General features: G+C 34.1%; 2 protein-coding genes and 2 non-coding genes across 6 annotated transcripts; 2 read left to right on the top strand and 2 right to left on the bottom strand.

The window, feature by feature from the left end:
• The first annotated feature begins 3669 nt into the window (after positions 1 to 3669).
• On the top strand, positions 3670 to 6058 carry LOC139872463 (uncharacterized). 3 transcript variants are annotated; one of them, XM_071860339.1, is made up of 8 exons: positions 3670 to 3929; positions 4093 to 4150; positions 4348 to 4456; positions 4557 to 4753; positions 4841 to 4987; positions 5090 to 5201; positions 5298 to 5424; positions 5555 to 6058. In XM_071860339.1, the coding sequence occupies exons 1-8, from the start codon at positions 3694 to 3696 to the stop codon at positions 6003 to 6005; spliced, it is 1437 nt and encodes a 478-aa protein (XP_071716440.1). In that variant the 5' UTR covers positions 3670 to 3693; the 3' UTR covers positions 6006 to 6058. The 3 variants fall into 3 exon arrangements, with proteins under 3 accessions (XP_071716440.1, XP_071716441.1, XP_071716442.1); XM_071860341.1 differs by having other exon boundaries at positions 3795 to 3929; positions 4353 to 4456; positions 4562 to 4753; positions 5555 to 6056; XM_071860340.1 differs by lacking the exon at positions 4093 to 4150 and having other exon boundaries at positions 4353 to 4456; positions 5555 to 6057.
• A 7294-nt stretch (positions 6059 to 13352) lies between these two features.
• LOC139873138 (large ribosomal subunit protein eL39z/eL39x) lies at positions 13353 to 14533 on the bottom strand. Its single transcript, XM_071861072.1, has 3 exons — positions 14411 to 14533; positions 13649 to 13752; positions 13353 to 13558 (listed from the first exon to the last, which is right to left on the bottom strand). The coding sequence occupies exons 1-3, from the start codon at positions 14411 to 14413 to the stop codon at positions 13510 to 13512; spliced, it is 156 nt and encodes a 51-aa protein (XP_071717173.1). The 5' UTR covers positions 14414 to 14533; the 3' UTR covers positions 13353 to 13509.
• A 2035-nt stretch (positions 14534 to 16568) lies between these two features.
• LOC139873816 (U5 spliceosomal RNA) lies at positions 16569 to 16684 on the top strand. Its single transcript, XR_011767532.1, has one exon. It is a non-coding gene; the product is annotated as a U5 spliceosomal RNA (small nuclear RNA).
• Positions 16685 to 41303: 24619 nt separating this feature from the next.
• Positions 41304 to 41410, bottom strand: LOC139873729 (small nucleolar RNA R71). The gene has a single exon (XR_011767455.1). It is a non-coding gene; the product is annotated as a small nucleolar RNA R71 (small nucleolar RNA).
• Positions 41411 to 72089: the final 30679 nt, after the last annotated feature.

Genomic DNA, 72089 nt, shown 5'->3' with positions numbered 1-72089 from the left:
CGATGAAATCTATAATAATTTCTATTAAAATGGTATAATGATGTCATCATTAGACTAATCCATCCTTAATGATGATATCATCATTATGCTAATTCATCCCTAAAATTTTCTTGATAACAAAATTAAATATAATTAGAAAAAAAAATTAAAAAACAATGGAGCGTATTAGTATGTTGAATTATGCAAACAAAAAATTAAACTCCTATATTATTATGGAAAGAAAAATAAAATACTCTCATGACCATTATACAAAATCTGAAAGATTATGTACAACCTTAGAGCAAAACACTTCATGACCATATATACAATATTTGAAACATAATATACAACCTTATGATAAAACAACTACATGACTATATGCACAAAATTTAAAATAATTTGTATAATCTTATACAGTTCAACCAATGAACACATTTATAAATTATAAGCATATTGTACAACCTTTATATAATAATTATATTTTAATTTTCTAAAAAAATTTCAAAAAACATTTGTTATTACTATTACTAATAATTGTTATACTAATAGTTGTTAGAGAAAATATAAATTTTCAACTTTGAACAATCTTTATTATTATGATTTATTTTTATTATAATGATTATAATTAATTATAATTATTATATTATTAATATTCAAATATTAATTCTCTTTATGAGATTAATTACGTTACATATGTATGCGAAAATACTCGTTTCTATATATTTGTAAAAATAAAGACAAGTTTATTAGTCCGAATCTGTGGTTTCACGGGTCATTATAATAAATGACTTTATCAATTACATTTACGTAATACCTAAAACAAGTCATTAAATTATTTAATTTAAATAAACCAGTAATTCCACGAATTATTTCACTAGTTTATTAAATAAGCCATTATAACTCGAATGGTTAGATCACATGCTTATTTACGGAGAGGGGCACGTTCGACACTTGTTAGCCACAAACGTGTTTCAACTGTTTCATATTAGGATTAAACTAGAAAAAAATTGGACCGTGCGTTGCTGCGGTTGTATTCAACGCGCTCTCAAATTTGGATATACGTTGTTTGCTACCTAAAATATCTAGTAGGTTGGGTTGTTTGTTGGACATGTATGTATATGTATGAAAAACAGCCCGAAATATTTAGCGTTTTTTTAACTATGTCCGTTTCGCGTATAGTTAGTCTCGTTGTGTTCATAAAATTATTTGGAGTTGAACGGTGGTCTCGGAAAAATTTAACTCGCACCGAGCGACAATATATGGCCCGTTATTTAGTGTTTTTTTAACGATGTCCGTTTAGCGTATAGTTAGTCACGTTGTGTTCATCAGATTTTTTCGAGTTGAACGGTGGCTTCGGAAAAATTTAACTCGCATCGAGCGAGAAGATAGGGTCCGTTAAAATTTCGGGTGGAGTTAGTTTCTTTTATTTTAAAAAAATTATATAATTACGCTTTCAACCTCCGAAAAAGTGTAAACTCGAGGGGTTGTTGTGTAAAGTAAATCGAAGTTGAGGGACCAGTTGTAGTGTGAACGCAAACTGAAAACAACTGAAACTACAAATCTAGCTATGTGTTTTAGTGTATAGAGATTTGAGGGACCAGTTGTAGTGTGAACGCAAACTGAAAATGGCGATTAGATGTAACTGAAACTACAAATCTAGCTATGTGTTTTAGTGTGTAGGGATAATAATAATAATTTATTACTTAATTATAAATATAATTTTAGTTAATTACTCCGTATTATTTAGTTTGATCATAATTCATAATTATAAATTATAAAAAGAGTAGCATACGTGCAAGACTAAAAAACTTTAAATTATTCATGTGGCATATTTATCCATTTACGTTGTATCTTGTACAATGTACAAGTTGAAAGCTAGTATATTAATCATAAATCTTATATAGGTCTAACCTAATTTCGTGTTGGTAGCATTATCCTCTTTGCATCTATCTTTTGAATTTATTTTATATTAAATTAAATATCAACTATGTTTAATATGTATATTATAATAATATTATATACAAATTTTAAGCCGATGTATAATGTATCTATTTTATTAAAATAATTTGATTTGATTTGATGAATAAGTTCTTGTTTTGATCTTACAATTAAATTAATTAAATTGATTAACAAAGTTAAGTTTTGAAGTTACACTCAAACTTGGCTAATGACCCGAAACTTATCGTTTTTTTTTTTTTTTCAATAAATAAAATACGTAAAATTCTAAATACAACATACATCTCATGAGATTTTCCTCTTCTAAATTCTAATCCTCTCACCATAGTACCTTTATGTTTTTACTATATAGTTACTATACATTTCTTTCAGAGACAAACGAACTAACTATTCATTCATCAGTGTACGATCAACAATTAATAACTTTCTCGTCATTTTGATAACATTATTGAAATTTTTTAACTTTCATTCATAGTACTTTTAAATTCCTTTTCCGAACAACATGATTGAAAAATTTCAATTTAAAAGGTCAAAAGTATCCATAAGAACCATATAAAATAAAACTAATTTTAATCTTGTTCTACGACATCGAAAATGTGTTAAGGCTAAAGTGATTTAAGAGGTGATAGATTTTGAAAACTACATAATGTGTAATCCAACACTTGATCATGTTATAAGGTTGTTTGTTACGGGAAAGAACCCACACCGTGGGTTGTTGATGTGGCATATTCCACCACCATAACCTTACATTTTAACCAACACCGCCACATAATTATAAAAAAATTTACACCAACAACACACCGTCACATAATTGTAAACAAAAAATCCACACCAACAACTCACACCATACACCGTCTAATATACATATTTCGAGAAAACAAAACCAACACTATGTTAAACTAATGCTATAACCAACACTTGATAAGTTAAAATTAATAGGGTAAATTACATAAAAATGTAACATATTTTTTCTGTTTTTCTATTCTATGTAATCTATTTCATTCGCATATAAAAAAGAAGTCTTTTTTCAAAAGTTAATCAAAAAGAGGGGTGTCGTTAACTTTTTCAGTTAAGTGTCAACTTCGCATAACATGTCAAGTACTTTATCGATCAACATTTTCAACTTGCGATTTCGACAAATTGCGTTTTGGACCTCGCGTTTTCGAGGCGCGTTTTGAACGGACGTTTTCGAGGCACGTTTTTTTACCATAGTTTTCGACAAGCGTTCTCGAGGCGCGTTTCAACTCGCGATTTTGAGGCGCGTTTTTGAAAACACGCCTCTAAAAACGCGCCTCGTAAACGTGCGCCAAAAAGCGCGCCTCATAAACACCCCTCGAAATCGCGAGTTGAAAAAGCGCCTCGAAAACTCTGGTAAAAAAGCGTCTCGAAAACGTGCGTCGAAAACACGTCTCAATAAACGCGCTTCGAAAACGCATGTCGAAACCGCAAACGTGCGTCGAAGTCGCTTAGTTGAAAATGTTGGTCGATAAAGGACTTGTCATGTTATGCGAAGTTGACACTTAACTGAGAAAGTTAACAAAAGTTAATGACGCCCCTCTTTGTGATTAACTTTTAAAAATAGATTCCCTTTTTTTATATTCAAATGAAATAGATTCTCTAGATCGGGAGGAAAAGAGGGAATATATGTGTAATTTGCCCAAATTAAAATTAATATGGTGTTATAATCCAAAACTTGACTTGAAAAGCATTGGAGGCTTAATTGTGCAACTTTTCAATTCATTGTACATAAAGCATTATATGTTGTACTATTTTCCAAGTAGTCAGGTCAGGTTATCATCCGATCTTCAAACCGGGCTTCTCGGCGAAAGTTTATCACCGCCGTCGACGACGACCATAAACCGTAATAAGATGCTGACGTGGCACTCTAATTTTCCGGCAATAATCAAAACCTCGCGTCTTACTCGTATTCCAAAAACCTCAACTCCAGTCCTTGCGTTTTCCTCCTCTTCTCATATCCTTCAACAATCCCTCAGGTATTGATTCTGGAAACTAATGGTGTTAATTAAGTAGAACACATGTTCAAGTTCCAAAACCCTAATTTTTTAGTCTCAATTTTGAACTTCAGAAATCAAATTGCAATAATTACATTACAGTAGTTATATGTATCAGTTTCACGATGATTATATCAATGTGTAGATATGCTGTACTTGGAGCAGGCTTTGCTGGATTATCTGTAGCATGGCACTTGCTAGAAGTACTTACTCTATATCTATCTGTATATATATGTGTATGTAGTTATGAATTGTGATAGTTGTATGTTTGAATGAAGAAGCCTAGGTTTTGTTGATAGTAATTGAAGAACAATAGATTCAATGTTCATACATATTGATGATAGAATAAGTTTTGATTTTGTTGTGTGTGTGTGTGTGTGTGTGGGGCCTACTTTTGCAGCACAGTCCTAGAGGATTACATGTGTGTGTCGATATTCTTGATGAAGTCGGAATTGGCGGTGGTGCATCTGGAGTGTCTGGAGGACTTCTTCATCCTTATTCTCCTAAAGGTTACATTTTGTTACCACTGTATATTTCGATACGCATTGTTAGGAATATGAATCTGTTCGTATTCCATATGTTGATGGGTTAACAAGTCTGCGTCTGTAGTTAAGCCTCTTTGGCGGGCAGCTGAGTGTTGGGAAGAGAGTTTACGGCTTATAAGTATTGCTGAATCAGCAACACGTGTAAAGGTACCGGGCTTGAAGAACGGAGGATTTGATCTGAACTCGAACGGTTTTATTGCACGAAGAAGGGGTATTCTGAGACCAACAGTCAACTTGAAGAACATGAATGCAATGACTGATGTAAGTTTTTGACATTAGAAATTGGACCACAAATATGAAATAATATACTTGGTAACCACATGATAATTTTGTTTTTCAAACTTGAAGAATGCTCAGAAATGTCTTGCCAGTTGCAGAATAAAGTCTATTAATGAAGACGCAGCCCGGACTTTAGTGCCTGATATATGTGTACCTTCCAGTTCGGCTTTTTATATGCCTGATGCTGTAAATATAAATCCCCAAAACTACCTTGAGGTGAGGATTATATAGTATCATCTAATCATCTATATGCATATTTTGACCATTTCCTTTTTTATTCCATTTTAAGTGCTGTATATTCATATTTACCATGACTAGGCCCTATATGTAGCGTGTGAAACTCTAGCAAAAGACATTTCTGGAAATGGTCTTGGTGAAAAGAAGATAAATTTCCATAAGAGATCTATTGACAATCTTCTTGAATTAGAAGGTATGTGATAATCGCTGGGTTCGTGTATCTGTATCTTGTCAGCATGTTTTGTTATGAAATGTACTAATAATAATATTTCTACATGTTCTATTTTAGGGGAGTATTATGCAGTTATTGTATGTTTGGGTGCCAGATCCACTTTCCTCCCAGAGCTGTCGAGAAGGTTACCGTTGAGGACTTGCAGAGGTGTTGTTGCCCATTTACATCTTCCTGAAAATATTAGGTATTTACCAAATCAATTGAGCAAACATAATTGACTACAAATCAAAGATTAGTTTATTGTGTCAATCTTATGCATTTATCTACATCGAACTTACGCAACAAAGTAATTTTGTTCATAACCAATGTCTCAGAGAAGAATTTCCCGACCATAGTCCGTCAATTTTGTCAGACGCCTGGGTTGCCATACAAAATCCTCGAAATTTATACCTGGGTTCTACATGGGAATGGAAATCTTGCAACTACTCACAAAGTGTTTCAATGGAGGAAGCTTCAAAAGCTATGGAAGAACTTGTACCAAAAGCGTCTGCAGTATATCCAGGCATAAGGAAATGGGCTTTTGATGGAGCTAGTGCGGGTCTAAGAGCAATGCCGCCTCTTACAGGAAACGGGTCGCTTCCAATTTTAGGTCGCATAGATGATTTTATTAGTCAACCGCATGAGAGTAAGTTTTGGATTTTTTCGGGTCTTGGATCTAGAGGTCTGCTGTATCATGCTTGGCTTGGTAAGTTAATGGCACAAGCTGTTATTTCTTGTAATGAGGATGTAATACCCTCTGAATTAACCTCTTGGAAATCAACTTAAGAAAGAATAGTATTTTTTTTTTTCTTTCTCTTTCGAGTGTTCTTGTTAAAGATTGGATGAAGTTTAGTTTGAAGATAATAAGGAACAGAATTCAATTCCTCACACCACTTTTTAAATCAGAGGTGTGACAAATTGAGCAGGTTGGGTAGCAGGTTAAACTAGTTGGGATCCAAGTGAGTATTACACCAATCCTGTTAGCCTCATCGTCGACTCTCCATACCCTAGGACACAAAGTTTGTTATCAAGGGCTGAAGATCAAAATTAAAAATGGGCTAATTGCTTAGAAAGGTAAGCAACTGTAGTCAAATTTTTATTTTAATCTTGATGGACATTCCAATAGAAACCGAGCATATGCACATGTTACCGATTGAAGTCAACACCTATCAAAGATGTGAAATTTGTAACACGAATTGGACTCTTTCACTTCTATCAATTAGAACTTGACGCTAATCATATCTCTGGGAACCAAGATGCAGCTTATGTGCTCGCTCCATTTTCCATTTCTCAAAACTTTCCACTTAGTGGCAAGGCTTGCCATCAGGGCAGAAGCAGCCTTTTGAGTTAATCAGAAGAAGCACTGCTATTCGCACAAAATATGGCAAATCTGGTGGCCGTGCGGTCATCACTTTAAAACAATAAGAATGTAAAGGTAATCTATTATTTTATTGGGTAAAAATTGAATAAGTATTGCATTATGATTTATGAGTGAGGCTTCAGTTCAGTAATTCACGATGAAAACTCAATGGGTTTCTCGAAAAAAATTTCAAGGCTAATTATATTTTAAGGGTACTTTAGTGGTTGTTTATCTAAAAAAAAAACCTTTAATTTTCAAGATATATGGGGTCCTATCCTTAAATTTAATGGTATGCTAAACAATTTGAAGTATGTTATAATTCAGTAGGCTTATAACTACCTTTAGTGGTTTGATTCTTGATGTTATAATTCAGTAGGCTTATAACTACCTTTAGTGGTTTGATTCTTGATGTTATAATTCAGTAGGCTTATAACTACCTTTAGTGATTTGATTCTTGATTTAGAATACTAATAATGAAGTGTAAGAACAAAGATGATAATGGAGAGAAAGAAAGAAACACTTTGTAAGTGTGAGAAATGGTGCAAGTTTAATGCTTGTATTCATGAGTATTTATAGCCTAAAATCTCAATATAAAAATACATACTTTGTGTACCAAAATTGACTATATGTATACACCAAAATTGACTATCCATATCTATATTATTATTATTATTATAACACTCCCCCTTGGATAGCAATTTTATTTTGTTGAAGATCAACTATAAATTACTGCCTCGTTAAAAACCTTGCTAAAGAAAACCCAGTGGGAAAAAACTTTAGCTAAGGGAAAAAGAGTGCAGCATGGAGTTGACTCCCCCTCAAGTAGACATCGCTTCAGCTGTTACATCTTTTGAACATGTCTCATGCCAATGTTATGAACGTGTGTTCTGAAAATAGCAGTTGGAAGTGCTTTCGTGAAAAGATCAGCAGAGTTTTTGCTAGATTGCACATATCTCATTTCAATCTGGTTGTCCTTAATGAGATTTTGAGTGTATGAGAAGAATCTAGGTGGTATGTGTTTTGTTCGGTCACTTTTGATATACCCTTCTTTCATCTGTGCTATGCAAGCTGCATTATCTTCATAGATAGTTGTTGGACTTTTATCGCGTTCTAGTCCACAAGAATCAGTAATGAGTTGTGTCATTGATCTCAACCAAAAACATTCTCGAGTAGCTTCATGTAATGCAATCACTTCGGCATGATTTGACGATGTAGCAACAAGTGTTTGTTTTTGAGAACGCCATGATATTGCAGTACCTCCATTTAGGAATACATATCCAGTTTGAGATTTAGCTTTATGTGGATCAGATAAATAACCTGCATCTGTATAACCAACCAAATCTTGTTTTGATTCGTTAGAATAAAATAATCCTAAATCAGTAGTTCCTCGAAGGTATCGAAATATGTGTTTGATCCCATTCCAGTGTCTTTTGGTAGGAGCAGAGCTGAACCTTGCCAACAAATTAACTGCAAAAGAAATGTCAGGTCTTGTACAATTTGTAAGATACATAAGAGCTCCAATTGCACTAAGATATGGTACTTCTGGTCCAAGAATGTCTTCTTGATCTTCACATGGACGAAATGGATCAGCTTCAACATTGAGTGATCTAACAACCATAGGAGTACTTAATGGTTTTGCCTTGTCCATATTGAAACGTTTCAAAATCTTTTCAGTATATGTTGTTTGATGTACAAGTAAACCATTAGGCATATGCTCAATTTGTAAACCAAGGCAATACTTGGTTTTTCCGAGATCTTTCATTTCAAATTCTTTCTTTAGAAGTTGAATGGCTTCATGGATCTCTTTATTTGTACCTATGATGTTAAGATCATCAACATAAACAGCTATGATCACATATCCGGATGTTGTTTTCTTAATGAAAACACAAGGGCAAGTAAGATTATTTGTATACCCTTTGCTTATCAAGTAATCACTTAATCGGTTATACCACATACGTCCCGATTGTTTTAACCCATATAAAGATCTTTGTAATTTAATCGAATACATTTCTTTGGGTTTTGCATTTGATGCTTCTGGTACCTTAAATCCTTCAGGTATCTTCATATATATATCACTATCAAGTGATCCATATAGATAAGCAGTCACAACATCCATGAGATGCATTTCTAAATTTTTAGAAACTGCCAGACTGATTAAGTACCTAAAAGTAATTGCATCCATAACAGGAGAATAAGTTTCTTCATAATCAATTCCCGGTCTTTGAGAAAAACCTTGAGCTACAAGTCTAGCTTTATACCTTGTAACTTCATTTTTCTCATTTCTTTTTCGGACAAAAATCCATCTGTATCCTACAGGTTTCACATCTTTAGGAGTGAGAATGATGGATCCGAAAACTTTTCTTTTATTGAGTGATTCTAATTCAGCTCGTATTGCTTCTTTCCATTGAGCCCAATCATGTCTATTTTGACATTCAACCATAGATGTTGGTTCTGGATCATCATCATTATTCATGATGTCATATGCAACATTAAATGAAAATTTCTCATCAAGATTTTTCATTTCATTTCGGTTCCATAATATTTTTGAATATGCATAATTGATTGCAATTTCTGTATTGACATCATCAATCTCCTCTGCAGTAGGAGTACTGATTTGTGGTTCTTCTTGAACACTTTCTTTTACTTCATTATCAGCTGATTTTCTTTTTCGAGGATTTTTATCCTTTGAACCGATTGGTCTTCCACGTTTCTGACGTGGCAAAGATTCATGAGTGACGTTATTGCCAGCTTTTGGAATTTCAATTCGAGCTGGAGTATTTACTGCTGGTATATATGATTTTGTCACCGTTTTTGTATCTGTAAATGCATCAGGCAATTGATTTGCAAGTTCTTGTATATGCATTATCTTTTGAACTTCTGTCTCGCATTCTTTTGTGCGAGGATCAAGATACTTTAATTGAGGTTCACACCATGAAACATCATTTTCTTTATTTTTCATTTCTCCCCCTAATCTAGGGAACAATGTTTCATTAAAATGACAATCAGCAAAACGTGCTGTAAAAACGTCACCTGTCATAGGTTCAATATACCTTAATATTGAAGATGTTTCATATCCAACATATATTCCCAACCTCCTTTGAGGACCCATTTTTGTACGTTGTGGTGTCGCAATTGGAACATACACTGCACAACCAAATGTTCTAAGATGGGAAATATTTGGCTCTTGACCAAAAGCAAGTTGTAGGGGGGAATATTTATGACTTGCACTTGGTCTGATGCGAATCAATGCAGCAGCATGTAAAATTGCATGACCCCATATAGATACAGGGAGTTTTGTTCTCATTATCAATGGTCTAGCGATTAACTGTAAACGTTTAATCAATGACTCGGCTAAACCATTTTGTGTATGCACATGAGCAACAGAATGTTCAACAACAATTCCTATAGACATGCAATAGTCATTAAATGCTTGAGATGTAAATTCACCAGCATTATCAAGTCTCACCCTTTTAATGGTGTAATCAGGAAAATGAGCTCTCAATTTAATAATTTGGGCAAGAAATTTTGCAAATGCCACATTACGGCTTGATAACAGACAAACATGAGACCATCTGCTAGATGCGTCTATTAGAACCATGAAATATCTAAATGGTCCACATGGTGGATGAATTGGTCCACATATATCACCTTGAATTCTTTCAAGAAACATTGGTGATTCTTTCTCAACCTTAAGTGGTGAGGGTCTAGTTATCAATTTTCCAAGAGAGCAAGATGTACATGGAACCATTGTATCATGATGGATTTTTCTATCCTTTAGTGGATGTCCATGAGTACATTCAATAATCCTTTTCATCATTGTTGATCCTGGATGGCCTAATCTGTTATGCCATAAACTGAATACACCAGGATCAATATATTTTTCGTTAACTACCATATGTATTTCTGGTACATTTATATGTGTATAATGTAATCCAGAACTAAGTCTTGGCAGTTTTTCAACCACATGACTCTTGTCAGTGATACTTAAATATTTCTCATTTTCTGTTGTCACTGACTGATAATCATACCCGTTAAGGTATATGTCGGAGAAACTCAATAAATTTCTGCTTGACTTGGGAGAAAATAAGGCATCATTTATTAAAAATTTTGTACCATTTGGTAGTATGAAATTTGCCTTTCCTATCCCTTTTATCAAGTTAGCAGGTCCTGATATTGTATGTATAGTTCCTTCCGTTGGTTTTAGATCAATAAAATATTTCTCGGATTTAAGTATAGTGTGTGTAGTTCCACTGTCTGCTATACAGAGATCTCCACCACTTGATTGATGTTGTATTCCAGCAAAATTCATATTGAACTTCATATATAAGAAATAAATAGTGAGTACATTAATATTACACAATATTTTAAACGCAAATAGATAGTACTGAAACATTTAGCAAACATAATGACAAAGACAGACGATATTAAATCGTTTATTTTTCAAAAGACACACAACTTAAACATTCAAGAAATCTTCATATAAATCAGATGGTTTCTCAGTGACTGTTGGATCAATATTATCCACAAAATTTACTTCCTTTTCTTTACCTTTCAGCGAATCCTGATACATCTTAACAAGATGTTTAGATGTTCGGCAAGTATTAGCCCAGTGGCCCATTCTACCACATCTGTAGCAAGATTCTTCAGAATTTTTAGAAGAATTTTCTTCAACATCTTGTTTAATGGGCTTGTTTTGTGGTTGATATTTATATTTTCGTGGATTACTATTTCTTTGACCACCACGGCCACGACCACGACCACGTCCACGCCCATTACCATTACCATAAGGATGGTTTCTACCATAGTTATGGCTTTTGGCATGATGATGGTGATGGTTATTATAACCACGACCTTGCCCGCGTCCTTGTCCCTGTTTATAATTATTTGCAGTATTTGCTTCAGGGATTGCAAGTGTACCAGTAGGACGGGATTGCTAATTTTTCATTAATAGCTCATCATTTTGCTCTGCAACTAAGAGATATGAATTAAGTTCAGGATATGTTTTGAACTTTAGCATTCTCAAATTTCTTTGCACTGTGATGTTTGCAGCATTCATTGTGGAGAAAGTTTTTTCCATCATGTCTGCATCACTAATTTCATGTCCACAGAATTTAAGTTGTGAACATGTATTATACAGAGCTGAGCTGTATTCATTTACTTTCTTAAAGTCTTGGAACCTTAATGTTCTCCATTGTTCCATTGCAGCTGGAAGTAAAATTTCTCTTTGATTATTGAATCTGCTTTTGAGACCTTCCCATAAAACATGGGGATCTTCTACAGTCACATAATTATTTTGTAAGCATTCATCAATATGTTGATGAATAAAGCAACATGCCGTAGCTTGTTCTTTTTCAGAACAAGTGTTGTTTTCATTTATGGTTTCAAGAATGCCCATTGATTTAAGATGCATTTTTACTTTTATAACCCATGGCATGTAGTTGTTTCCAGTTGATTCTAAAGGAGTAAATTTAAGCTTTTCCAGATTCGACATTTTCTATTATCAAAAATTAAAACAAACATCATGATAAATTAGAGTCAATTTATATTCATAAGTATATAAACATTAAACATAAATTTAATATAACATAAATGATAAGTAGGTGACAGTGTCGACCATGTGTAAGCAATCATAAATAAATGTTATATAACAAAAATATAAATATTAGTAAACATAAATGAAAATTTGGCGACAGTGTCGACCATATATTTTTTCAGGTGGTATAACCGACCTATATCATTCTGGTGGTATAACCGACCATATATCATTTTGGTGGTATAACCGACCATATATCATTTTGGTGGTATAACCGACCATATATCATTTTGGTGGCAGAGCCAACCATATTTAGTATTAAGATTATCGTGCTGATAACGTGTTATAATTCAGTAGGCTTATAACTACCTTTAGTGGTTTGATTCTTGATGTTATAATTCAGTAGGCTTATAACTACCTTTAGTGGTTTGATTCTTGATGTTATAATTCAGTAGGCTTATAACTACCTTTAGTGATTTGATTCTTGATTTAGAATACTAATAATGAAGTGTAAGAACAAAGATGATAATGGAGAGAAAGAAAGAAACACTTTGTAAGTGTGAGAAATGGTGCAAGTTTAATGCTTGTATTCATGAGTATTTATAGCCTAAAATCTCAATATAAAAATACATACTTTGTGTACCAAAATTGACTATATGTATACACCAAAATTGACTATCCATATCTATATTATTATTATTATTATAACAAAGTATACATTATATAAATTCTTTTTACATTAGTGGGGTCATAGGATCCCACTTCTCACATACTAAACTCGCCCCTACTTCAGTTGATATGATTTTGGTACAATAATAACTGGAAACGATCAGAACCTTTGATTGCTGTAAAACAATTGTTTTATATACCATTACCATAGAAGATTAAAAGATACATATCAATTCAAATATAAAAATGGTTGTCCTGTATGAATGTAACCAAATACTTAAGATGGTGCAACTTTTCTTTGATAATTATTACTCGATTGGTAACGGATGCCTAAATCTATATTTAGGGGTAATCTATATTTTGTACGTAGAAACGAAAACCAAAGTTAATTCACAATCTGTCGATCTATATCTTACCTGCTAAAGCTAAATCTTTGTCAAATAGTAAATTCAATGTGAGCTTGAGCAAAAACACTGCCAAATTTCAGTTTCAGTTTTTGCAACCATCTTTTTTCTTTGAATCTCACAAGGAGAGTAAGCAGGTTGGGTTTGAAACATTAAATAGTCTCCCATTGTTTAAAGGCACACAACAATCCATACGTGATCAAACAGAAGTAACATTAAATTCTCAGGAAAATAAAACATTAATTTCAGTACCCATAGATGTCTAAGTAGGAAAATAGAGACAAAACAGAGTCTTGATTGAAATTCAGATTACTGCAGAAACATCTAAAACCCGAGCTTGGTTCTGCGCCAGTGCCTGCGCTTGGCGTTGTACCTGAATCAAATAAAGATAAACATGTTCACAAAACAATATGCAAAATCACAATCACAAATCCTACTCAAAACACCAGAAAACTAGATCGACCTGATAGTGTTGTCAGTCCTCATGCGAATCCAGTGAGGAATGGGCCTGTTCTGCCTCATCTTCTTTCCTAGCTTCTTCTTGATCATGAAACTCTTGTGGGAAGGCTAATATCCAAATAAACAAAACATCATAATTACATCACAAATAGAATAGATCAAAGCTTCAAATGACCAATAATATGTGAAACGCTATAAAAATACAAGTGCATATTTAGTGAAAATCAAACGATTTCAACACGAGTTACGTCATAACTCATAAGAAATTTACATGTAAAAATGTTATTAAATCAACTAGCTAATAGTAACTTAAACAATGAGCATAGTTTCATGAATGAATCAGTAACATTTTATGTACTAAATTAGTTAATCCTAAAACAGCATTTCAACATTCTAACAAACTAGTGCAAAAATTGTTGAGTAAACAATGAATAATAGTAATACACACAATGATAAAGTTTTAAATTTCAGATCTACAAACTCAATAATTTAGTCCAAAAACGTAATTTAGGCATCTCACTTCATAGGCAATACAAGCTAATATATATCAAGCCCTAACTAACCCTAAGCAAGTTATCGAAACATTCTGATAATCATCATCATTTTAAAACAAATATGAACCAGATAATGGTGATTATTTAGAACTGAACAGAGATACAGAAATTAGGTCATTTCGTTTGCATCCATCTAGGAAAGCAAAATTACATAAAAAACTTTTGTTCCAGATATAACGATTAAAATTACGGTGAATATAATAGAATATTACCATGGTGATTGTTAGCGGGAGCACAGGAGCTCCTTGATCTTCTTGTTTCTCTGGTATCGATGGCGGCAGTAGGGCAGTGATTTGGGGTTTATTATGTAGTTAGGGTTTCGATTTCAATGTGGGTGTTAGATACATACCGGATAGAGACGCATAAAGCCCAATTCATGTCGTATATTTTTAGCCCATAACCCTATAATTTTTTGTTTAATTGGGTCCAGCTTTATGGTAATCGGTTAATTGTTGTTTCAGGCCCAGTAATAATAACATTAACAACCAAAACTCTTTTTAGCCATCAAAGTACTACTTTGGTGTTACGCTTGCTTTAAGAATTATGGTTACCAAAAACCTATAGGTAAAAGGGTTCATAATTCACTTATAACCGTACTAATTCTGAATTCACGAATCCATCCTCAAACACGATTTAGCAGTCCTAACGAATACTCAACGAATGAACTGATCGAGCCAAAATTATCTGGTTCGAGTGCAGGTGAATAAAAAGTAAAATCTAACCTTTGGAAGGGGTTCCTCTGGTTAAATGGGATATGAGAGGTGTGTTGTTGTTTGTCTTTTGCCGAGCCTCCAAGGTAAAAGTGAAGAGAAGATTAGGGTGTATGGGGATCGATTGGCCTTCAAATGAGGCTTAGGGGCACTATTTATAGATAGATAATTGGCGGTTATGCATAATAACCGCTATATTAGTGCCCACTTTCTATAACTGCCATTAGAACCTTCTAATCATGCCTACAACCTGCTCCACGTCCTCCACGTTCCTGATATGTAGGAATACAGTCCAACTCAGCAACACCAAGTCAACCCAGTGAGGACGGCACGCCACCGGTCACGTGGCGTCGACTTGAATATAAAACGCCATGGGTTTAGTAGGCTGGACGTCATGCGTTACACGTGACGCAACACGTGATGGGGTGTGGCGTGACGTACGTCAGTATAAACCAACTGAATAATTATATTTACTCAAGCTTTAACTTGATATAATTATATGAATGAACCAACTACTTATATTTACTAATATGATATGCTTTCATCGTAGCTACAGGGTAATTAAAATCAGTTTCATACAACTTATTTTTTGTTGGATACTATTTTTTTGAACGACTATTTCTACATCGAATACTCTCATATGTCACCTACACACGTGTTAGAAGGAAACTCTTCACACATTATCGTCGCATTGGGTAACCGGTGTGACTTGGATTAAACCGAGTGGGTTAGGGAATACACTCTTATTCACCACAACAGAATCCTTGAGAAAACCTCTCACTGGATTCGAACCTGCGACAACTATGACTCAGATCCAACTCATATCTTATACCACTCAGGCAATGCCTCGGTGGTCATTTTTTTGGGGATATTGCCATCAGTACATTTCTTTATACATTTCTTTATTGTATCTAGTTGGTTTTCACTTGTCTTGAATGTTTATCCCATTGAAGCCAGAATTTGTCCGTTTCAACCCGACCCTTCAAACTGGATTCATTAGGTTAATCAGTTGGGTAATCAGGTCACTGTGTCTGTAGGATATTGAGAAACCGACTAACCAATGTGCAAGTACTTACAGCTCAACAATTGGACCAACATGATGAAAACTCCAGGCTTTAGAACTAGAACGATCAACATATAACGATTTACGCTCGCCATATCTAAGCTCTTTCGTTTATGTTATGAAACGAAGAACATTATAGTTGAGCAAATGCAAATCCTCAAATTAACCTCGCCTAATTGAAATATTCGGTTGAACAATAGTGAAGTTATAATATATAGTAATATATTTCGACATTTTACTTGGAATAATTACAACTACGAAAGCATGATTAGGTAATACATCTTTTTCCATCTCAGTAACTCTATGTTAATAGTTTTTTAATATATCATCGTGATAAGTTTATGATTATGATTTGTATATGAATATATGATATATGATTATGAATAATGATCAAAAGTGGGTAAAAATATATAAGTTGCAACTGTATTTCTGAGTTTAATGTATGTAATGTTCAAGTAGAAACTGTAAAATAGAGTTGTGAACAAAAAAAATTAAGGGATGTGGACTTTGAGTTTGTCCCACATCGGCTGGTATAAGAAAACAAGGGGACTGAATTGGCTATAAAAAGGCAGCGAGTTGGCCTATTGAAAGGCACGCAGCCACGCAGTGTGCACAAAGCGAACTATTCTTTCGCCTTTTACTAAAGAATACCGTGTGCACGCTGCTTTAAGTGGCATACGCCTATTTTTGAAGAGTCCTTTTAATTAGGGCTCCAACCAATTTTTCAGTTCAATCTTTTTGTTTAGGGCTCCATGTTTATGTTCTATTCTATGGCTGGCTTTATAATCTGCTAGCATTGCTTTCTATCGTAATTAAACTATTCATCCTCTTTCTTCCACATCAGCACCAATATCTTATAACTAACTCATAACTAAGCACTTTCTATCATGACTAAAACAATAATCCTCTTTCTTCCACATCAGCACCAATATCCTATAACTAACTCATAACTAAGTACTTTCTATCATGACTAAAACAATACTCCTCAGCAGCAGTAGGATAATTGCTAGGAGGATTTGAAAGGCATTATGGCATTAAGATTTCCAAGGTAAGGTATAATATTCTTGAATGAATTATAAAAAAAGTTAATTAAAAGTAAATGATGCACTTTTTTGTGAAAAGTGAGTTTTTGACTATTACTGTATTCGAGTTTCATTAATTCAAAAGTTCAAATTTTTGTGTCCCGACAACAGTGAAATTCGCCCATCTGAAGAGGAAAATCCGTCAAAGGTTTTCATCTGGCCCCAAAAAAGAAACGGTAGGTACAGCTAGGTCGTGAACAGCCAACCATCGCACTGTAAAAATTGGATAGGTTCGATCTATGGTCATTGACTTTGTTTAATAATTACACCAGGTTATCGACTGCGTGTAACCCAAGGTTTTAATACTTTGTTATCAATTATGCCAAGTGACCGCCCCCACATTCAAACCCCTTTTTTTTACCACTAGCAAGAACTTGTTTCACTTGCATATCATAAGGAATTCGAAAGTACATTTATACTCGTGCACTCGAGGTGAGATCATAGTCCCACCCTTTCAAATACTTTTGTACTTTTAAATCGTGGGCTGTGCAGCGGTAATAAGGAGGCCAATGGTGAAAGTACTCCCGCTTTATGATTCTGCTTTTGATTGTTCTTTTGGCGGATTTGGGAAATATCAATTCCCTTTTTCAAAGGAAAAAGATTGTACTGACGAAGTGACGAGCATTTCGATCAATTGGCGGGCCATGTTCAAAGCTTGTTGTAGGTTAGCGGGTTTGGATGACCACAAAGGGTGTTGGTCGATTAAGATAGCAGGACGGTCATCAAAAGATCTGAAAAGGGAATTCATTTGGATCAAACTCGGTACAACCATGAAGAACTACATGATGGGAAACTTGACCCGATAATAATTGCGCGTTGGGTATCTGATATAGAGGGATGTTTTCAACGTACAAGCAATAAAGCATCAAGTCCAACAATAAATAGCCACTGGGACCCACAATTCCTATAACTAACCAAAACTCTTCCATTAAATCCATGGTGAGTGCGGGTAACTAAGCCGTACCTATGGTTTATTACGGGTAACTACGGGTAATGAGTGGGTAATGACGGATAATGGAACCATAGGGAGTGGTCTAATATAAAAGCCAGTCTTCAATCTGTTTTGTTTATGTAATCCTCTCATCGTTACTTGTTTTTCTGCATTCTTGCTAATCAGTTTGACTTTTTTTTATTGTAGCCAAATTTGGTTTTGTTTACAGGCAGGTTATATCTTGTCCAATGCTTGTTTCTTTAGATTGTCTAACAAGCTTTCTTTCACCTTTGTTTTGAAGCATTTTCTTTAGGAGTTCAGTGCATATTGCGCTATGACATGACGTCTATAATGATGTTCTTCTATTATTTGTTTGTCAACTGTCTTCTTCATTTCTGTATTTGCATATTTTTCACAGGTGATTTTGGTAATATAAACGTTGAACTTGTTAAAAGTATTACTGCACTTAAAATGACTGCAAGTTAATATATCAATTGCCCGTTTGTATAAATTTAGGGAAATCTTCTTTATGATAATTGTGATTACAGAGACTCTGAGCTGGGGATTAGTTATCATGATAGTATATTAATCTCAATATTGCCCCTTTTTCCTGAAATTGATTATTGTGCAATCTCCGTATTACTTTATATTCATCCATTGTTGATTTGATCTTCACTACATCAAAAAATGGTGTGAATGTTTTTATTTAGGATTATGAGATTAAGGTTTCATTATGGTTTGAACATCTTACCTCCTCCATACCCTGTTATAGGTTATGCACTATGTGATTCTCATATGATCATCGGTTGTGCAATAGATTTGTTTTCAGTTGATATTGTTTTTGGAACTCCCTTTTCAAATAAGATTATTTGCAGACGGATTTTGCCATCGTTAGCAAAATCCTTTCTTTTATAATACTGGCATCTCGTTAAAATCAGTTACAAAGTTGCATTCCTTTGCAGTATACATTCCAACTGATTGTCAAACTATAGCAAGTTTTTTTTTTTTTTTTTGAAAAGCAAAACTGTGTATTAAACCTGAGAATTTACATAAGGAGAAATGGCTTACAAACCTTGACCCATATACAACAAACACGAAAATGAATCACTACAACTAAAAGATTGTGAAGTGACTAAACTATGTACATCAAATAACAAGGAGATATGGTAAGACTAGGTCACGAGATGCTGAGATATCCACTTAGATTCGAGACCCACGATAACCACTTGAAATTTTTCCTTTTTGCTCTAGAGGAATTCTACAAGTAAGATTTGGTTTGTATCTCGTTTAGAGCCATCGGGGAATTCCAGTTATATCAAGTAGTCTAATACATATATCTCTTCACGTATAACTACAATGTTCATATAGGAAGAACACTGACATTTCTTCGTCAGATTTCATATTATTATGATTACAAGTATTTAGTCTTCATCTGCCTTGATCTCGTAAAAGTAATTTCCTTTTTTTTTGTCTATATAGCATATCTATCATATTTATACCTTAATGTGACGCAAAAGAACGCATAAGTATATCTTACTTAACGTAATTCAGGTTGTCATAGATCAAAAGTAAATAGTACGGAGTATTATATAATATTATATAATTGTATGATTATATATGTGCCTCAAATTAAAGTTTCATTTGAAATTTAAGTACACCTCATTTAACACATAGAAGTTACTCAAGTTAGTCTGCACTTCCTTATGGAAGTGGTACACTTCATCCTCTGTCACTGCAAAGTAACAGCTGCAAATCATGGATAACCTTTGACTGCATCTTAATTAATGGAGTAATATTTTGATCTGTCACCCATAATTAGGTCGATTTGGGTTATATTTTATCTGTAGCTGGTCAAATGGGTTAAGATAAAGATTCAACTGAACAGGGTATGGGTAAAACATGTAGGATTTGTGTGCAAGGTACAACACATAACTATATGACTAAATTTATTTGAGCCTTTGGGGTCACACACATATACGCCTAGACGTCAAAATAAATATATATATATAATGTGTATATATATATATATATATATCACCCAAGTAAATATATTAGTCAATAAATTCGTACGCTATATTATGTTTGTTTTTAAAACTCGTATCCACTAGCTGACCATCTAAAAATTAATGAGCATGTATATATTTTATATGTTGGATATATATGTTCATTGTTTTTTAACATGGTGTAGTAGTTGAGTCAAGAAAAAGAAAACAAAAACATTGAGTGGATCTCTATGTGTAAAGGAAAAGAAAAGGCAAAGAAAATAATATTTATATTGAGTAGATCTCTATGTGTAAAGGAAAAGAAGAAGCAAAGAAAATAATATTTATACATGTTTTCTATCTTCACTTATTGATGAGTTGGTTTGAAAAAGTAATATATATATAGATATTGAACTAGAAGTTGTGGTTAGATACTAAAAAACACTTCAATAGAAATCTTGCTTGTTTCTGATTTACGAGTACCAAGAAAAACAAACACATATATAACATACATACGGAGTACTATTATTTGTGTATTGATAATTAATATAATTTGATTATATTAATACGTTACTTGAGGTCTGGACTAGCATCCATTGACGATCGCTTGAAGTGTAGTGTGGACTATCCAAAGAGACGGTCATACTTTTGATCGTGAGTTTCTCTCCATCAAATCATTTTCTTCAGGAAAGGTATATCGTTTACTCACTTTGTAAATTTATATATTTTGACAATTATTAGTGGTGTAACTGGATCTAATGGAACCGCCAACCGTGTGCATGTTTTGTAATATAAAATAAGTTTATTTAACTATCCGCTGCGTTAATCTGAATGAAAAGTACACATGGTTTTCCATCAGTGGTATCAGAGCCGCTTTTACACCATTTTAATTGTCACATGATTTTATCAGATCTAGTTTTGTGGTGAATTGGTAAAAAGTAAAAACTTTTTTTATATAATTTCAACATGTTTGTTTTTTAAATTAAACCTCATGAGGCACAAATAAGATCTGAAAAATATCACTGTTATAAATTTTGAATTTATTATGGCTTGAATAATTGTTGTTTATTTCATTCCATGATTGTACACATGCATTGTAACCATGGACAAGCCATATGTAGTTTTTAATAATGTAGTTATTAAAATTGTGATTGCACACATAGCCCATAATGCCCCGACCTATGTATAATTGTTGTGATTATTGATTACGGCAATATTATGTCATGTTGATTATTTGTATTATTAATAAGGCCATTTTTGAAGCCAAAGTTGTATTATATTTATTTTTTATTTTCATAGTATTGTATTTATGTTTATTCTAAATTGTAAAAGTACAAGATTAGTTGTATTTTTCAATTTTAAATAAATGTAATAAGATGAAGATTAAAGATAAAGGTGCAACGTGGAGTTTGACTTAGAAGATGGCGAACAGGTCAAGTTGACAACGATGGCGTTTGTCAAGTTTTCACTTGATTCTTGAATCAAGTAGGAGATATACAGTTGGTTAAAATGATTTTTAACAAATAGTGTAGCAAATCTTGTGTGCATGCATTATTCGTTAACACAAACATTTTTAAAATACCCGTCAAATTTAAGTCATGCCATCCAATGAGCTTGCAAACACTCCTCATTATTTTTTGGTTACGGTGAGACCTAATTGAATTATAGCCACGAGGTAGATTTTCAGTTACGAGTGAGACTAGGCTGAATTTCCACTGTTTTCAAATTGGACGACTTAATCGTATTCACCGTGAGACATGAGTTCGAGGCAAGGATGGGATAAACATGCTAGTAGATATGTGATGACCCGGAAAATTTCGACTAATTTAAACCAATTCTCTATATGATTTAATATTATGTAAACCGGTATATATATATATATATATATATATATATATATATATATATATATATATATATATATATATATATATATATATATTATAAGATGTACAAGTAAAACACTAATTGCTACCGTAAAAACGACTTTGCTACAGTAAAACACTATTTACTACAGTAAAAATGACTTTGCTACAGTAAAACACTATTTGCTACAGTGAAAACGACTTTGCTACAGTAGCTACAATGAAAACGACTTTGCTACAGTGAAAACGTTGGGTAGAGTTGTTAAACGATTACGATTGTGAAATCCGTTACCACCCCGGAAAGGCTAATGTTGTAGCTGATGCCCTAAGTCGAAAAGAAAGAGTAAAACCTCTTAGGGTCCGAGCTTTGAATATTACAATTCGTACTGATCTCACAAAGCAAATACAAGAGCACAGTTAGAGGCTTTAAAAGAAGAAAATGAAAAAGGCGAAATGAGCAGAGGGTTAGAAAAACAACTTGAAGTAAAAGCAGATGGAACCCTGTATTTTGCTGGTAAGATATGGGTACCAAGACATGGTAACCTAAGGAAACTAGTACTAGATGAAGCACACAAAACGAGGTACTCAATTCATTCAAGAAATGGGAAAATGTACCACGATCTCAAGAAGTTCTATTGGTGGCCTAATATGAAGACAGAAATTGCTACTTATATAAGCAAATGTTTGACATGTGCGAAGGTCAAAGCTGAGCACCAAAAGCCGTCAGAATTACTGCAACAACCAGAAATTCCGCAGTGGAAATTGGAAAGAATAACCTTGGATTTCATTACGAAATTGCCAAGGACTGCAAGTAGTCATGATACTATTTGGGTGATAGTTGACCGTCTAACTAAATCAGCTCACTTCCTACCAATAAAGGAGACAGACAGTATGGAGAGATTAGCACGCCTATATTTGAAGAAAGTAGTTTCCAGGCATGGTGTACCTATCTCCATCATATCTGATCGCAACACCCGATTCACATCACGTTTTTGGCAGTCATTACAAAAAGCATTGGGAATTCGATTAGATATGAGCACCTCTTATCACCCACAGACAGATGGTCAAAGTGAAAGAACTATACAAACATTAGAAGACATGTTACGGGCATGTGTGATTGACTTTGGAACCGGTTGGGATCGACACTTACCGTTGGTAGAATTTTCATACAATAACAGCTATCATACGAGCATCAACACAGCGCCATTTGAAGCACTTTACGGTAGAAAGTGCAGATCTCCTATCTGTTGGAGTGAAGTAGGAGAAAGACAACTTACTGGACCAGAAATTATTCATGAAACCACCGAAAAGATCATTCAAATACAACAGCGATTGAAAACGGCCATGAGTCGCCAAAAGAGTTATGCTGATGTAAGAAGAAAACTGCTAGAATTTCAAGTGGGCGACAAAGTCATGTTGAAAGTGCCACCCTGGAAAGGCGTTGTACGATTCGGTAAACGAGGAAAGCTAAGTCCTAGGTACGTAGGACCCTTTGAAATCACCGAAAGAATTGGGGCAGTTGCTTATCGATTAAAGCTACCACAAGAACTTAGTAGTGTTCATGACACATTTCACGTGTCAAATTTAAAGAAATGTTTAGCTGAAGAGGATGTCGTAATTCCTCTTGACGAAATACGAATCAATGATAAACTCCATTTTATCGAAGAACCTGTTGAAATCATGGACCGTGAGGTCAAACAATTAAAACAAAGCAAAATATCGATAGTTAGGGTTCGTTGGAATGCTAGACGAGGACCCGAGTTTACTTGGGAACGTGAGGATCAAATGAAGCAAAAGTATCCACATTTGTTCACTGATATCGCTCATAAAACAGGTACTACTCAAAATTTCGTGACGAAATTTTCTTTAACGGGGAGGTACTGTGATGACCCGAAAAATTTCGACTAATTTAAACCAATTCTCTATATGATTTAATATTATGTAAACCGGTATATATATATATATATATATATATATATATATATATATATATATATATATATATATATATATATATATATATATATATATATATTATAAGATGTACAAGTAAAACACTAATTGCTACCGTAAAAACGACTTTGCTACAGTAAAACACTATTTATTACAGTAAAAATGACTTTGCTACAGTAAAACACTATTTGCTACAGTAAAAACGACTTTGCTACATTAGCTACAGTGAAAACGGCTTTGCTACAGTGAATTGCTACAGTGAAAAGACTTTACTACAGTAAACACTATTTGCTACAGTAAATACTATTTGGTACAGTAAACACTATTTGATGTCGACGAACTAGCAAACAAAAGCGGATCAGGCGACCATGCGAGCGCATGGCAAAAAAACTGAAAACCCATACGATCGCATGGGCCTCAGAATCAGGATATGTGCCTATAAAAAACCAGCTTGCTCGACGAGTTTCATACACCATTTCTCTTTTCTTTATTCTGTAACTTATATTTATAATTATGATTATAATTTTAATTTTAATTTAAGTTTAATAATAATAAGGAATATTACGCGGGTGTTTTAATTCGGGTTTCAAACCGTTTTAAACTAAGAAAATATTGGGTATTGTTCGGGGTATTGTTCTTAAATTCAAGGCCAACCATACAGTCATCTACCATCATTACGTCTACGCAATTTGCCTACAATATTGAACCCCAATATTGAACCGTGAGTTTATAGTCTCCCTTTTTAAATACTTTAAATATTTTTGGGCTGAGAATACATGCAATTTATTTTAAACGCAATAAGACACAAGTACATACTAAATTCTACACTGAGTTAAACCGAAAATCCCTTAGCTTTGGTAACTAGTAGCTGCCAGTACATAGGATATGGACTGGTGGGCGCGAATAATTGTATATGGATCCATAGGGCTTGACATCCCCGTCCGAGCTAGAGCGCTAGCCTTTTAACGGACGTATGTTATTTGAGTTTATGACACGTTGGTTTGCGTGTATTAAAACGAATGAGGTAATTATCATTATAACGTTAAAGTTTAGTTACCAGGGTGCTCTGTTACGTAGAATCTATTGATAAACTTTTGATGAAATCTTGTGGTCTATCTTTATATATGTTTATGACTCGAGCAATTAAACCTATAACTCACCAACATTCGTGTTGAATTTTAGCATGTTTTATTCTCAGGTCCTTAGACTGCTTCCGCTGTGATGTGCTTGTTGCCTGCATGGAGTCTCTCATGCTTTGTACAAAGTTTATTGCATTCAAAATAAAACTGTGTTGTGTAATAAATAATTGGACTGTGATGTCAACCTGTAAATTAAAGACTTATGTATTTTAGGGTTTTGCTTATACCTAAGCACTCGCCCACGTGTTTATAACTTTCTATATTTAGAAAGTCACTTATTTTAATGAATGTAATATTTTATCAAAACATATCATATAGAGGTCAAAACTTCACTGTGGAATCAATGATTAACGTGCCGCATCAATAGCGATTTGGACGGGTCGTTACAAGATAATAGTGGTTTGTTGAACTACACATATTACTGAGTCCCATAAAGATCTAAGAGTTGCACTTGTGATGCAATTGGTAACCACTACTTACCAATAGACTCTATAATTACTAGCTGATCAACAGATGTAGTTATAGAACCTCTATGTGGATCTTAGGCTTCCGTAAATTAATTGTTTTTAAAAATATTAAAACCTGGGTAGTTAATTTATTAAAGTACAATATCGAAAATACTAAAATTGAATCTTGTTCTTTTGTAGATATCAAACAATCAAAACGTAAACCAAACTAACCTCCGTTCTTTGTTGGAGAAGGAGAAACTCAATGGTTCAAACTTCCTCGATTTGTACCGCAACCTGAGAATTGTTCTCAAATTTGAAGGGAAGTTGAACAAAATTGAAGAACCCTTACCCGAAGCTCCTCCCGAGACAGCTACTGATGCTCAAAAGAATGCTTATCAGAAGTTGTTTAATGAGCAAGAGAATATAGCTTTAATCATGCTTGCTAGTATGACTTCTGACCTCCAAAAGGAAATGGAAGATCGTACAGCATATGATATGATGACTGAGCTGAAAAATATGTTTCAGAAACAGGCTAGTCAAGAGTTATATGAAACTTATAAGCTTCTTCAAACATGCAAAATGGAGGAGGGTCAATTAGTAAGCTCTCATGTCTTGAAAATGAAAAGCTACATTGACCGATTGGAAAAACTTAGAACTACCTTGCCGCCTAACTTGGCTGTGAACACGGTTTTCGCTTCACTACCAAAATTGTATCACCAATTTGTGATGAATTATAATATGCAAGGTTGGTAGAAATCTTTGGCAGAGGTGCACTAGATGCTCAAAACTGCTTAACAGAATATTCCATCCAAGGTTTCCAATCCAGGTGTCCTTATGATTAGGGAAGGTAGGGTGAAAAAGAATAAACTGAAAACTTGGGGAAAGGGAAAAGGCAAGTCGATTGTTAAGAAGAAAATTTCACCACCTCCCAAAAAAGAAAACCCAGCTAAAGACGCCGAATGTTTCCACTGTGGAAAGGTTGGCTACTGGAGGAGGAACTGTCCTTCCTATCTATCTGAGTTGAGAAAAGGCAAAGCTGGTGAGACCAGCAAATCAGGTATAGTTCATATACAGTTATACACTTTTTCTAGTGATTCCTGGATTTTTGATACTGGTTGTTGTGACAACCCGGAAATTTCCGACCAAATTTAAACCTAATCTTTATATAATTCCGACACGATAAGCAAAGTCTGTAATATTGAGTCTTAAAATTTGGAACTATGTTCATGTATTCAATTAACCTTTGGCCATTCCCGACGATTCACGAACAATTGTGTATAAATAATTATGTAAATATATATAAATATAAATGTAAGTGCATATATAAAATTTTGAATAAATAATGTACATTTTAATCAATTGAAATTAAAAGTGTAAACTAATGAACAGAATAATTAAGTTGATAAGAATATATATATTTATGAAAACTATAAGAAATGGTATATATATATATATAATTTATAAACATTCAATAATTGATAAAAGATATTATGTATATTACATAACTATTAAATATTACATCAAATGTATTACAAGTTTAAAAATATAATTGTCATAATAATGTTATTATTACTTCTATTATTATTAATATTAATATTACTACTTGTTAAATTATTATTTTCAATATATATTATATAGATATGACGGTTGATACATGTAAGGTATTATAATTACTAATATTATTATTATCTTATTATTATATCGATATCAGTATTATTAATTAAAATATACTATAAAATTTGATACATTTAATCTGTTGTAGTTATTATTATTATCATTGTTAACAACATTATTATAAATATTAGTAAAGTTACAATATTAGTTATTATGAATAATATTAGTATTATTATTAAATATTTATTACCATTATCACTAAGGATTTTTGCTATTATTATAAATGTTATTAATATCATTATTATTATAATTATTGGAAAATAATACCATCTATTATTATTATCATTAATAAATATAATTATTATCATTATTATTTATTTTTATTAGTAATATAATAATAATAATTATTAATATAATTATTAATTATTAATATTAATTATATAAACCATATAAGATTGATATAGTACCAAGTTGTTTAGAGTATCTATCATACTGTTTAAGATTGTGTTTTTTGTCTCTAAATCAAATAACAGATCGAATACAATCAAGAAACCAACAAAATCAGTTAGAGATCAATTTTAACTTTTTATTTTTTTATTTATTTCTTTTCTGTTTTGATTTCAAAATTGTCGATCAATTTGCTATATAGTAATCTATTCCAGTGATAATTGATATGTACAACTTCACAACATCACTTACAAATCACAGAAATTATCAACAACCCTTGTTTTATTTAAATTAAATAAAAGAAAATCAAAAATTCCATGAAGAACAACTACACTGCCCTGTTCGCGTTCTTTTTTTCATAGTCTGATTTCAAATAAATTGTTCAAATGTAGAATTACAGTCTTGTTAGGAATTCCATTTTTAAACTATCCTAAAAATTTCAATCTCCAATTCCCCCTAACAAGTACGAATTTTCGAGTCAAAACTTCAATTTAAAAAGTCAAACAATTTTTAAATATACGAATTCATTTCCTCTGTTACAATTCACGTTCAATTAATGATTGGGAAAGTTTCTAAAAGTGATTTGCAAACTATTTTGTATAGAAGATGTGGATTAAAACTGTCTCTAAATTCAAAATCAATCTTGGGTTCAAAACGGGTTTAACAGCAGATTTTGATATATATATATATATATTTTTCTGTTAAAGAAGTCAATTAATCAAAGTGGTAGTTGTTTCTGTTTCGTTTGAGTGTCCTAAAACCACATGAAGTAATTGTTGTTATGAGTTAGATTGGTCGATTCAATTCTGTAAAGAAGAAGAAAGAAACTGAAAGAGAATGAATAAGGATTATAAATTAATAGGATGAGACTTAATTAAGAAAACAGAAATGGTTCAGTGGTTAGATGGTGTTGTGTGTAAGCGTGAGGTCTCGGGTTCAATCCCAACTTGGTGCATTTTTTTAAAAGGGATCTCTAAAGTAGTTTATTAGTATATTATTATTATTATTATTATTATTATTATTATTATTATTATTATTATTATTATTATTATTATTATTATTATTATTATTATTATTATTATTATGATGGTTGTGATTATTATTGTTGGTGTTAGTTATTATTGATAAATTTGTTATTATTACTAATATTATTATCATTACTTAGTATTATTGTTATTATTATTACTGATATTAACATATGTATTATTATTATTATTATTATTATTATTATTATTATTATTATTATTATTATTATTATTATTATTATTATGAACATTATTATTATTATTATCATTATTATGAATATATTACAAATTACCATCATAAATATTATTATTAGTATCATCTTATAAATTATTAGTATTATTATTGTTATTATCAACAAAAGTATTAGTAATAAAATCATTATTATTGATAATATGATTATTAATATAGTTATAATTAAACTTATTATCATTAGTAGTAAAATTGTTATATTCATAGTTATTATTATTAGTATTACTACAAATAGATATTTTTTATACAAAATACATTTACAAGAGTATTAATATCACATATCACTATAATTTTAATATTAACAAGATAGTAACTAAACTATATATAAAATATATCAATTAATATATACATATATTTTATCATATATATAAACCCTAATATAAATTATTATTATTAATATGTTATAATGAAAGATAAACACTAGTTAAATAAAATATATAAATTAAATATATCTATATCTATATAACAAATAATTTAATAAGTATATTATCAAAAATAATATATATTTATTCGATTACAAATATATGTATTAATATATATACAAATGATATAGGTTCGTGAATCCGAGGCCAACCCTGCATTGTTCAGTTGTTAAATATCGTCATATGTATTTTTACTACAAAATACATTAGGTGAGTTCATTTGCTCCCTTTTACTCTTTACATTTTTGGGACTGAGAATACATGCGCTGCTTTTACAACTGCTTTATTAAATGCTTTTGAAATACATTTTGAGTTACGAATACATGAAATGCTTTTATAAATGTTTGACGAGATAGACAAAAGCAAAACATTCCTCGAATGAATTATTATGCAGACAGATGTTCTGTGAATTATTATTGAATTATGTGGACATGATAATTGCCACCAATTGATGAATATATTTTTCCCCTGTTTATTATTGCTTGGTAACCTAAGAATTAGAATCGGGTATGGCCCTAATTCACGCGAATCCTAAAGGTAGCTACCGGGTTTAACACCCCCACCCAGAATGTTCACTAGACGGAAGGGCTAGTGGGCGTGGTGTTTAGTACTTCGAAGTTTATATGATTATTATACAGACGAGATATTCTGTTTTGGGGATATTATTTATGTGCATTATATGTTAAGGTCGGTTACTAAGCCAAGCAATGAAAGTAAAGTGAATGTTATATATCGAGAGAATGATTTTATACACGGGTTATGTGTATGTTATTTTTGTGCACGAGATATGTGTACGATTACTAAGATTTATGAAAGATGATTTTGTACACGAGAAAGGTGTACTGTATTTAAAAGATATCGCATGTACATTCCAGGTGGGTATAGGATTCGGGCCCATTTGTACCATGCAGCATTTAAATCTTGTGGTCTATCAAAATGATGAATTTTATTGTTTAAGATAAACCTACGAACTCACCAACCTTTTGGTTGACACTTTAAAACATGTTTATTCTCAGGTATTAAAGAAATTTTCCGCTGTGCATTGGCTCATTTTAAGGATATTACTTGGAGTCATTCATGACATATTTCAAAAGACGTTGCATTCGAGTCGTTGAGTTCATCAAGAATGTTATCAAGTCATTTATAGTTTGAATATATTGTGAAATAGTATGCATGCCGTCAACTTTCGAGGTGATGAAAGTTTGTCTTTTAAAAACGAATGCAATGTTTGTAAAATGTATCATTTAGAGGTTAAATACCTCGCGATGTAATCAACTATTGTGAATCGTTTGTAATCGATATGGACTTCATCCAGATGGATTAGGACGGGTCTCTACAGTTGGTATCAGAGCGGTGGTCTTAGCGAACCAGGTCTTGCATTAGCGTGTCTAACTGATAGTTGTTTAGATGCATTAGTGGGTCTGTACTTCGACCGTGTCTGCATGTCAAAAGTTTTGCTTATCATTTAGTGTCAAAAATTATTTGCTTATCATCTTTAAAGTCTAGACACGTCTTACTGCCTCTATTGCATAGACAGTGTATAGATAAATTCATATCTTAGCGTATCTGTTATTGTTACCTTTGCCTGACAGCTTCCGTAGATTCCTCCGTAACTTATGGGATTTTAGTATTATATATGCATATGTAAATTATGTATTGCAGGGTACTAATCTACATCCTATAATCTAATTCTTATCGAAAATCCTTCATCTGATCGTACGAGATGAATCCCTCAACCAGTTCGAGTCCCTCAAATTCCGATAACTATTCCGATAGTTATTCCGACAGCTATTCCGACATGGATATTCACCTAAGCTCCGAAAACAGTGTAAATGAAATGGATCAACCAACTAGTCATCATCAATTCATCTGATGGGTTTGTAGTCAACTTAGTCAATGGAAATGCGAAGAAGGAGATCCTTTCCACCCACCAACCGAATTCACCTCTAGGCGATGAACCTGAAACATTTATCGGCGAATCTGTTTGTAATACCATTTTCTCTCTCATTTCCCGAATATCTCGCCACGATTATATTTTATCTAAAATTCTAAACCTTATTCATCCGCTCGTTCCGACCGACAATCATCCCGAAATAATAGAAGAAGTCAACGAATTTCGCGCTCGGGTAGTGACTTTGGAGAATATGATGCAAAATTTACCAGCTTCAACAACATCACCAGCACCAACATCAATACCAGTACCACCAACAACCCAAGTTTCAACATCACACGCCTCAACGTCTCATTATGTATCTCGAGCATAATCATCGTTCTACGAATCGTTCTACATCATTTATCTTCGTTCGACATGGCGATTATGTAATCTCTAATGTTTTAGAGATTATATATTCTTGTTCTAATGGTAAATCAGATGAGTTAATATCGTATTAACTCATTAAATCTATATTACATCTGAAGTAAATATATATGTATATATGTTTTCATAAAGATTGTAATTGAAAATTTCTCTTAAAACTGTTAATGGTGAAAATATTTTAACGGGTAGGTAATACCCGAGGAATATTTAGATTTCACATTAATAAGTTACACTGTACATTCTTCGAATCTGATTCAATAGTCATTTACTGAAATGTCCCGTTCTTATTGATTAAAAACGTTCCATATTAATTGATTTCGTTGCGAGGTTTTGACCTCTATATGAGACGTTTTTCAAAGACTGCATTCATTTTTAAAACAAACCATAACCTTATTTCATAAATAAAGGTTTAAAAAGCTTTATGTAGATTATCAAATAATGATAATCTAAAATATCCTGTTTACACACGACCATTACATAATGGTTTACAATACAAATATGTTACATCGAAATCAGTTTCTTGAATGCAGTTTTTACACAATATCATACAAACATGGACTCCAAATCTTATCCTTATTTTAGTATGCAACAGCGGAAGCTCTTAGTATTCACCTGAGAATAAACATGCTTTAAACGTCAACAAAAATGTTGGTGAGTTATAGGTTTAACCTATATATATCAAATCGTAACAATAGACCACAAGATTTCATATTTCAATACACATCCCATACATAGAGATAAAATCATTCATATGGTGAACACCTGGTAACCGACATTAACAAGATGCATATATAAGAATATCCCCATCATTCCGGGACACCCTTCGGATATGATATAATTTCGAAGTACTAAAGCATCCGGTACTTTGGATGGGGTTTGTTAGGCCCAATAGATCTATCTTTAGGATTCGCGTCAATTAGGGTGTCTGTTCCCTAATTCTTAGATTACCAGACTTAATAAAAAGGGGCATATTCGATTTCGATAATTCAACCATAGAATGTAGTTTCACGTACTTGTGTCTATTTTGTAAATCATTTATAAAACCTGCATGTATTCTCATCCCAAAAATATTAGATTTTAAAAGTGGGACTATAACTCACTTTCACAGATTTTTACTTCGTCGGGAAGTAAGACTTGGCCACTGGTTGATTCACGAACCTATAACAATATATACATATATATCAAAGTATGTTCAAAATATATTTACAACACTTTTAATATATTTTGATGTTTTAAGTTTATTAAGTCAGCTGTCCTCGTTAGTAACCTACAACTAGTTGTCCACAGTTATATGTACAGAAATAAATCGATAAATATTATCTTGAATCAATCCACGACCCAGTGTATACGTATCTCAGTATTGATCACAACTCAAACTATATATATTTTGGAATCAACCTCAACCCTGTATAGCTAACTCCAACATTCACATATAGAGTGTCTATGGTTGTTCCGAAATATATATAGATGTGTCGACATGATAGGTCGAAACATTGTATACGTGTCTATGGTATCTCAAGATTACATAATATATAATACAAGTTGATTAAGTTATGGTTGGAATAGATTTGTTACCAATTTTCACGTAGCTAAAATGAGAAAAATTATCCAATCTTGTTTTACCCATAACTTCTTCATTTTAAATCCGTTTTGAGTGAATCAAATTGCTATGGTTTCATATTGAACTCTATTTTATGAATCTAAACAGAAAAATTATAGGTTTATAGTCGGAAAAATAAGTTACAAGTTGTTTTTGTAAAGGTAGTCATTTCAGTCGAAAGAACGATGTCTAGATGACCATTTTAGAAGACATACTTCCACTTTGAGTTTAACCATAATTTTTGGATATAGTTTCATGTTCATAATAAAAATCATTTTCCCAGAATAACAACTTTTAAATCAAAGTTTATCATAGTTTTTAATTAACTAACCCAAAACAGCCCGCGGTGTTACTACGACGGCGTAAATCCGGTTTTACAGTATTTTTCGTGTTTCCAGGTTTTAAATCATTAAGTTAGCATATCATATAGATATAGAACATGTGTTGAGTTGATTTTAAAAGTCAAGTTAGAAGGATTAACTTTTATTTGCGAACAAGTTTAGAATTAACTAAACTATGTTCTAGTGATTACAAGTTTAAACCTTCGAATAAGATAGCTTTATATGTATGAATCGAATGATGTTATGAACATCATTACTACCTCAAGTTTCTTGGATAAACCTACTGGAAATGAGAAAAATAGATCTAGCTTCAAAGGATCCTTGGATGGCTTGAAAGTTCTTGAAGTAGAATCATGACACGAAAACAATTTCAAGTAAGATATCCACTCGAAATAAGATTGTTATAGTTATAGAAATTGAATTAAAGTTTGAATATGATTATTACTTTGTATTATAAAGATAACCTACTATAAGTAACAAAGGTTTCTTGATCTTGGATGATTACTTGGAATGGATTTAGAAAACTTGGAAGTAAACTTGCAATCTTGGAAGTATTCTTGATTTTATGAAACTAGAACTTTTGGAATTTATGAAGAACACTTAGAACTTGAAGATAGAACTTGAGAGAGATCAATTAGATGAAGAAAATTGAAGAATGTAAGTGTTTGTAGGTGTTTTTGGTCGTTGGTGTATGGATTAGATATAAAGGATATGTAATTTTGTTTTCATGTAAATAAGTCATGAATGATTACTCATATTTTTGTAATTTTATGAGATATTTCATGCTAGTTGCCAAATGATGGTTCCCACATATGTTAGGTGACTCACTTGGGCTGCTAAGAGCTGATCATTGGAGTGTATATACCAATAGTACATACATCTAAAAGCTGTGTATTGTACAAGTACGAATACGGGTGCATACGAGTAGAATTGTTGATGAAACTGAACGCAGATGTAATTGTAAGCATTTTTGTTAAGTAGAAGTATTTTGATAAGTGTCTTGAAGTCTTTAAAAAGTGTATGAATACATATTAAAACACTACATGTATATACATTTTAACTGAGTCGTTAAGTCATCGTTAGTCGTTACATGTAAATGTTGTTTTGAAACCTTTAGGTTAACGATCTTGTTGAATGTTGTTAACCCATTGTTTATTATAACAAATGAGATGTTAAATTGTTATATTATCATGATATTATGATATATAATATATCTTAGTATGATATATATATACAGTTAAATGCCGTTACAACGATAATCGTTACATATATGTCTCGTTTCGAAATCATTAAGTTAGTAGTCTTATTTTTACATATGTATTTCATTGTTAATACACTTAATAATATATTTACTTATCATTTAACATAATTAACCAAGTGTATCAATATCTTAATATGATTCATATGTACCTAGTAAGACGTTGTTATAACGATAATCGTTATATATATCGTTTTCGAGTTTCTTAAATTAATAGTCTCATTTTTATGTATATAACTCATTGTTAAAATACCTAATGAGATACATACTTATAATAAAATCATGTTAACTATATATATAACCATTTATATGTCATCGTATAGTTTTTACAAGTTTTAACGTTCGTGAATCACCGGTCAACTTGGGTGGTCAATTGTCTATATGAAACCTATTTCAATTAATCAAGTCTTAACAAGTTTGATTCCTTAACATGTTGGAAACACTTAATCATGTAAATAACAATTTCATTTAATATATATATAAACATGGAAAAGTTCGGGTCACTACAGTACCTACCCGTTAAATAAATTTCGTCCCGAAATTTTAAGCAGTTGGAGGTGTTGACGTATCTTCTGGAAATAAATGCGGGTATTTCTTCTTCATCTGATCTTCACGCTCCCAGGTGAACTCGGGTCCTCTACGAGCATTCCATCGAACCTTAACAATCGGTATCTTGTTTTGTTTAAGTCTCTTAACCTCACGATCCATTATTTCGACGGGTTCTTCAATGAATTGAAGTTTTTCATTGATTTGGATTTCGTCCAACGGAATAGTGAGATCCTCTTTAGCAAAACATTTCTTCAAATTTGAGACGTGGAAAGTGTTATGTACAGCCGCGAGTTGTTGAGGTAGCTCCAGTTGGTAAGCTACTGGTCCGACACGATCTATAATCTTGAATGGTCCAATGTACCTTGGATTTAGTTTCCCCCATTTACCAAATCGAACAACGCCTTTCCAAGGTGAAACCTTAAGCATGACCATTTCTCCAATTTCAAACTCTATATCTTTTCTTTTACTGTCCGCGTAGCTCTTTTGTCGACTCTGGGCGGTTTTCAATCTTTGTTGAATTTGGATGATTTTCTCGGTAGTTTCTTGTATTATCTCCGGACCCGTAATCTGTCTATCCCCCACTTCACTCCAACAAATCGGAGACCTGCACTTTCTACCATAAAGTGCTTCAAATGGCGCCATCTCAATGCTTGAATGGTAGCTGTTGTTGTAGGAAAATTCTGCTAACGGTAGATGTCGATCCCAACTGTTTCCGAAATCAATAACACATACTCGTAGCATGTCTTCAAGCGTTTGTATCGTCCTTTCGCTCTGTCCATCAGTTTGTGGATGATAGGCAGTACTCATGTCTAGACGAGTTCCTAATGCTTGCTGTAATGTCTGCCAAAATCTTGAAATAAATCTGCCATCCCTATCAGAGATAATAGATATTGGTATTCCATGTCTGGAGACGACTTCCTTCAAATACAGTCGTGCTAACTTCTCCATCTTGTCATCTTCTCTTATTGACAGGAAGTGTGCTGATTTGGTGAGACGATCAACTATTACCCAAATAGTATCAAAACCACTTGCAGTCCTTGGCAATTTAGTGATGAAATCCATGGTAATATTTTCCCATTTCCATTCCGGGATTTTGGGTTGTTGAAGTAGACCTGATGGTTTCTGATGCTCAGCTTTGACCTTAGAACACGTCAAACATTCTCCTACGTATTTAGCAACATTGGCTTTCATACCCGGCCACCAAAAATGTTTCTTGAGATCCTTGTACATCTTCTCCGTTCCAGGATGTATTGAGTATCGGGTTTTATGAGCTTCTCTAAGTACCATTTCTCTCATATCTCCAAATTTTGGTACCCAAATTCTTTCAGCCCTATACCGGGTTCCGCCTTCCCGAATATTAAGATGCTTCTCCGATCCTTTGGGTATTTCATCCTTTAAATTTCCCTCTTTTAAAACTCCTTGTTGCGCCTCCTTTATTTGAGTAGTAAGGTTAGTGTGAATCATTATATTCATAGATTTTACTCGAATGGGTTCTCTGTCCTTTCTGCTCAAGGCATCGGCTACCTCATTTGCCTTCCCCGGGTGGTAACGAATCTCAAAGTCGTAATCATTCAACAATTCAATCCACCTACGCTACCTCATATTCAGTTGTTTCTGATTAAATATGTGTTGAAGACTTTTGTGGTCGGTATATATAATACTTTTGACCCCATATAAGTAGTGCCTCCAAGTCTTTAATGCAAAAACAATCGCGCCTAATTCCAAATCATGCGTCGTATAATTTTGCTCGTGAATCTTCAATTGTCTAGACGCATAAGCAATCACCTTCGTCCGTTGCATTAATACACAACCGAGACCTTGCTTTGATGCGTCACAATAAATCACAAAATCATCATTCCCTTTAGGCAATGACAATATAGGTGCCGTAGTTAGCTTTTTATTCAATAATTGAAACGCCTTTTCTTGTTCATCCTTCCATTCAAAATTTCTTCCCTTTATGCGTTAATGCAGTCAAGGGTTTTGCTATTTTGGAGAAATCTTGGATGAATCTTCTATAGTAACCAGCCAATCCTAAAAATTGACGTATATGCTTCGGAGTTTTTGGGGTTTCCCACTTTTCAACGGTTTCGATCTTTGCCGGGTCCACCTGGATACCTTCTTTGTTCACTATGTGACCGAGGAATTGAACTTCTTCCAACCAAAATGCACACTTTGAAAACTTAGCGTACAGTTTTTCTTTCCTCAATACTTCTAGCACTTTTCTCAAATGTTCTTCATGCTCTTGATCATTATTTGAGTAAATAAGTATGCCATCGATGAAAACAATGACAAACTTGTCAAGATATGGCCCACACACTCGGTTCATAAGGTCCATGAACACAGCTGGTGCGTTAGTCAATCCAAACGGCATAACCATAAACTCGTAATGACCATAACGCGTCTGATAATGCCAAAAATGAACACATATTTTATAGCATTATTCCCCAAGAAAGACAAGATTTTAGTTGATATTTTTCCATTTTCAAGTAATATTCGTTTATATTAAATAAGTGCGAAGACAAAAGGCGAAAACGACGAATTGAAGACACAAAGGTCCAAACAGCTCAAAAGTTCAAGATACAATAAAAAAGGTTCAAATTATTGATGAGGAACGTCTAAAAATGACAAGAGTACAAGTTACAAAACGCATAGTACACGATATAAAATTGTACGAAAGGACGTTCGAAAATCCGGAACCGGGGCATGAACCAACTTTCAGCGCTCGACGCAACGGTGTAAAAATTACGAGTCAACTATGCACAAGAATAAAATATAATATTTAAATAATTTATAATAAGAATAATATTAAATAATAAAAAGTTGTTAATTGAGCATAGTTCAGGGGTCGTAAATGAAAATTCAATTTCTAATTTCGCCTATAAAAGGCTATGTAACGATCAATTGAAATATACATTTTTTTATCCTAAATCTATATATCGATCCATCTATCTATTATCAATATCAATTATCAATATCTATATTCTATATCTCTATCATAATGTTAACTTAATAAGATATAACAATAATCTTAATTTTAATTTTAAATTATGATAATAATAAGATTTATGATAGAGATCGTTTGAGTGTGTAAGTCGAAATTCTGTCCGTGTAACGCTACGCTATTTTTAATCATTGTAAGTTATGTTCAACCTTTTTAATTTAATGTCTCGTAGCTAAGTTATTATTATGCTTATTTAATCCGAAGTAATCATGATGTTGGGCTAATTACTAAAATTGGGTAATTGGGCTTTGTACCATAATTGGGGTTTGGACAAAAGAACGACACTTGTGGAAATTAGACTATGAGCTATTAATGGGCTTTATATTTGTTTAACTAAATGATAGTTTGTTAATGTTAATATAAAGATTTACAATTGGGCGTCCCTATAAATAACCATTTACACTCGATCGGACACGATGGGCGGGGTATTTATATGTACAAATAATCGTTCATTTAACCGGACACGGGAATGGATTAATAGCCACTAGAATAATTAAAACAGGGGTGAAATTATGTAAAAGGACACTTGGCATTAATTGATAACAAAATATTAAAACCTTGGGTTACACTCAGTGGACATCCTGGTGTAATTATTAAACAAAGTATTAAAATCTTGTTACAGTTTAAGTCCCCAATTAGTTGGAATATTTAACTTCGGGTATAAGGATAATTTGACGAGGACACTCGCACTTTATATTTATGACTGATGGACTGTTATGGACAAAAACCAGACGGACATATTAAATAATCCAGGACAAAGGACAATTAACCCATGGGCATAAAACTAAAATCAACACGTCGAACATCATGATTACGGAAGTTTAAATAAGCATAATTCTTTTATTTCATATTTAATTTCCTTTATTTTATATTTAATTGCACTTCTAATTATCGCATTTTTATTGTTATTGTATTGCACTTTTAATTATCGTACTTTTTAATTATCGCAAGTTTATTTTATCGCACTTTTATTATTCGCAATTTCATTATCGTTATTTACTTTATGCTTTAATTTAAGTCTTGTATTTATTTTTAATATTTTACATTTGGTTTTACCTGCGACTAAAGTTTTAAAATCGACAAACCGGTCATTAAACGGTAAAAACCCCCCTTTATAATAATAATATTACTTATATATATATATATATATATATATATATATATATATATATATATATATATATATATATATATATATATATATATATATATATATTTGTATTTTTACAATTATTGTGTGTAAAAAAATATAGTGTTATACTTCACGAGCTCCCTGTGGAACGAACCGGACTTACTAAAAACTATACTATAATACGATTAGGTACACTGCCTATAAGTGTTGTAGCAAGGTTTAAGTATATCCACTCGATAAATAAATAAATAACTTGTGTAAAATTGTAGCATATTTAATAGTATTTCGCACTAAAAATAATACTATTTTGTATACACCCCCTACGACATCAAGTTTTTGGCGCCGCTGCCGGGGAGCGCCGAAGCGAAACGCTATATAAAAAAAAATCTAGACAACTAGTTACCTTATTTTAAGATATATTCGGAAAAAAAAAAAAAATTTAAAAAAGAAAAAAAAATCTCGTTTTTTAAAAAAAAAAAAAAACATTTAAAAAAAAACGTTTAAAAAAAAAACGTAAAAAAAAAAAAAAAATTTATAAAAAATAAATATATTTTTAAGATTTTGTCTATAAAAAAAAAAAATTTTTAGTTTTATTACCTTTAGATTTTTAGACTATATTCGCAACTTTTAGTATTAAGTTTAGTTTTGCCATAGTTATTTTTACTTCTAGAATTTTTAGTTTTGCCGTAAAATCCCTTAATTGCTTTTTCTTTAGACTAAGATTTAGGTGCCTTAAAATTTTGCGACGCTATTTTTCGTGCTACTTTCTTATTTTTATTTATCTTTCGACGCCGTTTACCTATGTATCAATTACAATTCCAATTAGTGATCTCTATTTGTAGTTTTAATTTTAAGATAGTGATAGTTATAAGGTTGGATTAACCGCGTGTTTACAAACCACTCTTCGTCTTTTTCATTTTTCGACACTTTTCGACGCGCAATCTTTTTCTCTCTTATTTCTCGCCATTCTAGTTTTTAGGACTTAGAATTTTTTTCTACTTCTTCTCTAAATTTCTTAAAATTACGAAAATTTATTTTAAGTGGTTAAATTGATAGACATCAAAATTTTCTGGTTCGTAGTAATAGTTGGATTTGTACGTGGACCGGGTTATTGGAGCCAAACAGTACTCAATTATATTGAGACCAAACGAATCCTGCCCCTCTGCTGCATCTTTTGGCTATTCGAAACGTGGGCAAAATCAGAAAAGTCTATTGATTGGATAACTTATTATAATTTTTCTTTCCTTTTAAAAACTAATAGGATATTCAGTGAATGCACCGAGCAAGACGTTCACCACATTTTGTACGTTCACCACCTGTAACTAGATCAAGACATTTAGCAAATATAACCGCCGTTGATTTTTCTTTAGAATCGTCATCCAGTCGACCAAGTACTTCAGTTCAAATTTCCGATAATCCATTTTTTGAACCCAACCTCACAATTGAGAATTCAGAGAATATTCAGGAACGGTTCGTAGATCCTGAACCATTAAACTTTCCTCCGGAGCCACCAATCATTCAAACAGAGATTGTTGAGGAACGAACCATTAAATCAGAATCATCTAGTGATACCGATTCAACAAATTCAATTATGGAGAATCTGGAACCTTTAAGTATGGAAGACCGAATGAGAGCTAAACGCACTGGCCAAGGTCACGCAATTACTCATCCAGACATTAATGCGCCAGATTATGAAATCAAAGGACAAATTCTACACATGGTGACTAATCAATGCCAATTTAGTGGTGCGCCGAAGGAAGATCCTAATGAACATCTACGTACCTTTAATAGGATCTGTACACTATTCAAAATCCGAGAAGTGGAGGATGAACAGATATATCTCATGTTGTTTCCCTGGACTTTAAAGGGAGAAGCCAAAGATTGGTTAGAATCGTTACCTGAAGGGGCGATTGACACATGGGATGTTTTAGTTGAGAAATTTCTTAAAAGATTCTTTCCGGCATCTAAAGCCGTGAGACTTTAAGGAGAAATTGTTACGTTCACACAAAAGCCAAATGAAACTCTATATGAGGCGTGGGCAAGATTCGGAAGGATGTTGAGAGGATGTCCTCAACACGGTTTAGATACTTATCAAATAGTACAAATATTCTACCAAGGTGTCAACGTTGCTACACGAAAAGACATAGACATAACAGCTGGTGGTTCCATTATGAAGAAAACCGCAACTGAAGCTTACAAAATCATTGATAACACAGCCTCCCACTCACATGAGTGGCACCAAGAAAAAGATATCTTTCGATCATCTAAAGCGGCTAGAGCCGATTCTAGCCATAACTTTGATTCCGTTTCCGCAAAAATAGATGCTTTCGAGAGACGAATGGAAAAGATGAATAAAGATATTCATGCAATACGAATCAATTGTGAGCAATGCGGTGGACCACACTTAATGAAAGACTGTCACATTGAACAAACGATGGAACAACGTGAGAATGTTGTCTACATGAACCAAAGGCTGGAAAATAGTTATCAGAATAATTATCAACCGCCAAGGCCAAACTTCAATCGAAATCAAAACATTCTTTACAATCTAAAAGGACCCGACAATAACTCGTACAACCAACAAGGTCCGAATAACCAACCAACTCAAAACAACACTTTCAATCAACAAAGACCTAGCTTGTATAAACCGCCACATCAAACCGAAGAGAAAAGGCCAAATCTAGAAGAAATGATGGCAAAGCTAATGGAATCTCAAACACAATTTATTACGTCTCAAACCCAAACGAATGAGAGGTTTGATCAGTCATTTAGAACTCAACAAGCTTCCATTTTGAATCTAGAAAAACAAGTAGGTACTCTTGTTAGATTGATGAGTGAAAGGGAACAAGGAAAGCTACCGAGTAATAATGAAGTAAATCCTCGGAATGAAAATGTTAACATGATATCAACAAATTCTGAAAAACCAATACCAGAAGATGGGAAAGTTTTAGATGTAAGTAACAATGAAGAAGTTACACCACCACCACCACCCGAGTATGTAAAGCCAGTGGTGGCACCATACAAACCACCCATCCTGTTTCCAAGAAAAGGAGTTGAGAATGAGCAAGTAATAGGTAATAAAGATTGTGATACCTCTGGAAAGAAGAAGAAGAAAAAGAATAAGAAAGTACAAGAAACAAAAACCGTAGAAATAAACCCGGTGAAGACAGTTCCACCTAAACCTCCACCTAGGATAGGTGATCCGGGTGAATTTATTGTTCCTTGTTTACTTAGTGATTGTGTCATGTATGATGCACTAGCAGATTTAGGTGCAAGTGTGAGTGTTATGCCTCTTTCCTTATATAAGAGATTAGGTGTAGGTAAGTTAAGTCCAACGGATATGAGTGTTCGACTCCTTGATCAAACTATTAAACACCCAGTTGGAATTGCTGACAACCTACCCATTCAAGTAGGCAATTTAACGTTTCTAGTCGAATTCATTGTCATAGACATAGAAGAAGACCCAAACATTCCTCTAATTTTAGGTCGACCATTCTTAGCGTCCACCAGAGCGTTCTTTGATGTAGGAAACGGTAGAATGACACTTAGTAGTGGTGACAAATCGATCACCTTTATGATTCGAAAGTCTAAATCTCCACCAACCAAAACCGTTGAACCAACAAAAACGATTGGTAATAACCATGTTGTTTTACCAACTCCAACGGCAGTGCTTAACAATAATAAAATGCCTAAGTGTGGGGAAAATGAAGTAACACCTAATGATGACTTGATAATAAAGAACCCCGTTGTTGATACGAAATTAAATGACCCCGTTATTAACAGTTCAATGAAGAAACTTTTTAAACGGGCTATCGATGCTAGAAGTAAGGGGAACTTTAAGTTATGTAACCGGTTAGTATCCAATCTGTCGCCTAAAGAAAAGGCGAAACTAGTTGAATTTTGGGATATTACGGAAGAAGCCGGGCACTGGCTTAAAGAAAAAGTCACAGATAGGCAAGTTGATTATGGACCAAAAGAAATTGACGATGAAGTTAATCACAATTTCGACACCACAGCTACCTAAGTGTGGGGAGATTCAAATGTTCTAAGAAAATGTTATCTAGAGTTAGTTGTTCTGTTCTCGTGTAGTTCCGAGAATGGAATCCGATTGGTCTTTTCCGCTAGCAGACACTAAAGAACTAGTTTTCTCCCCCCATTCTGAATTTTTGTTTTTTTAGGTTTTATATAAAATTAATATGCTTTTTAAATTTAAGTTTTGTATTTTTTTTTAAAAAAACAAAAATTTACTTTATTTCATTAAGTTGAAAAAAAAAATGATTTCTAAAATTCGTCGTGAGTTGAAGACTAGGTCGTTGAGCCGAAATTACTCTACCCGAGGGCGGGGCGAAAAATTTTGTCATCATTATTTTTAATTTTATTGATCTAAAGTATGCAAAATATATATATATATATATATATATATATATATATATATATATATATATATATATATATATTATATTTTATAAATTTTTAAACGTGGGATAATATATCAAACTTTAAAAATATGTATATATGTTTGTATTTTATGTTATGTACACAACAGGGTAAAACAGCGCACTTTCAAAGACTGTCATTAAGTTCAACAAAAAGCTACTAATTTTGATGACAAGGCGCAAAATATCAAATGTGATGTAAAATAATATGCTTACAAACTGGGTATTTTTAATCACTTTTCTACACTAATCACCCTCATGAATTTATAATTATAGTCTGATTTCATGCAAATGAGGGCATTGCATGATCTCAAGTGTGGGGAAGGGTTATAAATTCTCTCGGGTTTATACTTGGCTTATTTTCTAAATATTATGAAAATTTTAAAATTTTTTAACTAAATGAATTCAAAATCATGTTTATACATATTTATGAACGATAAAACTAGGTGTTAATGCCGAAATTATCGTTACCTCGGAAAGGACATAAATTGAGAAACACCCTAAAACGATTGAATTCATTTAAAATGGAATAAAGGAGAATAAAAAAAGCAAAGAAAGAAACTAAGTGTGGGGAGAATGTACCAAGTTATTCAATTAAAAACTATCTATCACATGTTTCTGTAAAGTTATTGCAGGTACTTTTGTTTTGGACGATTTTAATCAGTTTTACCCGGTTTACTGTAATACATTTGAAAGAAAGATGGATATACACGATGAATCAATTCCATCATTAAAAGGAAGTAAAGTCTTCCGAAAAAGACACACGCTTCTTGATTTAGGTCATGAAGTTGTCGTCCAGACCAGCTGTAGGTTGACGAAAAATCTAGAAAAGTCATCTCTAAAATCAGCAGGAAATCCACGGACCTCAGCATCAAACAAGGTCGCCAGGTGGTCAGATTTATCCTAACCATGAGAAGGATTTATCTCGTACAATGGGGGGGCACCGTGCAAATTAGTTGGATAAGACTAATGAATCAGATCCCTAGAAAAGGATAATCTCCTTAAAGATTAAAAATCAGCTTTTAAGACTGATATTACTCAATCCTTGAGATTGACCTTAAAGATTGAGAATTCAAACTCATGGAATTCGATGATATCTAAACTCGAGCTTGAACGAGAAAATATTTTGATCAAAAATTACAAACCGATTTGTTTTCTGAAAAACCATTTTCAATGCGTTCATTACCATTGAGCGTAAAATCCTAGGAATTCACCTGGAATTCATTAGGTCACCTGAACCAAATCGGGTGTCAACCGTAAGAACGGTGGTTGCATAGCATGGTCGGAGACAGGACCTTGTGCCAGACCGAAAAATCATAGGATGATCTTTACTATCGCTCCTACCAAGGATAGTTCTAGCATCCGACACGTTAAAATACTATAATCATCTGCATGTCACGGGACATTGCCTTAACAGTTTCTTGTTCATCGCTTTCCTTTACAACCGGACGGTAGTTTACCGAAAGGTAATATACGGAACAAGTAAACTGGATGTGTGCTATTCGATACCGGGATAGCAGTGGATTACACGAACCTAAAAGTTTTAGCCAAAATATTGATCCACAAATATATTTTGCAACACCGATGATGGATCAAATCAGAAAACTTGTCTAGGGTAAAATCTAGCTTGAATTTTCAAAAGATCAAATGTTTTCATAAAGATCCAATTTCCTAAAGGATCTAAATTTTTATAGTCATGTGGGACTGTAAAACGCCTTTCAAATGTGCACTTTGCTTTGGAAATCGAAAGTAAATCGGCTATTTGATTGCAAGTGTCGTTGTCCTAAACCCAAGGCAACTGTGGATGACACACCCACCTTTAACCATATCGTTACTATCATTGTTTATACCGCTCTATCAAAATCACTGATGTACAAAGTGTGAAGAATAAAGAAGTGATTCGTGTGATGTATTATATTATTTCAAGACTGTATTGCTTGAGGACAAGCAACGCTTAAGTGTGGGAATATTGATAATGCCAAAAATGAACACATATTTTATAGCATTATTCCCCAAGAAAGACAAGATTTTAGTTGATATTTTTCCATTTTCAAGTAATATTCGTTTATATTAAATAAGTGCGAAGACAAAAGGCGAAAACGACGAATTGAAGACACAAAGGTCCAAACAGCTCAAAAGTTCAAGATACAATAAAAAAGGTTCAAATTATTGATGAGGAACGTCTAAAAATGACAAGAGTACAAGTTACAAAACGCAAAGTACACGATATAAAATTGTACGAAAGGACGTTCGAAAATCCGGAACCGGGGCATGAACCAACTTTCAGCGCTCGACGCAACGGTGTAAAAATTACGAGTCAACTATGCACAAGAATAAAATATAATATTTAAATAATTCATAATAAGAATAATATTAAATAATAAAAAGTTGTTAATTGAGCATAGTTCAGGGGTCGTAAATGAAAATTCAATTTCTAATTTCGCCTATAAAAGGCTATGTAACGATCAATTGAAATATACATTTTTTTTTATCCTAAATCTATATATCGATCCATCTATCTATTATCAATATCAATTATCAATATCTATATTCTATATCTCTATCATAATGTTAACTTAATAAGATATAACAATAATCTTAATTTTAATTTTAAATTATGATAATAATAATAAGATTTATGATAGAGATCGTTTGAGTGTGTAAGTCGAAATTCTGTCCGTGTAACGCTACGCTATTTTTAATCATTGTAAGTTATGTTCAACCTTTTTAATTTAATGTCTCGTAGCTAAGTTATTATTATGCTTATTTAATCCGAAGTAATCATGATGTTGGGCTAATTACTAAAATTGGGTAATTGGGCTTTGTACCATAATTGGGGTTTGGACAAAAGAACGACACTTGTGGAAATTAGACTATGAGCTATTAATGGGCTTTATATTTGTTTAACTAAATGATAGTTTGTTAATGTTAATATAAAGATTTACAATTGGGCGTCCCTATAAATAACCATTTACACTCGATCGGACACGATGGGCGGGGTATTTATATGTACAAATAATCGTTCATTTAACCGGACACGGGAATGGATTAATAGCCACTAGAATAATTAAAACAGGGGTGAAATTATGTAAAAGGACACTTGGCATTAATTGATAACAAAATATTAAAACCTTGGGTTACACTCAGTGGACATCCTGGTGTAATTATTAAACAAAGTATTAAAATCTTGTTACAGTTTAAGTCCCCAATTAGTTGGAATATTTAACTTCGGGTATAAGGATAATTTGACGAGGACACTCGCACTTTATATTTATGACTGATGGACTGTTATGGACAAAAACCAGACGGACATATTAAATAATCCAGGACAAAGGACAATTAACCCATGGGCATAAAACTAAAATCAACACGTCGAACATCATGATTACGGAAGTTTAAATAAGCATAATTCTTTTATTTCATATTTAATTTCCTTTATTTTATATTTAATTGCACTTCTAATTATCGCATTTTTATTGTTATTGTATTGCACTTTTAATTATCGTACTTTTTAATTATCGCAAGTTTATTTTATCGCACTTTTATTATTCGCAATTTCATTATCGTTATTTACTTTATGCTTTAATTTAAGTCTTGTATTTATTTTTAATATTTTACATTTGGTTTTACCTGCGACTAAAGTTTTAAAATCGACAAACCGGTCATTAAACGGTAAAAACCCCCCTTTATAATAATAATATTACTTATATATATATATATATATATATATATATATATATATATATATATATATATATATATATATATATATATATATATATATATATATATATATATTTGTATTTTTACAATTATTGTGTGTAAAAAAATATAGTGTTATACTTCACGAGCTCCCTGTGGAACGAACCGGACTTACTAAAAACTATACTATAATACGATTAGGTACACTGCCTATAAGTGTTGTAGCAAGGTTTAAGTATATCCACTCGATAAATAAATAAATAACTTGTGTAAAATTGTAGCATATTTAATAGTATTTCGCACTAAAAATAATACTATTTTGTATACACCCCCTACGACATCAGCGTCCTAAAAGCAGTTTTTGAAATATCATCCTCCTTTACTCGCATTTGATGATATCCAGAACGTAAATCGATCTTCGAATAAACCGACGAGCCTTGTAGTTGATCAAATAAGTCGTCAATTCTCGGCAGTGGATAACGGTTTTTGATGGTAAGTTTGTTCAACTCTCTGTAGTCAATACACAACCAAAATGTACCATCCTTCTTCTTGACAAACAAAACAGGAGCTCTCCATGGTGATGTGCTTGGTCAAATGAAACCACGTTCTAATAGTTCTTGCAGTTGGCTTTGCAGTTCTTTCATCTCGCTGGGTGCGAGTCTATAAGGAGCACGAGCTATTGGTGCAGCTCCTGGTACAAGATCTATTTGAAATTCAACAGATCGATGTCGAGGTAGTCCCGGTAATTCTTTCGGAAATACATCGGGAAATTCTTTTGCGACGGGAACATCATTGATGCTCTTTTCTTTAGTTTGTACTTTCTCGACGTGTGCTAGAACAGCATAGCAACCTTTTCTTATTAGTTTTTGTGCCTTCAAATTACTAATAAGATGTAGCTTCATGTTGCCCTTTTCTCCGTACACCATTAAGGGTTCTCCTTCTTCTCGTACAATGCGAATTGCATTTTTATAACATACGATCTCTGCTTTCACCTTCTTCAACCAGTCCATGCCAACTATTACATCAAAACTCCCTAACTCTACTGGTATCAAATCAATCTTAAATATTTCGCTACCCAGTTTAATTTCTCGATTCCGGCATATATTATCTGCTGAAATTAATTTACCGTTTGCTAATTCGAGTAAAAATTTACTATCCAACGGCGTCAATGGACAACTTAATTTAGCACAAAAATCTCTACTCATATAGCTTCTATCCGCACCCGAATCAAATAAAACGTAAGCAGATTTATTGTCAATAAGAAACGTACCCGTAACAAGCTCCAGGTCTTCCTGTGCCTCTGCCGCATTAATATTAAAAACTCTTTCGCGGCCTTGTCCATTCGTGTTCTCCTGGTTCGGGCAATTTCTAATAATGTGGCCCGGTTTTCCACATTTATAACAAACTACATTGGCATAACTTGTTTCGACACTACTTGCTCCGCCATTACTCATTCCGACACCATTTGTTCCTTTCGTTATGTTAACCCCTGGTCCGTAGACCTCACACTTCGCCGCGCTATGACCATTTCTTTTACACTTGTTGCAAAATTTAGTGCAGAACCCCGAGTGATACTTTTCACACCTTTGGCATAGCTGCTTCTGATTGTTGTTGTTGTTGTTGCGGTTGTTATTGTTATTGGGATGATTGTTGTAGTTGTAGTTGTTGTTGTTGTTGTTGTTGTTGTTGTTGTTGTTGTTGTTGTTGTTGTTGTTGTTGTTGTTGTTGTTGTTGTTGTTGTTGTTGTTGTTGTTGTTGTTGTTGTTGTTGTTGTTGTTGTTGTTGTTGTTGTTGTTGTTGTTGTTGTTGTTGTTATTGTTGTTGTTGTTGTTGTTGGGCCGTTTGTTGTAGTTACGATTGATGTTGCGATTGTTGGGATAATTGTTGCGATTATTATTGTAATTGCTGTTGTTGTTGTATTGGTGATTCTTATCACCGTTTTCCTCCCACTTTCTTTTGACTTGCTTCACATTGGCCTCTTCAGCCGTCTGTTCTTTAATTCTTTCCTCAATCTGGTTCACTAGTTTGTGAGCCATTCTACATGCCTTTTGTATGGAGGCGGGCTCGTGTGAACTTATATCTTCTTGGATTCTTTCCGGTAATCCTTTCACAAACGCGTCGATCTTCTCTTCCTCATCTTCGAACGCTCCCGGATACAATAGGCACAATTCTGTGAATCGTCTTTTGTACGTGGTAATATCAAATCCTTGGGTTCGTAACCCTCTAAGTTCTGTCTTGAGCTTATTCACCTCGGTTCTGGGACGGTACTTCTCGTCCATCAAGTGCTTGAATGCTGACCACGGTAGTGCGTACGCATCATCTTGTCCCACTTGCTCTAGATAGGTATTCTACCATGTTAACGCAGAACCTGTGAAGGTATGCGTAGCGTACTTCACTTTGTCCTCTTCAGTACACTTACTTATGGCAAACACCGATTCGACCTTCTCGGTCCACCGTTTCAATCCGATCGGTCCTTCGGTTCCATCAAATTCCAAAGGTTTGCAGGCAGTGAATTCTTTGTAGGTGCATCCTACACGATTTCCTGTACTACTAGATCCAAGGTTATTGTTGGTATGTAGCGCAGCCTGTACTGCGGCTATGTTTGAAGCTAGAAAAGTACGGAATTCCTCTTCATTCATATTCACTGTGTGTCGAGTAGTCGGTGCCATTTCCTTCAAAATAGTCAAATGGAACAAGTTAATCATACAGAATATTAAGAGTAGTTAATAGTATTTCGTAGCATAATATGAACTCATTTATAAAAGCTTTTTCTTCATATTAGCGTTTTATAAGTTTAAATTCGGGTAGTACCTACCCGTTAAGTTCATATTTAGTAGCTAATATACAATTCAACTACTACAATTCTATATGAAAAACTGATTATAATAATATTTTGCGTTCAAACTTTTATACAATATTTTACAAACTTACAATACCGCTTATTTTACATAAAGCATGAAATATAGCACACAATAACTTTGATACAAGATAGTTGTGAAGATAATTCTAGCTAGTACACAAGTCATTCAGCAAAGGCAATAAAGACACGTAATTCATACGTCCAGAAACAAGTCATGCATTCTAGTTTTACTAGGACTACTTCCCATCCTTGGTCTTGTGGAACATAACCGTTATGGCCGTTGATAAGATAGTGTGTTGTAACGTCGTCAAAGGGACGAGGGTTACGTAATGTCCAACAGTACCGTAACAATCTAAAAACCTCATTTCTTACCCCAATTACCGACTCCGTTACTTGTGGGAACGTTTTGTTTAATAGTTGTAGCCCGATGTTCTTGTTCTCACTTTGGTGAGAAGCGAACATTACTAACCCGTAAGCATAGCATGCTTCTTTATGTTGCATGTTAGCCGCTTTTTCTAAATCATGAAGTCCTATATTCGGATACATTGAGTCAAAATAATTTCTTAACCCGTTGCGTAAAATAGCATTTGGGTTCCCCGCAATATATGAGTCAAAGTAAACACATCGTAACTTATGGGTTTCCCAATGTGATATCCCCCATCTTTCAAACGAAAGTCTCTTATAAACCAAGACATTCTTAGACCATTCTTCGAATGTCTTACAAACTGATTTCGCCTTAAATAGTTGTGCCGAGGAATTCTGACCGACTCTAGACAAGATTTCATCAATCATGTCTCCGAGTAGGTCTCTTAAAATATTGGGTTGTCTATCCATTTTGTGTTTTTAAACTGTAAAATAGATAAGAGTTAGATTCATAAAAAAAATTACTTATTAATACAAGCAATTTTTACATATATCATAAAGCATAAGCACACTATATTACATATATTACACCACACGAATACAACTATCGTATTCCGACTCCCTCGTTTCTTCTTCTTCAGTTTTGGTTCGTTTTGCCAAGTTTCTAGGGATATATGATGTTCCCCTAATACGAGCCGTCGTTTTCCACATTGGTTTAGAAAAACCTGGTGGTTTAGAGGTTCCCGGGTCATTGTTACAACTTAAGGGCTTCGGGGGTTGACGATACATATAAAGTTCATCGGGGTTGGAATTAGATTTCTCTATTTTTATGCCCTTTCCCTTATTATTTTCTTTTGCCTTTTTAAATTCAGTTGGGGTAATTTCTATAACATCATCGGAATTCTCGTAGGAATCCGATTCATCGGAGAATTGGTAATCCTCCCAATATTTTGCTTCCTTGGCGGAAACACCATTGACCATAATTAACCTTGGTCGGTTGGTTGAGGATTTTCTTTTACTTAACCGTTTTATTATTTCCCCCACCGGTTCTATTTCCTCCTCCGGTTCCTCCTCTCCCGGTTCTGATTCTTCTTCCAGTTCCGACTCTTCTTCCGGTTCCTCTTCGGGAACTTGTGTATCAGTCCACGAATCATTCCAATTTACATTTGACTCTTCATTATTATTAGGTGAGTCAATGGGACTTGTTCTAGAGGTAGACATCTATCACATAATATCAAACGCGTTAAGAGATTAATATATCACATAATATTCACATGTTAAAAATATATAGTTTCCAACAAAATTTGTTAAGCAATCATTTTTTAAGTAAACACGGTCGAAGTCCAGACTCACTAATGCATCCTAACAAACTCGATAAGACACACTAATGCAAAATTCTGGTTCTCTAAGACCAACGCTCGGATACCAACTGAAATGTCCCGTTCTTATTGATTAAAAACGTTCCATATTAATTGATTTCGTTGCGAGGTTTTGACCTCTATATGAGACATTTTTCAAAGACTGCATTCATTTTTAAAACAAACCATAACCTTATTTCATAAATAAAGGTTTAAAAAGCTTTACGTAGATTATCAAATAATGATAATCTAAAATATCCTGTTTACACACGACCATTACATAATGGTTTACAATACAAATATGTTACATTGAAATCAGTTTCTTGAATGCAGTTTTTACACAATATCATACAAACATAGACTCCAAATCTTGTCCTTATTTAAGTATGCAACAGCGGAAGCTCTTAGTATTCACCTGAGAATAAACATGCTTTAAACGTCAACAAAAATGTTGGTGAGTTATAGGTTTAACCTATATATATCAAATCGTAACAATAGACCACAAGATTTCATATTTCAATACACATCCCATACATAGAGATAAAAATCATTCATGTGGTGAACACCTGGTAACCGACATTTACAAGATGCATATATAAGAATATCCCCATCATTCCGGGACACCCTTCGGATATGATATAATTTCGAAGTACTAAAGCATCTGGTACTTTGGATGGGGTTTGTTAGGCCCAATAGATCTATCTTTAGGATTCGCGTCAATTAGGGTGTCTGTTCCCTAATTCTTAGATTACCAGACTTAATAAAAAGGGGCATATTTGATTTCGATAATTCAATCATAGAATGTAGTTTCACGTACTTGTGTCTATTTTGTAAATCATTTATAAAACCTGCATGTATTCTCATCCCAAAAATATTAGATTTTAAAAGTGGGACTATAACTCACTTTCACAGATTTTTACTTCGTCGGGAAGTAAGACTTGGCCACTGGTTGATTCACGAACCTATAACAATATATACATATATATCAAAGTATGTTCAAAATATATTTACAACACTTTTAATATATTTTGATGTTTTAAGTTTATTAAGTCAGCTGTCCTCGTTAGTAACCTACAACTAGTTGTCCACAGTTAGATGTACAAAAATAAATCGATAAATATTATCTTGAATCAATCCACGACCCAGTGTATACGTATCTCAGTATTGATCACAACTCAAACTATATATATTTTGGAATCAACCTCAACCCTGTATAGCTAACTCCAACATTCACATATAGAGTGTCTATGGTTGTTCCGAAATATATATAGATGTGTCGACATGATAGGTCGAAACATTGTATACGTGTCTATGGTATCTCAAGATTACATAATATACAATACAAGTTGATTAAGTTATGGTTGGAATAGATTTGTTACCAATTTTCACGTAGCTAAAATGAGAAAAATTATCCAATCTTGTTTTACCCATAACTTCTTCATTTTAAATCCGTTTTGAGTGAATCAAATTGCTATGGTTTCATATTGAACTCTATTTTATGAATCTAAACAGAAAAAGCATAGGTTTATAGTCGGAAAAATAAGTTACAAGTCATTTTTGTAAAGGTAGTCATTTCAGTCGAAATATCGACGTCTAGATGACCATTTTAGAAACATACTTCCACTTTGAGTTTAACCATAATTTTTGGATATAGTTTTATGTTCATAATAAAAATCATTTTCCCAGAATAACAAATTTTAAATCAAAGTTTATCATAGTTTTTAATTAACTAACCCAAAACAGCCCGCGGTGTTACTACGACGGCGTAAATCCGGTTTTACGGTGTTTTTCGTGTTTCCAGGTTTTAAATCATTAAGTTAGCATATCATATAGATATAGAACATGTGTTTAGTTGATTTTAAAAGTCAAGTTAGAAGGATTAACTTTTATTTGTGAACAAGTTTAGAATTAACTAAACTATGTTCTAGTGATTACAAGTTTAAACCTTCGAATAAGATAGCTTTATATGCATGAATCGAATGATGTTATGAACATCATTACTACCTCAAGTTCCTTGGATAAACCTACTGGAAATGAGAAAAATAGATCTAGCTTCAAAGGATCCTTGGATGGCTTGAAAGTTCTTGAAGTAGAATCATGACACGAAAACAATTTCAAGTAAGATTTCCACTCGAAATAAGATTGTTATAGTTATAGAAATTGAATTAAAGTTTGAATATGATTATTACCTTGTATTAGAAAGATAACCTACTATAAGTAACAAAGGTTTCTTGATCTTGGATGATTACTTGGAATGGATTTAGAAAACTTGGAAGTAAACTTGCAATCTTGGAAGTATTCTTGATTTTATGAAACTAGAACTTTTGGAATTTATGAAGAACACTTAGAACAACTTGAGAGAGATCAATTAGACGAAGAAAATTGAAGAATGAAAGTGTTTGTAGGTGTTTTTGGTCGTTGGTGTATGGATTAGATATAAAGGATATGTAATTTTGTTTTCATGTAAATAAGTCATGAATGATTACTCATATTTTTGTAATTTTATGAGATATTTCATGCTAGTTGCCAAATGATGGTTCTCACATGTGTTAGGTGACTCACATGGGCTTCTAAGAGCTGATCATTAGAGTGTATATACCAATAGTACATACATCTAAAAGCTGTGTATTGTACGAGTACGAATACGGGTGCATACGAGTAGAATTGTTGATGAAACTGAACAAGGATGTAATTGTAAGCATTTTTGTTAAGTAGAAGTATTTTGATAAGTGTCTTGAAGTCTTTCAAAAGTGTATAAATACATATTAAAACACTACATGTATATACATTTTAACTGAGTCGTTAAGTCATCGTTAGTCGTTACATGTAAATGTTGTTTTGAAACCTTTAGGTTAACAATCTTGTTGAATGTTGTTAACCCATTGTTTATTATAACAAATGAGATGTTAAATTGTTATATTATCATGATATTATGATATATAATATATCTTAGTATGATATATATATACAGTTAAATGCCGTTACAATGATAATCGTTACATATATGTCTCGTTTCGAAATCATTAAGTTAGTAGTCTTATTTTTACATATGTATTTCATTGTTAATACACTTAATAATATATTTACTTATCATTTAACATAATTAACCAAGTGTATCAATATCCTAATATGATTCATATGTACCTAGTAAGACGTTGTTATAACGATAATCGTTATATATATCGTTTTCGAGTTTCTTAAATTAATAGTCTCATTTTTATGTATATAACTCATTGTTAAAATACCTAATGAGATACATACTTATAATAAAATCATGTTAACTATATATATAACCATTTATATGTCATTGTATAGTTTTTACAAGTTTTAACGTTCGTGAATCACCGGTCAACTTGGGTGGTCAATTGTCTATATGAAACCTATTTCAATTAATCAAGTCTTAACAAGTTTGATTGCTTAACATGTTGGAAACACTTAATCATGTAAATAACAATTTCATTTAATATATATATAAACATGGAAAAGTTTGGGTCACTACATTTACTATCCTACCTACATCCACAGATATACGAATCCGTTCACCACAGAATAACCATTTTCATACAATTTCATATTTGGATTTTGACCTATCAGAATCCAACAAGTGGCATAACGAAGTAAACATTGGACAAAAATAAAATTTGTTAGAAACAAACAATTTAACTATGAGAAGAATTTTGATAAGAATCCACGCTAACTGTTCCTAGCTAACCGTTCCTAGCTAACTGTTAATTCCTTATTACATTTTATTTATCGCAATTTATTTATCGCATTTTATTTATCGCAATTTTAATTCTCGCAATTTTATTAACCGTCATTTAATTTCTGTTATTTATTTTACGCACTTTATTTATCGTCATTTAAATACTGTTATTTACGTATTTAAATATTGGGACACGTATACAAGGTTTTGACATATCATATCGATGCATCTATATATATTATTTGGAATAACCATAGACACTCCATATGCAGTAATGCTGGAGTTATGTAACACCCCATTTCCAACAAGGAACGAAAGGTCACATTTATTGATAATAATTCAAAGTCATAATAAGGTCTTATTTAAATACACAACCGACGTCTTACACAACCATTAACAAGTTTTTTTTAATAATAACTTAGGATTTTGTAATGTAAATATATAAGTCTAGACTAAGGCATTAGATAGGTAGGTCTCTAAGGCATATTCATATCTTGAAGCTCTCACGCTCATCCCATTTTACCCTGATTACCTGCCGCAAGAAAAGAAAATGCGGCTGAGCTACTGGCTCAGTGCGCGGATGTTGACAGATATAAACAATAAGATAATTATAACAGTAATATTAAAAGGATAAGAGTGAACGGAATAATAATTATATATTTTATTTTATAAAATTCTCCATCGATTAACACCACAACACCAGAGTAATGAAATTAGGCCAGAGTAAAGAATGGTCTGTACATACCGAGTATACCTACAAAACAGAATATCATAATCGCACCCACGGTGCCAAATAGTACCATATATCGCGCAAAACACACTGGTCATGACTCCAGGTGGTTCCCCTAATCAGAAGGTGTGTATGGCACTACACAACACAACTGCTCTACACAGATCATATCATAACATATCCTAGGATGCATCCATACGCCTCTCAAATAAATCAAATGCTCTCCCACGAGCACAATACAAAGTAGAGACGCCGTGACAAATCACACCGCCACGGTTAGTGCCAAGTCACTAGTTGCCACAATGACAAGCCTGTGGTACCTCCATAGGTAGTTGACTCGGTAAACCTATCTCCTGTCTAAAATCTAGGGTTCTATGGTAGCACAGTGAACATACCAACCAACACCAGAATTATGTTCACCGTACATATGGAACCTAATGAAATGAATTAAGAACGCTCGATATAAATAAGTTCATCAAGTTTACCAAAAATTAATTAGTTTCTCATAAAGGTTTTCTCAAAAACCAGTTTGATCAAATTTCTCATAAATCATTTCTTCCACAAATATTTTCTTAAAAGTTTCCACAATAATTCAGGCCCCATAAAGTTTCTCAAAATCATTCCTTTTACAAATATCTTTCTTAAAAATTATTACGATCTATGAATATCATTTTTCTCAATTCAGCTTAAATAGGTAGTTTAAATCAATATATAGTTTAACTTAAAAATATAGTTTCGCTCAACAAATAGTTCAAGTCAAATAGATATATAGAATCAAAACGCGCAAGCATGAATGAAAGTGATAATAAAAGAAGTAATTCAAGATAACGCTGAAGAAAGAGTACGGAAATCCGTACCTTGATAAATCTCTAAAGCTCACAAAGTTAATAATATGCTCCACAATTCTTCACAAGGTCTACATACAATAACTTTTAATTTAGATCTTCACCTCCATGTTTTAATTCTAGTTATTTATATATTATCGTGTCGTCATTATTAATTGTTGTACTAATTTAACATGTCTTAAAGAAATTTTGCTATTAAAATTGTGTACTATTAAATGTAATTTATTCATCAAATATTTTCATTCAAGCTTGACTCCCCTCATAGACTTTCTTTTATAATATATTTTGTTGAAGACTAAATTTGTTATAAAACCTTTTGGTAGGCACAATTGCTACTGCAACCAAAATTAGCAATTTTCTCCTTTAATTTGTAAGTTTATATATAATGAAGGGATCATAGCTATAACTTCATAATTAAATTCATACTACTCGATTCGTCGTTTTCATGGAACAAATATTAGCTTGATATGTTTGTGTTTGTTTAAATTTCTCTTTTATGACTAAAGTAATTTGGTCAAACTAATCTTAACATACTAAAAGGTCTTAGTCGAAATTTGTATGTCTTAATTCGCAAGAAAAGTTATCGGCTTTTAACGTGTGAACTTCCAGTGTCTTAATCATATATACTACCGACTTTATTGCATACGATTTGAAAACATGTACATCTACATACATATATGAATGGATGAAAAAGTATGGATTAACAACTAATAAATAATATTTTAAGTTTAGTTTTGTGATACCTTTATTCTTCAAAAAAAATTGATAATCGAATTAGTTTTGCTCCGTATGCCTGCGTGTTTCTCCCATCTCATCTTTGTTTACTTTTTTTCTTACATAATATAATTTTAAGTATTTTATTTTATGTGAGTTGTATTACAGACAATGTGATCATGTGGTATATATAATGAGAAGGGTTAGAAAATGGAACATAGGTATCTAGGGTGGTAGGAAGGTTGTGTGGATAGAAATGTTAGGAGAGTTTTAAGTTAGAGGCTTTATGTGGCCAGTAGAGTTCCAAGCTATTCCCTTTCAAGTTTATATTATACAATATTTAATAAGAAGAAAAAAAAAGCTACTCCGTATCTTTTAATTACGTAGTGTACCTATTTTATATAGATATTTTATTTCACTTTAATTCGTTTATATTTATTAGGATCTACATATTTATTAGTAGAAATTAACTATTATTTGTATATGTATAAATTATTAGATACATTTTTGTTCGGGTTATTATAACATATCCCCGTTAAAATGATTTCGTCCCCGAAATCGAACATCGTAAAGTTTATTTATATACATTTTATTTAATTATATATTTTTTTTATGTATCAAATCTAACCTTAGGTAAATAGAGAAGGGTAACGTTCACGAATGGAATCCTCAAGCTCCCATGTGGCTTCACGTTCCGAGTGATTTTTCCACAACACTTTAACATAAGGAATTATTTTATTTCTAAGTACTCTTTCCTCACGAACTAGAATTGCTTGTGCTTCCTCTTCACATGACAAGTCTTCTCGAATCTTATGGAGTGGATATTGAACGACATGTGTAGCGACCCCGACAAATCGTCAAGTGACGGCGTCGGCTACGTGGGTCCCATTACCTGATTATAAGTCTTTAAGATAACGTTTGACCAAAATATGTCGCCTTCATTTCAAAATAAAGATTGTTTCAAAGTTTACAAGAATTGTTCAGCCAAAAGTTAAGTTACAACGTTATAAGTACGATTGAAATCTAGGCGACACGGTTTAAAGTAAAGTCAAAAGACGCTCCATGAAAAGCATGTATACTCGACATCCAATGCAAGTATCAAATAATGAGCGGAAGCATGTATCACATATCGTGCAAGACCTGAGAAAAACATAGAAATCTGTCAACGAAAACGTTGGTGAAATCATAGGTTTAGTAAGTAAATTGTATTGAACCACAAGGTTCTTTAAGAATTGCTCAACCAAAATCGTTCACATTCCAAAATAGTATTTGTATCACGAGCACCCAATTATCAAGGCTTAACCGAATCTTCCCTCTGAATTTTGAATTTAGTGTTAGAACTTACACTATACATTGTTGAAATTATATTTCATTCACTAACGGTAGCGAACCGTCTGAATGAGGGTTTGTTAAACCCGTATGGCCACACAACATAATTACACGCTTACACTTACACCCTGCAAGTGGAACTAATGATAATTGGATTGAGGACTTTTGTTCAAACTCGTATGCATCCTTGTATTCGTATTTGTTCACAATGTAAAAGCATGAAAAGTAAATAAGTATGAAATGTATGTGTTTCTCAGCCCACGATGTAAAGAATAAAAGTGATTAAAAAGTGGGACTATGATCTCACCTTGAGTGCAAGAGTTAATAAAGTACTTCAACAAGTAAACGCGTGCAAAGACAAGGCTAGTCTTGACCTAAACATATAGGTTATATCAATAACGGTAAACACAAACGGTCAAAGATGTTCAATTAGTCCTATGGCTCGACACGACTCGATTATGTAGCATGTGAGGCAAATTGTCAAGTTTCATGCAAGATACAAGTATAGAATCATGTTAGAAAGATTGCATAATTAATTGGTTAAGTTTGACAAAAAGTCAAACTTGGTCGGGTCAAAGTCAACGAAAAAGTCAACATGTTCGGGTCGGGTCCCGGACTATTTTTCTATGCTAATTATTCATATACAAGTGTATTAAAACAAGTTTCATGTGAATCGGAGGTCCGTAGGTCATCAAACATTTCACGTGAAATGGGACGAGGAGGTCAGAATCTGACCAGGTACATCTGCGCGCCGCGCGGGGATGGGGCGCGCCGCGCCACCATCTGTGCAGGTCTGTTTCTGTTTTTCCCAAGTATGCACGAGCTAAAAACCAAATAACCACATTTTATGATCCGTAAACAATTAGAACATGTATCTTATATCATCGGAAAGGTAATTTGACGAGGAAAACACCTAGACACATTTCATCAAGCAATTCAACACTTACAACAACCCAAAACCGCATTAAACGTTCATAATCAAAGTTTCAAGTTCTAAAAACGCATTTCATGATTCGGGCAACCAATTTACATGTATGATATGCCGTTTCGAAGGTAATCAAACACACATTGCAACTAAACACTTATCAACAACAATTCATAGCATTTGATGCACCAAAAGTTCATATAAAGCTTATCAAACCCTAATCCAAAATCACCAAAATCACTAATCAAGTTTATGAAGTTTTACAAATCAACCTACACATCAAATTGAAGCTAGTGACACTAGGAACACATCTAATACTTGCACTTTAACATATTAACAACATTTAAGCATCCAAATCATAAATCAAACACACCAAACTTTCAAGTTCATGCTAGTTATCAAAAATAACGAAATCGAACATATAAATCATATATTCATGTTAGACTTGAGCCATAGACACTAATTAACAACTTTATAAGTTAAAAACATCAAGAACACAAAAATCTAGTGATTTTAGAAAGTTACCCAAACGAGATGAGGTTGGTATGAAATCGAAGAGGAAGATGCAAGGATTCCAAATATGTAATTTGTTTGGATTGAAGCTTGATCGATTTAAAATGGATGATGATTTCTTGTTTGAAGATTTGAGAGGATTCTTGAAAGTGTTAAAAGAAAATGAAAATGAAAATGGAAAGGAATGGGGAGGTGGGTGTTGACTAGTCAAAAGCTAGTCACATCTTTGCTCCCTTGGCGAAACTAGTCCCTCGAGTTTGTTGTCGGGTGCGGGAATTAACCAAACGAAATATTTTAAAACGTTAGAGTATACGAGTGATGTTATAATTAAATAACGAGAATATTATGAACGTTAGTTAACGAAAGATGCCAAATTAAATGACGAAAGATATTATTTAAAAAAAAAAGACGGTGTTAAAATAAATTTAACGGAAAAACGCGGGATGTTACATTATCCACACCTCAAAAGAAATTTCGTCCCGAAATTTAGTTGGAAGTAATAGTCGATGTCTCTTACTCGAGACCTAGTGTAGTAACTCTACGAATGATTGAAGGTACTTTCCTGGACATTCCACGAATCCGGATAGTCGGGGTGTTACGTTGTATTAGGGCTTGGTTTTACGATCCACAAGTTCAGCCGGTTTTTCCTATGAGGAGGAGTTTGTCATCAATAATTGGTGCATCTAGAAGGATTGCACGTTCCTGTTCCGCAGGACACGTTTCTAAATTTGTTACACGAAATGTAGGGTAAACGGAAACTTAATTGAGTCGGAAGTTCTAAACGGTAGGAAGCGGTTCCAATACGCCCCAAGGTTTCAAAAGGTTCGATATTGCGGATATAGCCTTTCTCGATTTCCCAAAATGGATTACACCTTTCCAAGGTGCGGTTTCTCAATATTATGCGGTTACACACTGGGATTTGTGAGGTTTTCATCTAAGTTTGGTATAACTCTTCTGGCGACTACGGGTCATCTCGAGCCCTTCTCGGACTTGAACGATCTCAATTGTTGTTTCTTGATGGAGTTCAGATTCGGTGATTTGCTTGCCACATGCTTTGGTTAGATGAATCGGGGTATGACATTAGCGGTCCTATAGGGTTTCAGAAAGTGCGTGTGAACACACGAGTGGTGACTACTGTTGTAAGAGGGATTTACTAAAAGCGACCATGCAAGTTTGAAACATGTCTTTCGAAGACGTAAATCGTTCGTTTGTTCGGTTCGTCTGTTTGTGGGAGATACACGGTACATGTGTCTAAGCGGGTTCCCAAGGTCTCTTGTAACGCTAGAAGTGAAACGAGTATTTCGATACAGGATAAATGACGAAGATACACCGTGTTGGAATAGAATCTCTTAAGATATGTTTGAACAAGTCAGTTAGGGTTCGAAAAATGTTCGTTAGGACTATTCACCCTCGTGGCGAATACTAATGTAATATGAGGAGTTTATCTATCCATGGAGAAATGTTACAAGGAGTTTCCTTAAACGGAAATGCGAGCGATGAGGATAGGAGTGAAATGAGGACTTTGAATAGGATGAGCTTACATCTCGAGGTTTCCATAACGTGCCTCTAGTTGTCAAAAGTTGAAGTCTGAAAGAGAAACGAGATAGTACACGTAGTTGTATAGTTCGGGGTTGCATAATAGTTGGCCGATTATCAGAAACACAAGGGCGTTAAGTCAAAGAAGAGTGAAGTATCGTTGGATTGTGTGTTATCTTAAATTCCAGTAATATCAGACGGTAATGGTGAAATATCAGAGGTATGTAGTGTGGTACGTGATGACGAGAAAATTGATCGGATTCACAATTTAGTATTCGACTTCTTCGTGCAAAATAACGAATTTAACTAGAAATGTTGGTGTGAAGAATCACGCTCAAGGCTCGAACACGGAGAGGTTTATAGTTTTTCCTTAGTGAGTTAACGAGTTTAAAAGTCGTGTAATATGAGAAAAGTCATAAATGAATCTTCGGTAGTAACAGACGAGATCTAAGATTTTACGAATACAAGTCTGAGTGGGGAGAGTTTCCTGATTACATGTGGCTTGATTTTGAGATTGATTGTAATGCCGTGACCATTAACATTATGGTCTAGAAATTTGGACTTCGTTCAACAGAAATTCTCACTTGGAGAATTTGGTATAGAGTTGCTCTTTTCTCAAAAGTTCGAGCGTATGATGGTGATGTTGTTCGTTTTCCTTCTTTACTTGAATAAGTTAAGATGTCATCTATAAATACGATAACAGATTTGTCTAGATAAGTTTGCATACGTGGTTTAGGAGGTTTTATGGATACGGACGAGCCTTGGATAAATCGAATGGTACTAAGAGAGATTTACAACTAACGTTGCGAGTTCGGAAAAGACTCAGGAGACATTGTCTCCCTTAACCCCCAATTGATGATAACCGGAACGGAGGTCGTTTTGGAATACACACGGGATTCATGCAAGAAATCATGAGGTCATGGATACGAGGGAGAGGGTATCGGTTTCCAACCGAAAATTACTCAGTTCACAATAATCTATACAAGATGATGGGGAAACATTTTTTTTTTTTTTTTTTTTTTTTTTTTTTTTTTACGAATAGGTTCCGAGCTCCCTAGTTCTATAGGTGTCAAGTCAAAAGTCTTAATGTATATCCTCCAATAAAATTTATAGGCACACAATATTTTCCGTTGGTCACTTAAATTGCCTAAGTAGTGTCTAGGGGAAAAAGGTGGAGTGCAAAGGGTACGAGTCAAAGTCTTGTTTATAAAACATCTAACGGTAACCGAATCGAATAAACATGAAACGTGAGAATTTCGAGAAGAAACATACCCGTGACTAGTCCATCGTCGTCTCGGGCATCCTAGGCGTTGATGTTGAAAGTTTAACGGCGTGCGTTGGGGTTGATTTTCTTATTTGGGCACGCACTCCTAAAATGACCCGGTTGGCCACATTCAAAACAAACACCCGTCTTGGGTGCATTGGGCTCCTTTTGAGCGACGGGAGCGGTATTCCTACAATCGTGGGCTACATGGCCACTTCTTTGACACTTCAAGCAAAATGGTTTGCCACATTCGCCTAAATGATGTTTGTAGCACTCGTTACAATACGGTAGGTGTCCGGTATAACCTTTCTTGCCGTTGGGGATGAAGGACTTCTTGGCGAGGTTGTTGTAATTGCTTGATTGGGGGGCTTCCCATTTTCTTTTGTTGTCACCCGATTTATCCTCGGTTTTAGGTGCCGGCACTTCAATCTCGTCCACTGTTTCAATCAATTGGCGGGCCATATTCAAAGCCTCTTGGTGGTTAGCGGGTTTGGATGACATTACTCCTTGTTTGATGCTCTTGGGGAGACCATCCATGTAAAGTTCAACCCTTAAAGATTCGGGGTTCACAAGATTTGGGCACATCAAAGCAAGTTCGGAGAATCGTTGATTATAGGCCTTAAGGTCGTTCCCGACCGCTTTCAGAGCTCTTAGTTCTTGTTCGAGCCTTCGGGTTTCTTCGCGAGGAAAATATTCGGTGATCATCTTTCCTCTTAAGTCGGCCCAAGAGAGAGCGTGGGCTTCGTGGATACCCACCGATTGTACATACGAATTCCACCATGTGAGAGCGATACCGGCGAAGGTGTGAGTGGAATATCTAACCTTGTCTTGGTCTCGACAACCGCTTATGCTAAAGACGGCTTCCGTTTGCTCAAACCATCGGGTGAGCACAACCGGTCCCCCGGTTCCATCAAAAGTGTGAGGTTTGCACCCCATGAAATTCTTATAGGAGCATCCTTCGTTGGAATTTCCGGCTCCATTGTTGTTGTTGTTGTGATGATTGTTGTTATTGTTGTTGTTGGAGGAGTGACCGGCCATGGCCGCATCCACGGCAGTGGCTATCATACGTTGGAGGGCTTGTTCGGGAGTTTCGGGAGGAGCGCGTCGACGAGCCATTGTTCCTTCATGACACAAGAATATCGTTGGTTAGTATTTTCAACAATACTAACCTGAGTATGGAATAAGGATAGAGAGAAAAAAAAAAATTTCCTTGACTCGCCCTAAATTCTTTATGTCAAAATGTCGGAACGTCCATGTGAATCACCGTAATATAATCCCGGAAATTATATTACCCTGATTCTCATGTGCATTTAACATTACTTCATAAAGTCAAGGTGGCGCGTCAACAAAATTTATCAACGTAAGATCAAGATCGAATACGAGTTAGATATGATAGAAGAGTTCGAGTATAAATGCACAAATAGTCAAGTAATTCCTACTTCAGTCTATATGCCGGTTGTAGTCTAGATTCACCTATGTACCCTATGACTCGGGGTGGACACAAATGAACTCTAAATCCCTACAACCAAGGCTCTGATACCACTTGTAGCGACCCCGACAAATCGTCAAGTGACGGCGTCGGCTACGTGGGTCCCATTACCTGATTATAAGTCTTTAAGATAACGTTTGACCAAAATATGTCGCCTTCATTTCAAAATAAAGATTGTTTCAAAGTTTACAAGAATTGTTCAGCCAAAAGTTAAGTTACAACGTTATAAGTACGATTGAAATCTAGGCGACACGGTTTAAAGTAAAGTCAAAAGACGCTCCATGAAAAGCATGTATACTCGACATCCAATGCAAGTATCAAATAATGAGCGGAAGCATGTATCACATATCGTGCAAGACCTGAGAAAAACATAGAAATCTGTCAACGAAAACGTTGGTGAAATCATAGGTTTAGTAAGTAAATTGTATTGAACCACAAGGTTCTTTAAGAATTGCTCAACCAAAATCGTTCACATTCCAAAATAGTATTTGTATCACGAGCACCCAATTATCAAGGCTTAACCGAATCTTCCCTCTGAATTTTGAATTTAGTGTTAGAACTTACACTATACATTGTTGAAATTATATTTCATTCACTAACGGTAGCGAACCGTCTGAATGAGGGTTTGTTAAACCCGTATGGCCACACAACATAATTACACGCTTACACTTACACCCTGCAAGTGGAACTAATGATAATTGGATTGAGGACTTTTGTTCAAACTCGTATGCATCCTTGTATTCGTATTTGTTCACAATGTAAAAGCATGAAAAGTAAATAAGTATGAAATGTATGTGTTTCTCAGCCCACGATGTAAAGAATAAAAGTGATTAAAAAGTGGGACTATGATCTCACCTTGAGTGCAAGAGTTAATAAAGTACTTCAACAAGTAAACGCGTGCAAAGACAAGGCTAGTCTTGACCTAAACATATAGGTTATATCAATAACGGTAAACACAAACGGTCAAAGATGTTCAATTAGTCCTATGGCTCGACACGACTCGATTATGTAGCATGTGAGGCAAATTGTCAAGTTTCATGCAAGATACAAGTATAGAATCATGTTAGAAAGATTGCATAATTAATTGGTTAAGTTTGACAAAAAGTCAAACTTGGTCGGGTCAAAGTCAACGAAAAAGTCAACATGTTCGGGTCGGGTCCCGGACTATTTTTCTATGCTAATTATTCATATACAAGTGTATTAAAACAAGTTTCATGTGAATCGGAGGTCCGTAGGTCATCAAACATTTCACGTGAAATGGGACGAGGAGGTCAGAATCTGACCAGGTACATCTGCGCGCCGCGCGGGGATGGGGCGCGCCGCGCCACCATCTGTGCAGGTCTGTTTCTGTTTTTCCCAAGTATGCACGAGCTAAAAACCAAATAACCACATTTTATGATCCGTAAACAATTAGAACATGTATCTTATATCATCGGAAAGGTAATTTGACGAGGAAAACACCTAGACACATTTCATCAAGCAATTCAACACTTACAACAACCCATTATGCACATGAGACAATGCCGGAGGTAGTGCCAGACGGTAAGAGACTTCACCAACTCTTTCTAAGATTTCAAAAGGACCAATGAATCGCGGACTAAGTTTTCCTTTTAGGCTAAAATGATGGATTCCTTTATTAGGAGAAACTTTAAGAAAAACATGTTCACCGACTTTGAACTCGAGTGCTCTGCGATGCTTGTCAGCGTAACTTTTCTGACGTGTACGAGCCTCTTTCAACTTTTCCTTCGCCAGTTCCACCTTTTCATTAGTAACTCGAACTAATTCGGGTCCTTCGATTACTTTCTCACCAGTTTCATTCCAACAAATAGGAGCTCTGCATTTTCATCCATACAACATCTCGAAGGGTGCCATACCAATACTTGCATGCCAACTATTATTATACACAAATTCAACCAAGCAAAGATAATCGTCCCAACTTCCTGTTCATTCTAAAGCACAAGCCCTCAACATATCTTCTAAAGTCTGAATAGTCCTTTCTGACTGGCCATCTGTCTGTAGGTGAAATGCAGTGCTGTATTTTAACTTTGTGCCAAAAGCTTTCTGAAACCCTTTCCAAAATTGTGAGGTAAAATGAGGATCTCTATCCGAAACGATTGACACCGGAGTGCCATGAAGTCTCACAATCTCTTTCTGGAAAATTTCCGCCAGCTGACCAGCTGAGTACATCTCCCGAATAGCTAAGAAGTGAGCTGACTTTGTGAGACGATCTACTACAACCCAAATTGCATCATTATTCCTCAAGGTTTTCGGTAAGCCCGTCACTAAATCCATAGTAATATCATCCCACTTTTATACAGGAATATCTAGTTGTTGTAACAAACCACTAGCTCTTTGATGTTCTATCTTCACTTGCTGACATGTAAGGCATTTTGCTACGAACTCTACAACATCTTTCTTCATTCCGCTCCACCAAAAATGGTTCTTCAAATCCCGATACATCTTTGTAGAACCAGGATGAATAGAAAATGGAGAACTATGAGCTTCTGCCAATAGTGCGTCTCGAATCTCTGGATCATTAGGGATACATAATCTTTCACCTTGCCAAACTACTTCATGTTGATCAACTCTGAACTCGTGTTGTTTATCGTTCTCCAAGTTTTACACAATAGCCCACAACTCTCCTTCTTCTTTCTGAGCTTCTTTGATTCGTGTCACTAAGGTAGGTTCGACGGTCAAATGAGCGATGTTGCCACCTATCTGCTTAGTGTATATGTCTACCTTAAGGCGCTCTAAGTCAAAGATGATTTCTTGTTGGGTAGTAAGACATGACAATTTTCCCGAACTCTTCCTGCTAAGAGCATCTGCTACAACATTTTCCTTGCCAGGATTATACTGAATGTTGGCATCGTAATCCTTCAGAAGTTCTAACCATCTTCTTTGTCTCATGTTAAGTTCTTTTTGTGTGAAAATGTACTTAAGGCTTTTGTGATCAGTGAAGATATCGCAAGTCTCACCGTACAAGTAGTGTCTCCAAATCTTTAGAGCGAAAACAACTGCAGCAAGTTCTAAGTCATGTGTAGGGTAGTTCTTCTCATAAGGCTTAAGTTGTCTTGAGGCGTATGCGATCAATTTTTCATGTTGCATAAGAACACAACCCAAACCCTTATTAGAAGCATCACTGTATATCTGAAAACTACCAGCCCCTTCTGGCACAGCAAGAATCAGTGCAGTCACTAGTCTCTTCTTTAATTCGTCAAAACATTTTTCACGTTCATCATTCCATTCAAATTTCACACCCTTTCTAATCAATTGCGTTAAAGGTGGTGCTAACGTTGAGAAGCCTTCCACAAAGCGACGATAATATCCAGCCAAACCCAGAAAACTTTTTACTTCGGTGACTGAGTTAGGTCTTGGCCAATTCGTAACAGCCTCAATCTTTGTAGAGTCAACTTCAATTTCATTTCTTGACACTAAATGACCAAGAAAGAAAACACGCTCCAACCAGAATTCATATTTAGAAAATTTGGCGAATAACTTCTTCTCTCGGAGTATTCCTAACACGTTACGTAGATGATCTTCATGTTCTTCTTTTGACTTCGAGTACACCAAGATGTTGTCAATGAAGACAACAACATGTTTATCAAGATAGTCATGAAACACACGGTTCATTAAATCCATAAATACAGCCGGAGCATTCTTCAATCCGAAAGGCATCACCAAGAATTCATAATGCCCATAACGAGTGCGAAATGCCATCTTAGGAATATCTTCTGACTTCACTTTTAACTGATGATAAACCGATCTCAAATCAATCTTCGAGAAGTACTTCGCTCCTTGAAGCTGATCAAACAAGTCATCTATGCCAGGTAATGGATATCTGTTTCTGATAGTAACTAGGTTGAGTTCTCTGTAGTCGATGCACAACCTCATAGACCCGTCTTTCTTCTTCACAAACAAGACAGGAGCACCCCATGGCGATACACTTGGCCTTATGAATCCTCGATCTAACAATTCTTGTAGCTGCTCTTTTAATTCCATCAACTCTAAAGGTGCCATTCGATAAGGTGCTTTAGAGATTGGCTCTGCACCTGGAATAAGGTCAATTGTTAATTCAACCTCTCTGTCTGGTGGCAATCCTGGTAGTTCCTCTGGAAATACATATGAGAATTCTTTAACTACCGTAATATCATCAACATTAAATTCCTTCTTTGATTCATCATGAATAGCTGCCAGATACCCTTCACAACCACTACGAAGTAGTTTCCTTGCCTTCATAACAGAAATAACTTTCACGAGCCCACTTGGTGAAGTTCCTTGATACACAAACTTCGGTTTAACGACATCTCTGAACATTATTCGTTTACCATGACAGTCAACATGGGCGTAGTGTGGAGACAACCAATCCATTCCCAAGATGATATCAAAATCATGCATCTCCATAGGAAGTAATTGGGCTTGAAGAACATTATTTTCAATTGATATTGGGCAATCAAGATATGTACTAGCAATAGTCACTGAATTTCCTAAAGGGGTGGCAATACATATAGGTGGGTCTAATACAGAAGCAGACAGATTAAGACGTCGAGCAAACGATGGCGATATAACTGAGTGAGTAGAACCCGTATCAAATAAAACATGAGCCTTAATACCATGTATAGTAAGATGTCCATAAATGGTACCTTGAGCTCTTGCTGCCTGACGTGTAGTCATTGTGAATACCCTGCCATTTGTTGCCCCTTGATTGTTTCCCACATTCTTCTGATTATTGTTTTGGTTAGAAGTACAATTCTTAGCCATATGCCCCAGCTTACCACACTTGAAACACGCTCCCGTTTCTTTGTAACAAGGCTTTCCTGGATGATTAGCCCCACATTTTGAGCATACCGGAAGCGGAATCCTGTTTGGGTTTCCATCAGCTGAACCAAGTTGCCTTCCTGGTCCATGAAGTGCTTGACCGTAATTATTTCCTTGGTTCTGATAAGTCCTATGAGTTTCCCACTGTCCTTGACCAATATTGTTTCCCTTGTTCTGATATGACTTATCACCTTGCAATTGTCTAGTCTGGTTCCCACGAGATTGATCCCCAACATGACGACGATGCCCCATTTGAAACTTACCATAACGATCAGAACTTGAGGCACTGTAGTCGTCATCTCTATTTCTCTTTCCACCATTAGCACCCTTATGTGCTAAAAAGTCAGCTCTTTCCAGCTCTAGTTTTTAGCAGCATTGGCCACTTCTGTTACAGTGAAAAATTTTGTGTTGATAAGTGCCCTTCGATGTTCATAAAGTAAGGCCCATTTGAATTTCTCCGCTTGCTCCTCTGCAGTTCTGGCAGAACTTCCAGTAATTCCTGCCACTCTAATGAAACGCTCCATAAAAGTGTTTATAGATTCACGAGGATCCTGTCGAATATTAAGATACTCTCTTTTATATGCCTCCCTGTCAGCAATAGGGAAGTAGTGCTTATAAAACACATCAATAAAATCATGCCACGCTAAAGCCTCTGTGTATCCGTCCCCTTCAGCCAACTTCACTGTGTGCCACCAACGGTTTGCATCACCTTCCAACTTATAAGTTGCCATGCGAACTTTTTGATTTTCGGTACAATCAAAAACTTTAAAAAATTTCTCTAAGTGTTTAATCTAGTTTTCAGCATCAAGAGGTGTTTTGCCACCAGAAAATGACTCGGGGTTCTGTTTTTGAAATTTCTCTAGCAAAGAATACATAGGCAAGGTACCTATAGTTCCATTACCCGAGTTATTATTATTACCAAGAGGATTTCCTTCGACTGCGCCACAACTGTTTCCTGGTGGATTTGCCTGAATTGCAGCAGCAACAACCTGCGGGACAACTTGAGCAATAGCAGCAACAACTGCTTGATTCACTGCCGTGAGGATAGCGGGGTGAAGGTTTTGAGCACCATCATTAACATTAGTTGTCCGATTTCGATTGTTAGGAATCCTTCTTCTAGGAGGCATCTATAACGAAAGACAATAAGAAAATATAGACAAGAATGAATGACGGTGGAGTCCAAGATAAAGGAAACAGAATCATATTACTTGATCTACCCAAAACTCACAGGTCAAACCTAGAGGTAACTACAAGAGGGAACCTAAGCTCTGATACCATTAGATGTAACACCCCATTTCCAACAAGGAACGGAAGGTCACATTTATTGATAATTATTCAAAGTCATAATAAGGTCTTATTTAAATACATAACCGACGTCTTACACAACCATTAATAAGTTTTTTTAATAATAACTTAGGATTTTGTAACGTAAATATATAAGTCCAGACTAAGGCATTAGATAGGTAGGTCTCTAAGGCATCTTCATATCTTGAAGCTCTCATGCTCATCCCATCTTACCCAGATTACCTCCGTAAGAAAAGAAAATGCGGCTGAGCTACTGGCTCAGTGCGCGGATGTTGACATATATAAACAATAAGATAATTATAACAGTAATATTAAAAGGATAAGAGTGAACGGAATAAGAATTATATATTTTATTTTATAAAATTTTCCATCGATTAACACCACAACACCAGAGTAATGAAATAAGGCCAGAGTAAAGAATGGTCTATCCATACCGAGTATACCTACAAAACAGAATATCATAATAGCACCCACGGTGCCAAATAGTACCATATATCGCGCAAAACACACTGGTCATGACTCCAGGTGGTTCCCCTAATCAGAAGGTATGTATGGCACTACACAACACAACTGCTCTACACAGATCATATCATAACATATCCTAGGATGCATCCATAAGCCTCTTAAATAAATCAAACGCTCTCCCATGAGCACAATACAAAGTAGAGACGCTGTGACAAATCACACCGCCACGGTTAGTGCCAAGTCACTGGTTGCCACAATGACATGCCTGTGGTACCTCCACAGGTAGTTGACTTGGTAAACCTATCTCCTGTCTAAAATCTAGGGTTCTATGGTAGCACAGTGAACATACCAACCAACACCAGAATTATGTTCACCGTACATATGGAACTTAATGAAATGAATTAAGAAT

Source organism: Rutidosis leptorrhynchoides, chromosome 10 (genome assembly GCF_046630445.1).
Source record: "Rutidosis leptorrhynchoides isolate AG116_Rl617_1_P2 chromosome 10, CSIRO_AGI_Rlap_v1, whole genome shotgun sequence".
NCBI classification, from domain to species: Eukaryota; Viridiplantae; Streptophyta; class Magnoliopsida; order Asterales; family Asteraceae; genus Rutidosis; species Rutidosis leptorrhynchoides.
The sequence above is the reverse complement of the archived record's forward strand: the minus strand, read 5'-3'. Positions and strand labels throughout refer to the sequence as shown.

Bases quoted from the DNA above. Each gene is read 5' to 3' on its own strand.
- LOC139873138 (XM_071861072.1), bottom strand. The intron at 13,559-13,648 runs GTCGATCTAGTT...TATTTGATTCAG, and splicing joins AGGACTGACAACACTATCAG to GTACAACGCCAAGCGCAGGC.
- LOC139872463 (XM_071860339.1), top strand. From the start codon at position 3,694: ATGTTGTACTATTTTCCAAGTAGTCAGGTCAGGTTATCATCCGATCTT. The intron at 3,930-4,092 runs GTATTGATTCTG...ATCAATGTGTAG, and splicing joins ATCCTTCAACAATCCCTCAG to ATATGCTGTACTTGGAGCAG. The intron at 4,151-4,347 runs GTACTTACTCTA...CTACTTTTGCAG, and splicing joins TAGCATGGCACTTGCTAGAA to CACAGTCCTAGAGGATTACA.